The 67,809-nt window shown below is 35.5% G+C and overlaps 6 protein-coding genes across 14 annotated transcripts in view; 4 read left to right on the top strand and 2 right to left on the bottom strand.

The window, feature by feature from the left end:
- Positions 1-6,879: 6,879 nt before the first annotated feature.
- On the top strand, positions 6,880-15,825 carry LOC126799991 (folylpolyglutamate synthase). 5 transcript variants are annotated; one of them, XM_050527255.1, is made up of 16 exons: positions 6,883-7,061; positions 7,435-7,597; positions 7,969-8,171; positions 8,274-8,339; positions 8,733-8,842; positions 9,314-9,374; positions 10,197-10,280; positions 11,723-11,779; positions 11,972-12,032; positions 12,198-12,244; positions 12,374-12,451; positions 13,016-13,495; positions 13,664-13,742; positions 14,454-14,609; positions 14,878-15,074; positions 15,539-15,825. In XM_050527255.1, the coding sequence occupies exons 2-16, from the start codon at positions 7,450-7,452 to the stop codon at positions 15,596-15,598; spliced, it is 1,887 nt and encodes a 628-aa protein (XP_050383212.1). In that variant the 5' UTR covers positions 6,883-7,061; positions 7,435-7,449; the 3' UTR covers positions 15,599-15,825. The 5 variants fall into 5 exon arrangements, with proteins under 5 accessions (XP_050383216.1, XP_050383214.1, XP_050383212.1 ...); XM_050527256.1 differs by lacking the exon at positions 6,883-7,061 and having other exon boundaries at positions 7,462-7,597; positions 7,954-8,171; XM_050527258.1 differs by lacking the exon at positions 6,883-7,061 and having other exon boundaries at positions 7,464-7,597; positions 8,016-8,171.
- A 916-nt stretch (positions 15,826-16,741) lies between these two features.
- LOC126799995 (glycosyltransferase-like At2g41451) lies at positions 16,742-23,010 on the top strand. Its single transcript, XM_050527265.1, has 11 exons — positions 16,742-17,077; positions 18,224-18,373; positions 18,519-18,571; positions 19,443-19,551; positions 19,639-19,773; positions 20,492-20,536; positions 20,813-21,000; positions 21,246-21,387; positions 21,775-21,821; positions 22,053-22,140; positions 22,239-23,010. The coding sequence occupies exons 1-11, from the start codon at positions 16,775-16,777 to the stop codon at positions 22,539-22,541; spliced, it is 1,563 nt and encodes a 520-aa protein (XP_050383222.1). The 5' UTR covers positions 16,742-16,774; the 3' UTR covers positions 22,542-23,010.
- An 8,626-nt stretch (positions 23,011-31,636) lies between these two features.
- On the bottom strand, positions 31,637-33,745 carry LOC126799998 (uncharacterized). Of its 3 annotated transcripts, XR_007672674.1 has the most exons (5): positions 33,586-33,745; positions 33,306-33,481; positions 32,481-32,571; positions 32,169-32,377; positions 31,637-31,896 (listed from the first exon to the last, which is right to left on the bottom strand). XR_007672674.1 is itself a non-coding variant. In XM_050527269.1 (4 exons), exons 1-4 carry the CDS (start codon positions 33,653-33,655, stop codon positions 31,892-31,894), a joined length of 342 nt encoding a protein of 113 aa, XP_050383226.1. In that variant the 5' UTR covers positions 33,656-33,743; the 3' UTR covers positions 31,637-31,891. The 3 variants fall into 3 exon arrangements, 2 of the variants coding, with proteins under 2 accessions (XP_050383226.1, XP_050383225.1); XM_050527269.1 differs by lacking the exon at positions 32,169-32,377 and having other exon boundaries at positions 33,586-33,743; XM_050527268.1 differs by lacking the exon at positions 31,637-31,896 and having other exon boundaries at positions 31,906-32,377.
- Positions 33,746-43,683: 9,938 nt separating this feature from the next.
- On the top strand, positions 43,684-49,042 carry LOC126799993 (DNA-(apurinic or apyrimidinic site) endonuclease, chloroplastic). Of its 3 annotated transcripts, none has more exons than XM_050527262.1 (12): positions 43,684-43,782; positions 43,868-44,019; positions 44,117-44,190; positions 44,342-44,421; positions 44,526-44,768; positions 44,858-45,165; positions 46,080-46,190; positions 46,790-46,927; positions 47,022-47,069; positions 47,637-47,717; positions 48,312-48,471; positions 48,780-49,042. In XM_050527262.1, exons 2-12 carry the CDS (start codon positions 43,981-43,983, stop codon positions 48,899-48,901), a joined length of 1,404 nt encoding a protein of 467 aa, XP_050383219.1. In that variant the 5' UTR covers positions 43,684-43,782; positions 43,868-43,980; the 3' UTR covers positions 48,902-49,042. The 3 variants fall into 3 exon arrangements, with proteins under 3 accessions (XP_050383219.1, XP_050383217.1, XP_050383218.1); XM_050527260.1 differs by having other exon boundaries at positions 43,696-43,782; positions 43,860-44,019; XM_050527261.1 differs by having other exon boundaries at positions 43,707-43,782; positions 43,878-44,019.
- Positions 49,043-59,668: 10,626 nt separating this feature from the next.
- On the top strand, positions 59,669-64,118 carry LOC126799997 (uncharacterized). The gene is made up of 11 exons (XM_050527267.1): positions 59,669-60,030; positions 60,376-60,463; positions 61,286-61,377; positions 61,510-61,628; positions 61,808-61,923; positions 62,031-62,158; positions 62,261-62,347; positions 62,841-62,901; positions 63,015-63,055; positions 63,140-63,260; positions 63,785-64,118. The coding sequence occupies exons 1-11, from the start codon at positions 59,696-59,698 to the stop codon at positions 63,842-63,844; spliced, it is 1,248 nt and encodes a 415-aa protein (XP_050383224.1). The 5' UTR covers positions 59,669-59,695; the 3' UTR covers positions 63,845-64,118.
- A 3,029-nt stretch (positions 64,119-67,147) lies between these two features.
- LOC126799994 (U4/U6 small nuclear ribonucleoprotein PRP4-like protein) overlaps positions 67,148-67,809 on the bottom strand; it is a 3,978-nt gene continuing 3,316 nt past the window's right edge. The window contains exon 5 of the mRNA XM_050527263.1: positions 67,148-67,604. Within this exon, the coding sequence (XP_050383220.1) occupies positions 67,504-67,604 (101 nt within the window). The 3' untranslated portion in view covers positions 67,148-67,503. The remainder of the gene's footprint in view (positions 67,605-67,809) is intronic.

Genomic DNA, 67,809 nt, shown 5'->3' with positions numbered 1-67,809 from the left:
AATGATCGAGTAAAGGGGTGAACAAAGTAAATAGTGGAATAACAATAGTTGCACCCATGTACAATCTTAACTATTCAAAATTTAATGTTTATGTATAATTGATTAAATTTTACGATAAATTTCATGAAATTTTATGACGTCATTAGTTATCATCTAAATTGTGAGCTCCTGAAATTTTTTTGTCATTTTCCAATATATAGAACACGCTAACCTACATTTCTTTCGTGAAATCAAATTTGTAGTTTAATATTTTTGTTATACTACACGTCGACACGAGCGCGAGAGAATCTATCAAATGGGATTGCACCCACCAATGACAAAAATAAGTGAAAGAAATTGAGGAGAAAGAAAAAAAAAGAGAATAAAAAGAGATAATGCAAGAGAAAGAAGAAAAATCCTAAAAAAAGAGAAAAAGAAAGAATTTATCAAAGAAGCTTGCACCCACCAATAACAAAAATAACTGAAAGAAATTGAAGAGAAAATGTCCAAGCTATAATATTCAAGGAGCCAAAACTCTTCTATAAATAGCACATCATTTACAAAGAAAAATCATCATTTCTCCTTTACATTCAAGAGCCAAAACTCTACCAAAATACTACCTCGAACATCCTTCACCAAAACAGCAAGTCGTTCTCCCCCATATACCAATTTCATCTCCACTGAAATCACCATTGAAGACACACCTCCAAGGTTCTTACAACGTGTGATTCTCGTAACTCTTCTTCATGAGTTTGTTCGTTTTTGATTTTTTACAATTTTTTGTCTATGAAGATTGTAGTATGATGTTTGTGTGGGATTATTGTTTTGTATTAAGAATCAAAATTTTCAGATTGTTTTATTGGATTTTTGGATCTTTACCGAATTGATGGTTTTATATAATTATTGAGTTTGTATTTCTATTGCTGTGTTCTAATTATCTTTCTCATACTTTTAGATAATTTTCAAATATGTGCATATGAATTTAGTGCTTGGATGCAGTCCCTAAGATTGTGTTTGAGTGCTAGATTCATCAACCATATTGACACAAATCGAATCATGCCCTAAGTAGGTTCGGTTTGTGTTGATTAAAAGTGGTAAAAATTCTGGAATTTTGCATGTGAAACCATAGTGGATGACGCCATACATGAAACATGTCTCCAACAAATATTTGGTGTTTAAATGTAATCTTGTTTGATTTCTACTCTAAGTGTTATTGAATTCGATTGCATGCAAATTTAGATTAGGACCTAAGTCAATCTAAATGTTAATTGAAATCTTGCATGATTAGATGATCCCCTAAGGCTCTAATTGTATTAGTGTTTAAAAACTATGTAATTGGTCGAATTAAAATACAAGATAGGTTCGAACTTGTAATTATGTGGTGTAATGGTAAATTTGGTTTAAGTTTGTTAAAGAGAAGTCGATCATGTAAATAGTAATTTAGGTTTTATTTTAGTAGTTAATAATCAATCTCAAACCCCCCATTATTTTTTAACACTAAAAGTTTAGAGTTCCCTTCAATTCCCCGGACTGAATGATCCATGCTTATTTTATACTAACGATGACATTTTACAGGGTTAATTGTGAGATATCTTAGAACGTCTCATCAATTTTGTTGTCCTGATGTCCGGCACCAATTATACTTTATCTATGGTGATTTCGTTGTCCTGATGTTCAGCACCATACTGTATTATCGATGATTTCGTTGTCCTGATATCTGACACCGTGTCTTATCTAATATTGGTGATCTCATTGTCCTGATGTCTGACATCATACTGTATTATCGGTGATTCCGTTGTCTTGATACCATGGGCGCCGACAACACCACAGCATACGATGGTGCAATCGCCGGCTTCTTTCCCACTCAGAGATGGTGTCAATGGTGCTAGGACCAGGTCATATCAAATTCTCCTATATTCTGAGAGTTCCAACCTTACTAGCACATCACAACATTTATGTGTGATCTCGTCACTTTTGCAATATCGGTAAAGTCATTGAGTATCAAATCTTTGACTTTCTAGAGGTCGATAATGCATTGCACATCTGGCTTACTCAGAGCAGTGCGAAATCTTAATGAGACATAGTACCACACCACGTCAATTCTTGGCGTTAAAACCGGAATGGGAGCATTTCATATATCCCCATAATAATGGGAAGTATGTCTCATCAAAGTGACAGTCTGCTAATATCTCAGGGTAGAGATCCATAGTTGTAGATTGGAAATAGCGGACAAGTGTTGGTGATTCATAAATCATAACTAACCAAAATACTTAAGCATTTCAAGTAGATCCATTGAGATTACTACAATAGAGGCACATTCACAACTTAACCAAAAAAGACGTTAGTAAAAAGAACATTGGGATCATATCCAATAACCATCTAGTACGCACTAAACTCTTGGTGAGTTGTGGATCTGAAACGAATAAGTGTCGCTGCATGCAACATCATTACATATCCTCACGCAAAGACTGGTAGGTTAGTACCCATAACCAAGTCCGAGCTCTGCTGGATTGTAATGTGAATGAACATGAGGAATTATACGTTTAACGACGATCCAAGTAGACATGCAAAACGAAATCATCAAAGGTCTTGGAGGTGAACTCTCCAACAATATAAATCAAAAAGATTAGAGTGGATGAGAAGGGTGGTGAGCCAGTAGTATGATGATCATAGCTAAAAACTTAGCAAATGCATCATTCCTTGTGGATAGCAAAGCGACGTGTGACCAACGCATCGATGCTCTTAACATATACCATAAAAATACCGAAATATGTCCGTATTTGGTTGGATATGGTCCACTAATGTCACCTCAAATACTTTGTAAGAATGGAATATGCTCAATTGGAATCTCCACATGAGAAGATGGACAATGAGAGTCATCAATTCAGTAGGTTTTGAAAGATAAATAATGGGCATGGAGAAATAGCTGAACATGAAGTGTCACAATCTCCTATGAAGGGGTGGACGTCACCATGAACGACATAAAAGCCTAACATTGCCATGAGGAGGCCTCACAGTCTCTCCATGGATTCGCATGGAGAGAAATCATCCAAACGCGTTGTGAACATGAAAAACGGATGATCATGTGAATTTCAAAGAACTCGAATCATCATATCACGTTCAAAATGACAAAAAGGGATCATGTCAAAACTAATAAGGCAGTAAAACCGAACCCATGATTCAAAGAATCTTGAGTTACATAAAGCTATTGCCGAAGCTTAAAGAAGCTAATGTCAACGAAATCTGACAGATTTATTCCTCTAAATTCTTAACACAAGTATCAAGATAAAAATTTATCATTAGCATGTATGGCCTTTAAAACTTAGCAGTACACTGAAGATATAAAATACAATCTTCGCACGAGATCAGTAAAACAACTACTTGCGCCATATGACAGTGTGGGTGGTTACACAATTAGTAATACACTTAACATTGCCAAGAGACTTCACCATAATAAAATTAAGAGAGTCAATGTCAGAACGTTTCTATACAATACGCCGTATGATATTACAAGAATGGGGATTGAAACAAAAGGACAATCCCATCAAGTGTATCACATGGCAATATGACTACATTCTTCAACTTAAGAGTTAGAAAAACATGGTATTGGAGTAATTGAATACCAAAAAATTAGGGTGGTAAAAACCATCCAATTGATGTGGGTGGTCATCAATAATAAAAGCATTTGAGCTATGAAACGACTAGGAGAAAACCGGAAAACTATGTCCAAATAACTCAAAACCGAATGAAACTTTGGAGGGAAAATTCTTCAACAAAGAATGTTGGAAATTTGCCAGAAAAACAACAAGAAAACGGCGAAGAATCGCTGGAAACCGGTGGCGCCGGTGACCGGAAAATTGTCCGGTTAGGAGGCCAGACTTCATATCCGACACGAATCACCGGCAGGAACCGAGCAGTGCTGTTGGAAACGCCGAAAATGAATCGGAAGGCGGCCAAAACGGCCGAAAATGTCGGTAAAACGTACCGGAAACACCAAAGATCATAACAATGTCATATTTTGACATTCCGATGTTGTTTTCTAAATCTTAAGTGTCAAATTCACAATGTAGTACTATTGGGGTCCCATGTAACTCAAAAGTGGTCAATTTAAGAACTACAATGAGTTGTAAACGTTAACCATCATGCTAAGTGTAAGGTAAATAAAATTCTCAACGAGATTGACTTGTATCGGGTATATAGTTTCGCCCACAAAGATGTTTTTTTTTTTTGCAATAAAAACAACAGCCCCTTCATCTGATTTTTTTAATCCATGTTGATGGTTTTCTTATCCTTCCACTCGATGTACATGACTCTGAATTGTTCCTAAGCATTTAGCTGCTTAAGGTGATGCTCCCCCTTCGTACTATCAAAAAATGAGATTCTTGCATGGCTTTCTTTCAGTTTAACTCTTAAGAAGGTTGCGGTGAGAATGAGGATCACTTCGGAACTCTAGGGGAATGGGGGTTTTAGGGCGGGATCTAAAAACTCTCCAACGTGTTGCGGAACCTTCGGCCCTAAGAGGAGAGGGTCTTTTGGCTTCTTCAGGGCCGTGTGAAGAAACAAGAAATTGAGAATTTTTATTGAATGCCAAACTGTAATACATCACTCACAGACTTCTAATTCCAAAATCAAAAGACTATTACAAAGTCACTGAAAATAACAATGGCGGTCGGCTATAACAATACTTGAAATTATAAAGCTAGAAAGTCTAGAATAAGCTTAAAAAAAACGACTAATAAAAGTTTGGAGTGTCCATTATAGGGGCTGGAGGCTTAGCCTTAGAAGCAAGGGGCTCGAGCTTGATGGAGATGTGGTGAGTCTCAGGTTCCTCATCCACATAGTTCGATTCTGGTTGTAGAAACTTCTTGTAGGCGGAGTATGCCTTGATAATCTCCTTGCTAGCTCGACAATTGCGATTAAAGTGCTTAAAGGAGCCACATTTGAAGCATGGAGACTTGTCATTACCGGAATTGGAGGCATCAGGAGGCATACGACCTCCTTGAGGTTTGGGACGGCGACGGCCTCCCCCTGAGGGTGCGGCGCCGCCACCATCACGGGTCCAAGTGTTGGACTTGGGCCGAGAACGGCCTGGTTGCCTCCCACCACGAGAATTGTTGCTTTGTTGCTGGTATGAAGCGTTCCTTGATTGATTCTTTTGCTTAGGAGCTTTCCCATAGTTAGACTGTGGCGTAGCAATCTTTGTAGTGCTAACGATTCTATTGTTATTGTTGAGGAGGATCTCAGAATGCCTCTCATTCTTTTCCAAGAGTGCCACTAGGTCGGCGTAAGTCTGGATCTTCTCTTCCTCTACATGAGTGCGGTACGTATGAGATTGAACCTCATAGTTGATTGGAAACATGTCCAATGTCTTATTGAGAATATTTAGTTCGGTCTTGATGACACCAACGGTGCCAAGGTTAGATTACCAGCATAGCATATCCTATTTGAAGTCATCCACTCTCTTATAGTCCAATAGACGGATGTTATCCCATCTTACGGTCAATTCATAGAGAAGCTTATCATGAACGTTGTTGTACCGCAAGCGAAGTTTGTCCCATAATTCTTTAAGATCTTTTAGGTTCAAGTATTGCTTTTTGAGAGTTGCATGGATGTGACGTCTCATGAAGTTGAGAGCAAATAGAATCATAATCGGATTCATATATTTCTTCCTTAATTATATATTTCTTTTTATTCTAGAAAAAAACTAAGTTTTTATCTAATATAAATGTGAAGAAACTCATAGAGTAACAATTTTGAGTTGTGGTAAAAAATCGTAGATTATCAACTTTGAGTAATGAAAAAAATATTAATTTTGGTGTTAGAATTTTTATTTGTGATGTTCACAAGGTATTATAATGATGTTATTAAGTTAACCGTAATAATTTATGATTTAAATAACGAATTACATATGAATATCGACTAAAAAAATTCAATCAATAAGAGGTAAATATTTTTAAATCGAGTGAAAAAGATTAGTATTATATGACAAAATTAAGTATTTTTATATACATATAATTAATTTATTATGTTTTAAAAAATTAATTAACTTAATAATTATTTTACAGTTGAATAATATAAATTTTCAATAATTAAAATAGTTATAAGATAAAAAAATGACTTGGTGTGTGAAAACGAGTATGTAAATAGAACATCGATCAAAGATCTTGCAATAGCGGCACCCTTCGTACATACGCACCGTGTCTAACTGCCTACAAGATTTTCTGAACCTTATTACTGCATTATCTACAAAGAGATTTATATGTCTTAACTTTGCTGTAGGCTACTAGGCTTAGGGGGGTGTATTCAACTCTGATTTCAAATGATTCTGATTGATTTATTATAATCAATGGATTCATCATTTTCTATTTCAAGAGAAAATTCATCGAAATAACATTCTTTATTGTAACTATTAGTACAATTATAAAAAAAACCATCATTTCTTTTTTGCCTACAACAATTATACCAAATTACTAGAAAAACCCATAAAATTGATTTGAGCAATTAAAATAAAACACATGATTAAGAACATAAAAATTTTTGATCTTATTGAGAGAGAGAGAATACATCAAAATCTCATGTCTAGATGCTTGATTTCTAACAAGCATGATATAGTGTAAAAATACTTCAAAATCCAACAAAATCAACTAATAAATGAAATCATTCAAAATCAATCGATTTTTGAATACCACCAGAATTCATAGGAGTTTTTGAAATCTTAATTGAATACCTTGAGATTTCAATGGATTGTTTAGAATCTTAATTGAATACCACAAGATTTCAAAAAATTCTTCAAATACAAGAAATTTTTATAGAATCTTAGTTGAATACACCCTTAATTAGGAAAAGTGAAAATAGGGCGGGATAGAAATAGAATAAGTTTGGGGGAGTGGGACTAGGTAGGATTTATTCTTTTGGAGGTGGGAGTGGGATTTTGGGGACACAAACTGACAAAAGACGGCGTTCACACAAGTAGTAGACCACTCCATCAATTGCGGCACCACCTAATCTCTCTCTCTCTCTCTCTCTCTCTCTCTCTCTCCTCGATTTCATGCTCTGCGGAACAAACTCTGGCTTCTAATGAGGTTTGTTTTTTCTGACCCTGTGTGTGTTTGCTTTCAGTATATAGTATATACGCTTTGTTGGGTTGGTCAGAACAAGGATATCAGATCAGTTGTCTTTGCTTTGAGCTCAACCACTTGGGCTTTGTTCACTTCACTGTATTCGTGAGTTCATCTGTAATTCACTCATTACTGTAGGCATATGGTTTACTGGGTTATGACTCCCTTATTCTCTTCTTCAGTTATTAACTGGAAAAATTCAAATCATTCGAAAGTGGACTCATTGGTTTGCTATAGTTTCATCATACACCATCCCACTAGAACTCTGTCTACACAGCATTCCATGTTTTTCTTTTTCTTTGTAATGCCGTATAATTGTAAAATCATTGTTATGTAGGGTTGATCATCCCTGATGCTTGCTCATGCTACCACTCACCTCAAGTGTGAGATACTTCAAGTTTCATACTTCCATCGCCCAACTGCTCGCTTGTTTACTAGTAGGACCTTGAGCTCGAGTCCTGTGCCAGCTTCTGTACGAATTATTCATCTTAACAGACCTAGTAAGTTGATTTTCCATGCAAATCACGTTTCCAAGTTTCTCATGTTTTGTTTATTATTCTCTTATTGATGATTGTGATAAGTTAGTCAAACATTCTTCAACTTAGAGGCTTCTCAATTAATTTTTATCATATGAGTTATATTCTGAACCATAGGTTAAATCATTCTTTCAAATTCGTCAACCTATTTGTGTATGTCGGAAGCCTGAAAGCTTGAATTTCTGCACATCTTTCCGCAGGCAAATTAAATGGACATCTTGTCCTCTCTGCTTTACTGTGTTAACTCGTTGAATTAAGTACATATCTTTTTTTGAATAAGTACATATCTTATTTGAACAAAGTTTCTGAACTTCTTTAAGTGGCTTAATGTTTAGGTTATAGATTCAGAACAATGTCATCTCAAGTTGTGGAACATCTGCAGAGAAATGTGGTTGTCAAAGAAGACCTACCTCTTACATCGTCATATGAATCTGCCATGGAAGCACTTTCCTCTCTCATTACGAGTAAAAAACGTGGAGATGGATCAACCGTTGGTGGTAAACATGGAAAATTGGAGAGGATGACGATATATCTCAAGGTATGATGCTGTTAATAAGATCACAGCATCATGCTATGAGTAATTATTTAATAATTTGATTGACTGTTCTGAGGTTGGAATGCTGGATGGTTGTTCTTGCAGATACTAAGCTTGGAGAAAGACATAGAAGGACTCAAAATTATTCATGTAGCTGGAACCAAGGGAAAGGTGATTCTCTTTACCATAAATATATATGCTTGACTCAGACTTAAAATTTTAGACACTTGTGACTATTCGTTGAATTATATTATGATATCAAACCTTCATAATGCCATTTACTAAAAATTTCCTCAAAAAGACATATTTCTTACCTGTTAAATCAGATATGAACACAATGAGCAATGCATATCCACATCTAATGGTATAATTTGAAAACTTCCGTATTAGCATGTGGGCATCTTTTTTTTTTTTAAAGCTTTAAATTTATGTGATTATGTATAGACTGTATAGTTGCTTAATAAGGGTTCAAGCAACTGGCATGATTAGATTGAGAAACACTATTGTAGTGTAGCACCTGTTTCTTTCTCTCTGTCTCTCATTTTTTGGGGATTTGCATTTAAGGGTTCAACATGCACATTCTGTGAAGCTATTTTACGAGAGTGTGGTTTTCGGACGGGACTATTCACTTCTCCTCACCTGATTGATGTGAGAGAAAGAATTCGTATCAATGGGTTAGTATTTTGACATAAAACTCAAATATATGTGAATTATATTTTTAAACACATATGCGCATAGTTCTCTCTCTCTCTCTCTCTCTCTCTCATGCACACAATTACTATTGGTGTACTAAACTAATTGGTGGTAGCAAGCCAGCCTCTAGTCCTTAGGGTATTCCAAACTTTTTCAAGAGTACGAGCACCTAAAGTTTCCATGAGCATATAATCTATCTCTGCGTCAGTTTCCATTAATGGATAAGAGTCATTAATCGTTGTATGGGAAGGCATTCTCTTCTTGAATCTTCAACATAGGGGAAACTGTAGGAATTAGTCTCAAATTGTACCCTATAGGAAAAATTATTTATCTATATAATTGGAAAATTCAAAAAGAATGTTAATCATAATTATGTGCAGTTACGATTTAAGCTAATAACATGTCAGTCTCTACTTTCGGGTTCAGAGTCTCACTTTATACTGCATGTGTAGGTTGGAGATAAGTGAAAATAAATTTCTGCAGTACTTTTGGAATTGTTGGTATCAACTAGAGGTATATTTTTTGCTTCTGTAATCTGTATATTGCCATTTCGAAAATTTCAGACAAAAATTCTTAAATGGTATATTTGAATTTTTAAAGAGGTTTTTAACTTATTTTTCAAGACTCTACCAGTCTATCGATACCCAACATGGTTCCCCAATAACACCATTAATGTTTAATATGGTTGTTCCATATTTCATTAGCTTATAGTAATAATAGTTGTGACTGTCAATGAGTTTATATTCATGTGTAATATACTTTGGTGAGGTTAATTCAAATTTTTATATTTCTTTTGGTGGAATCAGTTTTATTAGTACCAAATTAGTTTTATTTGGTTTTCCCTAGTAGCGGTCATATAGGCATTGCCTTGGATAGAACTGGTCATATTGAATCTCAAGTTGTGAATTTGTGATGATATTATTTCCGGTTGTTTTTTCCATGTCAAAAAGCAAATAGCTCCATTATTTGGGTGTTGCAGGTTCCTTACGGGGTTTAGCATTGCATGTGAAAGTTAGTTACTAAACTGAGAGATTTGGTGTGCATTTCAACGTAATGGACAATATTTCCCAAGAATTTGTTGTTCTGTTTTCAATTACAGCATTAGTATAATTAATAAATTTCCATAACTTATACAGGGCAGGGTTATCGTATTTCAAATTGGAAGTATATAAATTCATGTGTCAGCTTGATTTTTAGTTGGTTGAATATGCATCAGATGGAACTTTACATTTTTTTTACCACTTCACAGTTCACATCATACACATAAAAACTCAGGCAGTGATTCTTTACCTACTTGTAGATGTCAATTTGTAATTTTGAAGCTTGAATTTGCAGGAAAATATGACGGAAGAATTGCCAATGCCTCCATTTTTTCAGTTCATCATTTTGTTGGCTTTCAAAGTTTTTATTTGTGAACAGGTAAGTCATGCTGAGACGAGTATTTATCCTCATTCTGTTTTATTTCATGAAAAATCATTTGCACTTCCATAGGATGCTCAAAGAATAGTCCTTAGGTCTATTCCTCATCTCTGTTAATTTGCCATTCCATATTAATGTCTAATAATCATGCAATAATATTATGAGGTTCTTCCTCTTGGATTGTTTTCCTTTTTATTCCTAATGAAAGAATACGGTATCCCTGGAGTCTGGTAATCAGGTCATCTGTGCCTGCTAGAGGTGCTTTACTTTTTATGTTGGACAACAGTAAGAGAATAGTGTTAAATGTTAATTGATTTGGCCCTTCACATATAAAAAGGGCCAAATTACTCCATTTAGAAATTAGAAAGTTCCAGCCTTACTAAGGGGTCTGGGAATCACTCCAACTGAACTGATATCCTCCTTTATAGGGTTGTTGGTACCTGAATCATTTTCAGAAGACCAAAATAATACACTAGAGGCTTTTAAAAAACAGTAATGGTGACACCTTATATAATGACTAGATGAGAAACAAAGGAACCTGAAATACATGTTCAAGCTTCATATTGAAACACTTACAAGTAGAAACACTCTTCAGTGTATGCTGCTCGATATTTGGATGGGTATACCTTTCACAATTTAAATGCTGTTCCTGCATCATCTCTTTTCAGAAACTGTCGATATTATTACTACCCTAGATATTCTATCAGAACAGTCAGTGGCATCTTCCAGGTCTGTGAAACCTTGTTCAATCACTCTTGGATCTAAGATCCAAGGGTGGAAGGGAAATTAACTCAAAATAAAACATTTCTTTCCACTGGATCTACCCTAAATGGACTTGTTCACAATATCGACCAAGATTCCTTTGGTCAGTAACTGATCAAGAGTACAGTAATTATCAAATAGTTGTTCTAATCTCCCAATTATCCTTGTCTTCTTTCTCTGAGGTCTTCAAGCAGTTTAATTATGTCTGTAGTAGGAATCCATGTCGGCATGACCTTGGTCAATTAGTGTTCCTTTAATTCTTGTTAGCAAGAGATGTTGGATATATAATTACATGACATAGGTACTGTATGGATTGCTTCTGAGACTGAGGAATCATAGTATAAGAACATAGTATTAAAGAGTGCTGGTAATCAACTAATATCATTAAAATTGCTTGTGCAATTCTCATCTCACTTTTAATTATCGGGCATGCATAAAATGAGAAGATTTGTATTTGTTGTGTTCAGCATAATATAAATTGATTCTATTTTCTCTGCTTGATATAACTTCTTGGATCTGTTTTTCCCCTGCTAAGCCTTTTGAGTTGGTGGCAACCGTACAGTCTTTTGCAATTTGTACTTGGTGCTCCTTGACCTTCATTATGTATTTTTGTTTTTTGTTTTCTCCCTCAATCGCTGATTCATTCATATAGGAAGACTAATAATAGTATCGTCTTATAGGTTGACGTTGCAATTGTTGAAGTTGGTCTTGGGGGAAAAAGAGATTCAACAAATGTGGTAGGCTTTTCAGAATTACATACATTCGGCTATGTGAATTCAAATTTCAAAACTGTTTAATGCTGCTTTAGAGACCCAATATCATATTAATAACTAGTATAACTTTAGCACTCTCTTAATTGCTGAAGTGGGTGTAAACCAATTAGAGTAAAGATTGTACTAGTTTTGAAAATTTAATGGAAAATCATGCAGATCAAAGAACCTATTGTTTGTGGCATTACTTCTTTGGGAATGGACCATGTGGAGACATTAGGTATGTCCATTACGTTATACTGTTTGCAAGTTATATCATTGTTGTCCAATAACCATGTTGTTATCAGATCCAGATTCTATTTTTCTGTTTGTTTCTTTAATTTAGCAGTAAAATGGTGTGATCAGATATGTTGATGTTTAAACTCTGGTGTTATGATATATGCAGGAAATACTCTTGGGCAGATAGCTTCCCACAAAGCTGGAATATTGAAGGTGTAAACATAAACAACTCAAAGTAAATGGATATAGTTATTAGTTATTTAATGCAACACTTCTCTCTTGGATATTCAAATTGGTAGTTTTGGTATTTTCTGAATCGGATTGTCTTCCCTTCTCCTAAAGCCTCATGTTCCTGCATTCGTGGCACCCCAACTTTCTGAAGCAATGGATGTAATTCAGGAGGTGGCTCTTGGACTTATGGTAAACCATCTTTCTCATCTCCATTATGCATAGGTCATGTTGATGTACTTGCCTTTTCCATGGGCAAAGTTAACAGACAATGGCCCTCTTATCATTGAGGCTTAACCATCATGTTCTGATCATAGATAAAAAAGCCTCTAGTGGCCGGTTCTTATGGGAAGGGGCTCAAGTTTTTGAGTTTTTATTTTAATTAATTTATTTTATATGTCAATTGTACCAAATTCAGCAACAAACCCAATGTTTTCTCACTGCAGTTTTCATGTAAATTATATAACTAAATGGATAGCTTTCATGTGATCAGGTTAAAAAAATCAGTGTTTTTACATGTAATTCAAGATTTCGTTGCAGAGAAAATCTTGGTGAATTTTACTTTCCTTATCATAAATTTGGGAGAAGCATCAGAAAGTTGCTTGTTGGTCTTCATAGTTCTAATAACCATGATTTAAAACTGTGCAAGATCATTTATAAATAATAACTATTGTCTAGTACATACCCATGCTCCTGTAAAGAAGAACAACCCATTTTTCAGCTGCAATGTGATTTGTTCTGTCTTCACGATTATAGGTTCCATTGGAGGTGGCGACACCACTTGACTCTACAAAGATGGTTGGGAAACTTCGCTTGTCTGGTGACCACCAGTTCATCAATGCCGGTCTTGCTATTTCCCTCTCTAAATGTTGGCTTCAAAGAACGGGAAATTGGGAAAAACTATTTGGAACACAAGATATACTGGCAGATAAATTACCTGGGGCATTTTATAGAGGTCTTTCGACAGCATATCTTTCTGGGAGAGCTGAAATTGTATATGATACTTCCTCAAAGTCTTTCAATTCATCAAAAGTGTCTGAAGGTTCTACTGGAGCTCTGGTTTTTTATTTGGATGGAGCTCATAGTCCTGAGAGCATGGAGGTTTGTGGTAGATGGTTTTCTACTGCTGTCAAGGAAAATGAAACATCAACTTGTTCTATAATTAAAGATAAGGAGCAGGTTTGGAGTAATGATTACCTTGAACATACGGAGGAGGTGGCAACAATAACAAAGCAGGTTTGAACGATACAAACATCAGTTTATACTTCTAGGCAGTAAATGCCTGGAATTACTGTATAAGGAGCTGTATCTATTAATAATCCACTTACGGATTCTCATTTACAGTTGGATTATGATCGATCTAATAGTTGGTCCTTACTCTTTCATACTGTTTATACCTTGTAGATTCTTTTATTCAACTGCATGGAGGTTAGAGACCCTCAAGTATTGCTTTCACGGCTTTTAAGTACATGTGCTTCTTCAGGTACTGCTGATTTAAATGCTAATTATTCAATCCCATTCCCTCTTCATATTTTCTTATACGATGTTTTGTTAACTAGTTATTTTCTTCATTAAGTTCTATTCCATTGGTGTTGGACTGCTAGTATCTCTAAAATGTTTCTAACTAGTTGACATTAAAAAATTCCCGGATAGGGCAGTGGTTTGGCAATTGGTTACCTGTCAAAAAGAAAAAAATCATTTGTCATTCTACTCTAACTTTGCATATTACCCACCCTTAAACTTATAAAACTATAATAGCTGAGACTTAAGTCCTCTGGGGATTAGCTGCGTAAGTTATATTGTATTTACTATATTATTTTATGGTTTATAAGTTTATTTACTCTGTTTACTATATTTTCTTATTTTTCATATCTTTGCTTTTAGTTTATTTTCGGTTTCATATACAAATGCAACCTTTTCTTCACAACCATCTCTATGTCTAGAAGACCACAGATAGTCAGATACCTCATACCAAATCTTATTATTGCAAATTTTTGATCGCACCATAATTGTAATGAGAGTTAGGGGGTTACAGGGTTATGTGTCCAAAGTCCCAGGTGCAGGATCCCGATGTCTGGGTCCGGAGCCCAGGTTCAAGGGAGTTACTGGTGGCTGGTGTTTCAGAGCAGGCAAGTTCATATGTATAGATTTTTCTTCAAAACATAGAACTGATGCTTTTAGGGATCTTTCTCAGGTACTCATTTCTCGAAGGCCCTATTTGTCCCAAGCATGTCAACTCATAGCAGAGTTACTTCTGCTGCCTCAGCTATTACTGCTGATTCCCTTCGTAGGGACCTGGCCTGGCAATTTGACCTGCAGAGACTTTGGGAGAAGTTGATACATGGGAAGGGTATATACATTTCCTTGAAAGCTTAAATGTCGTGTTAATTCCTTTAAGTCTGGTCTTATAACTTGGCGAAATACATGTGATGGGACCGTCTTATGTGGTCCTGTTACAATTAACTGAGAGGTTACTGAACCATCCTGACTCCTGTCTAAATTTTCTTTTTTGTATTTTGCATATATGGGTTTACGTTCTGCAAGCATGGGAGATTACTACTTTGGTTTATCTTTTGATTACCAATCTATTTGCTGAAGTATTTATTGTTCGCACGCAGAAGTAGATTATGTTATTGACAAGGAATCGATGATGGATGCTGCAGCAGTTCTACCTCATGAGTTCCTTTATGAGGATGCTTCTAATTGCGGTCCTGTAGGCAATCATTTTGCTTGTAGTGCAGTAATACCTTCACTGCCTTTAGCAATAACTTGGCTCAGAGATTGTGTGAAAGCAAACCCTTCTGTTAGAATCCAGGTATATTTACTTGAACTGAGTTTGAATCTTTCAGTAAGTTCCTCAAGCTCTAATATCTGACATGAGATACATCAGCATATGATGCACCGGATTTAAAGGATTTGTACATTGAATGATGCATAATCTATGTGTGTTAGTATCTTCATTCACTGTTATTTTGTCTTCGCAGTCTTGCATCCTGATATGAATTTACAAGCATGCGTGTTTTCAACCTATGTATTTTTTTTTCTAGACTCTATTAACTGGTATATGGCCAAAGGAAGACGAGCATTCATAGCTACTTGGACAAGTTTCTGGATGTGATATCATACTTTTAACAAATTTTCTTATTTATATCACAAGTTCACAACATCCTGCAAATAAACTCTACTTGATTCTATTCTACGTTCAGAGCATTCTTTATCCTTTGCATACATTCACAGTAACAATAGCATCTAAAATCCTTATTGTGGATGTATCTACAGGTTCTTGTAACTGGGTCACTGCATTTGGTCGGGGATGTACTGAAGCTATTGAGGAAGTGATACATGCATACATACAACTATATTGTCAATTATGTTTTATCCAAAACATTCTTGAACTTGTTTGATTTGATTGGTTTACGGTTCTACCGACGTTGAAGGAGCAAGGCTCATCATTGATTCAATCCTGGCTAACCAGTTTTGTCAGGTTACACGCACAAGAAATTGCTGTAATATAGTTATTATTGTTGCTTGCTTCCATCATCTATAACAGAAACAGGGTTACTGTGCTATGTTGGCAGTCTTATCAATCATGCCCCTCATGGGCATCAACTAGATTAGAGTAGTCAAATTTGGAACACAACTTCATCACAGCCTTAATAAATTGCCAAAGAGAAGCCTACACCAAGTGCCTCGACTTCAGCCTGCACCACCCTTTCTCTCATACGTTTTTCCTTAATTTGTTCATATATAATCTCCAAGATAAGAGCGAGCGTGATGATCCAAAACACATTGGTCCATACGTCTCTTCTGAATCTGTCCATATAGGAACCTCAATCTCCTTATACAATTTCATTCCATATCTTACTCCTTTATTCTATTTTTGGTAAATTTCATTCCAAGTAAGAAAGCGTGGTATAAATTCTCTGTCATTCCTGTTGAAAGATGTAAGTTCCACATTTGGCCATCCCATGAGACCAAATTTTAAAAGCTAATAGTAAAATTAGAGAAGAGATGATCATGAGACTCACTAGCAGACACTTAGGGGAAAATTGAGGAACATTCTTTCCGAACCAAGGGAATGCAAGGGTCGAATAGCAGTCCCAAGTAGAGGTCGCCGTAAACAATCCATTTTACCACATTGAAATATTGGCAAGTCTTTAATTATGAGGCAAGTCTTTTCTCAAATTGTTGACCTAAATATTCAAAAATGGAAAGGACATCTTCTTAAAACAGAAATTGAACCCTTTTTTTATTTTTATTTTTCATCTTTCATAAACATGAACCTTATTTGACTATTTGATTCCCTCATAAATGCAGTAGTATTCAGGAATAAAAGCAAAAATAGAAATGAGAAAATAATTAAAAGCGGAGGGCGGCAACGACAAAAAACGGCTTCAGTCTGCCATTTTCGTTACACGATTCAAACTCTCTTCTCTCTCTCTTCTCTCTCTCTCTCTCTCTCTCTTATAAATTATATGAGAAACCGCCAGTCTCTTTCTCTCCTTCCTTCCTCTCATGGCGGGTCTCCACTCCTCTTCTTCTTCTTCCTTTCAGACCTTGGCTTCCCGCCTCCTCCTCCTCCTGACCGTCCTCCCTCTGACCCTCGCCGTCTTCGCCTTCTTCCTCCAATGGCGCGGCGGCCTCACCGATCCCCTCACCCGCTGGTCACCTGACCACCACCAATTCCCCGGCATGGCCGGCCTCCTCGACCACTCCTCCTCCGACTGCCTCGGTCCCCTCGCCCGCACCCACTCCCCCTCCTTCCCTTACTATCGCGACTGGGAGTTTGATTTCTCTGCCTCCGACCTCACCCCCAAGGTTCCTTCACTTTCTCGTTCTGATTATTTATTTGACCTTCATTAATCATCATTTCTCATTTTTAATCTCTCTAGTTTACTTTTACAGCTGAATATATGAAAGGATCGTGATCATTAGTGTTCAATCTAAGGCCACTTGACCTACACAATATATGCTGATGTTCTGAATTGAGACGCACCATCTTTTGTAATTAGTTGAGTGCCAATGTTTTCGATTAATTCACTAGGGTGGGTTGCAGCTATTGGATGACATCATGTATCGGAACATTAATATTGAGTTTGCCTAGTATCCTAGCTCTCTATGAGTTTTGATCAAAGGTATTAAGGGGTGAGGGAGCAGTTTTCCATTTTATTACCAGGAATGTTCCTCTCAGCCTCACTGCTTCTATATATAGGTTTCATTAATACGCTGGACGAAGAAATTGTTCTATGCTTTCATCCAAAGTATGAGAAGATTTATTCTGATATGCGGGCTTCCCTTCAGTCAATACAAACCCAATCTCCTGTTTCTAACCAGAATGTATAGTGTCATTATTATCCTATTCTAACCAATCAACTCATAACCTTTTTTCACACTACTATACTAATAGGCTCTTGCATTTTTTTCATCCACATAGTAACAGTTTATTTCATACCGATGTATATTCAAATGTCAAAAAAGTTGAAAAGTAAAGTCTGCTAAAACTTCTTTTCAGATAACTAACTTGAGAAACCTGAAGTCCCTCTGTTGAATGTATTTGACACTGTTTTGTTTTGGCTCAGATTAGAATGACTTTTGTTCTTCCTTTGGATATGTTTAACCTTGCAATTTGTACATGATATATCATTAATAATTTTTAATATGTTGGTTTTGATGTTACCTCTCCAAACGGTGCTAATAAATTTCAAATACTGGATTGAGTTAGGTTTCTATTGGCGGATCGATTTTTTTCTGTTGGCATTTTTTGGGACATGTAAATGGTCTTTTTCCCGGTCTCTACAGTATGATTCTTCTCATTCCTGTTTATGGCCATGTCTTTTGTTTTCTTGTATATTATACATTGGTTGCTTATTGTGTATAACATTGTTCCGTGTTTGGTCTGTGTTAGTTTTGCTTATTTATACAACCAAGTTTTCATAAGCATGTCATCAATGTTTTACTTGCCAGATATGTATTCAAACTAGCACTTCTGCTGGGTTAGAACAAACTTTGCCGTGGATCTATTATCATAAAGTTATAGGAGTTTCAAACTTTCTCCTTTTTGTGGAAGGGAAGGCTGCATCTCCAAATGTATCTAAAGTTCTAGAAACCATTCCAGTAAGTCTAGTTCAAATACTTTGGTTTTATCAAGTATTCCTGGTGAACAACTTGTTTAACCCAGATGGTATCTTTCAAGTGAATTCCCATTTATTTTTTCGTACTTACGTAATCATTCTCATGGGATACAATAAATGTCTCACAGGGAGTGAAGGTTATACACAGGACAAGGGAACTAGAGGAGCAGCAAGCTAAAAGGTCTGTACTTAGTAAGTTTTGATTTATTTATATGCTACTTCTTGTCCTGAGTGGGTAAGTATAAGATGTAGAAGTTTAAATTCAGTATTGAATGCCAATGTCTAGGGAAGACCCGTTTGTTTAATTTTCTGACAGAAGATTAAAGCTATGACAGGACCTAGTAGTCTTGAAGTTTGTAAGTGTTTAGGGTTTACTTTCATTAAAAGTATTGGAGCACCTCATGTTGAAACGTTTTTACTGTTGTTAGAGAATCAATTGAAAGTATAAGGAAAATATTATGCGACAGTCGAGTGAAATGCTACCTGTGAGGTAGATTAGAAAGAAATAAATAAAAGCCAAGACAAAGAAAAGGAAAGTGCTGTCTCATATTGTTGGATATGCTCAATTTCCCGGCATAAATTCTGAAGAAACTAGCATAATACGGCCCCTCCTTTATCCTCATGAATAAGGAAGTGAATTTTTTTTAAAAAATTAATAAATACAAAGTCCCCGAGGAAGTACTGACACACTTTTCTCACAGGCCTGTCTTCCAATATTCCTTAATATAGTGGCTTGGCACAATACGGTTGATTTTTATACTCTACCAAAATCCCTTGTCAACAATTAGTGAAATAGAAGACGGTGTATTTATATAATTAAACATTGTTACAACAAAGAACTCAATATGGAACTGCATAGATGAATCAATTCAATTCATCCATTTTTAAATGATTTGTCAGTGCGAGTTATTGAAAGGTCTTTATGATGTTTCTTATTAGCATATGTATATGGTGGAGACAGCCCTTTTGTCCTTCCATGTTGTTTACTACTATGAGCTAAGAATATCTACATAACTTGATTTTCTATCTGAATTTGTACTTGTGGTGTTTAGCCGGATTTGGAACGAGACTTGGCTGTCAAGCTTCTTCTATAAACCATGTAATTATGAGTTGTTTGTCAAGCAATCCCTTAACATGGAGATGGCTATTGTCATGGCAAGGGTATGCTCATATCTTTCCTTATGTGGTACAATTTAACTTCCTTTTCATATTGATAGAGTTTCTAATTTCTCTATTATACTATTTTAGGAAGCTGGAATGGATTGGATTATCCATCTTGACACTGATGAGCTAATATATCCAGCTGGCGCTCGAGAGTATTCTTTGAGACAATTGTTGTCCGATGTGCCTGGAGATGCCGATGCGGTCATCTTTCCAAATTATGTGAGTAAAAGAGTTTTAGATAGATTTGAGATTCATGTATATGCATGTATGTATGTATGTATATATATATATACACTTATTTTCTCAAATAAGGAGGTCTGCACCAATGGTTTTGGTGCAGATTTCCATTTTTGAACCACTTTTCGGTCGAATTTCCTCATCTCCACCGTCTAGTATCTAGATAATATTGTGTAGATCATCTCTGCAAAATTTCAGCCAATTTGGTCATCGTTAAGTCCTCAAAATCGAAAAACAAGTGGACGGACTGAACCGTTCATGTTTTTAACAGAAAAACGCTATTTTGAGGGTCTTAACGATCACCAAATTGGCTGAAATTTTGCAGAGATGATCTAAATAATATTATTTAGATACTAGACGGTGGAAATGAAGAAATTTGATCGAAAAGGGGTGCAAAAATGGAAATCCGCACCAAAACAGTGGTGCGGACCTCTGCAGCCAAGAAGGGCTGTATATATATATATATATGAATAGTACAGAGTAGATGAGTTCGATTGTTGGTGCCTCAACCTTATGTGAGATTTGATCTAAGCTATATAGCTTTTTGTATGTATTTAGTGGTGTTCATTAAATGCATTTGTTTGATGTTAAGAAATTATAGTTGATCAGTTCTCTTTGCCTTTCAAATTTATAGTGATGGCAATTTTGACAATGAGTTTATGATATGTTAATGTCACTGATGTGTAATTTTTCTCTATAGGAAAGCAGTGTAGAGCGAGACGATATAAAGGAACCTTTTAGTGAGGTATGATTCTTCCATTATTTCCGAGTTTTTCTTTAATTGCTTCACATGTTGGAAGGTTTGTTTTTTTGGAAGAAAATTAGATTGGACTGTTTTTGGTAAGAATAAAAGCATGATATGTAAAACATAATTGGCTGGTTCTTCTATTTATTAGTTGAAGCAAAACTAGACCCTGGAGACATTTCTAATGTTGTTTGCTACTATTGCCCAGATATCTTTGCTTTTTGTGAAATATTCGATATCATCGACCAGTATCATTTACATTTCATGTTGTTTCAGGTTTCAATGTTCAAGAAGAACTATGACCATCTTCCAAAAGATGTATATTTTGGCAATTACAAAGAAGCAACCCGGGGTAATCCAAACTATTTCTTAACATACGGAAATGGAAAATCAGCTGCTCGAATTCAGGATCACCTCCGTCCTAATGGTGCACACAGATGGCACAACTATATGAAGACACCAAAGTATGGTTATTCTGTAACATTTCATTTACTTATAATTATGTATCTATGCATAGTTTCTGTTGAGTTTTATCCGCTGATCAAGTTGTTCCATCCCAAAAGCATGATATTTATTCATCTTTTACATTTGAGCTCTCCGCATAGAGGTCATCAATGTTGTTTTCTTTATTAGCAGAAAAGGGGTTTAAAAGTGATTTTTAAAGTTTATATACATAAAAGCTTATTGTCATCCTTGAAATAATCTACAGTGAGATCAAATTGGAGGAAGCTGCAATTCTTCATTATACATATCCCAAATTTTCAGATTTGACCTCTAGACGCGATCGGTGTGGTTGCAAACCTACGAAAGAGGATGTTAAAAGATGCTTTATGTTGGAATTCGACAGAGCTGTTAGTTCTAATTCCTGAATTGTTTTTTTTTTACGATGGTACACCCAGTCAGCCGCACTTGCCAATTTTTTTATATATATGATTTAATATGTTATGCTCTAGTTATCACCATGTCAACTTGACATAAGGCTAGCAATTTTAGTCTTGAAAAATGTTTGCCATGTTTGTATATTTGTGGCCACTGGTAAGATTTGAAGAGCTGTTGCTGCTGAGATTATAGTAATGTCCAGCATTTGACTGTCATTAATGAAAATTTAATTAAATGGTTTCATGCAATGATAGCGAGTCTGTGAGCAGACACCGTATATTTTATTTCAGTCTTCCTTGTCGAATGGGGTTGATGTGAATACAGCACTACTTATACCTCTCTTCCTTTTTCTGCTACAGGCATTCATAATTGCTTCAACTGCAACACAGGACGAAATGCTTAGCTGGTAATAGTTTCTGTGCTGATTATCAGAAGTTTTTCTAACATATTATGGTATTACCTTTTAGTTACTGTACTGGAACAGATACATGACTTGAATACATCCATCATCCATTTTCTCGCTTTTTATTACCACCAATTGTCACTCCATCATCCAATAGTATTCTGCAAATAAAAGTTGTTTAATAAAAAAATTATGAGCTTTCTCTAACTAAAACTCAATAATTTGTTGGCTTAGGTACCGGGAGCGCATTGTGTGGACTGACAAGTCACTGAACTTGAAATTATCGAGGAAGGGCATCTTGACTCGGATTTACGCACCAATGGTAGTTTTGTACAACTGTTCTGCCTTCTTTCTTTCTCGGTTTAATGAATATTGTTTCATATATAAGAGTCCGGATGTTTATTGATTTCTCCATTGCAGTCCATCATACAAGGTTTGAAGGAATCTGGTGTATTCAGCTCCTTAATTGCATCAGCTGCACAAGCAACTCTCTCAAAAGATCAATTCTTGTCATCTGTCGAGAGTAGCAACTCCTCAAGGGAAACAACATCTGGAGCAATTACTTCCAGGAAGATTGGTAAAACAATTGATTCTCAAGCAACTGCAAGAAAGGTCTTGGAATTCACAGGCGACACTTTTAACCCTTTGGCAGTTGCACCATTGCCTCCACCTGGCTTGGATGACTTACCATCTGAAACACAAATGTTTACTGAATCACAATGACGTAGCCGCTTCGGAACTCCATCTTCCTTTGTGATCAAGCATTGGGAGAAATGAAATTTTGTAGAAGAGAAACGTGAGGGACTGAAAGAAGCCGGTTTTCGGCTTTTGAGACTGGTGATTGCACCTATCATTTCATGGGAGTATTCCCAACCGTTGCCCAAGCATTGGTGTACATTACGATTTAGTTTAGAGATTTTGCGGAGTTAGATGATAGAGGTGGAGTTCGGTTGCTGGTTCTTAATTCTTTCAACTTGGTAGGCTATATTTATTGCCTGCGTCTATAAACCCATTCTTTTGCCCATCATACTTGTTTATACACATTAGACGGGATAAAAACTACGGTGTTCTTTCCTATACAGAGAAGTGGTTTACTCATAATTGAAAATGCCTTCCAGATTCAAAGAGTCAATGATCCGATGAAATAGTTGTAAAAGAGAATAAAAGAAATGGTTGAAGTGTGTTGTTATTGTTGTTGCACTATGAGCTTTATAGCAGCAGTGGGAATATTGAGACAACTCATATACAACACATTACTACACATAAAAAAAGCTTTACAACTCATACACAACCTATTACTACACAAAGAAATTTTACAACTCATACACAACTTATTACAATCAATATGACAATTTTTTTCTCAACATCCCCCCTCAAGTTGGAGAGTGGATGCCTTGCACTCTTAACTTGCGAATCATAGGAATAAAGATGTCTTTCTCCAATGGTTTAGTGAGAACATCAGCTAGTTGATAAGCAGAACTTACATGTCTTGTGACCACAAAACCATCTAGGATTTTGTCTCGGATATAATGGCAGTCCATCTCAATGTGCCCTTTGTTCGCTCATGAAAAACAGGATTGGCTGCAATGTGGAGTGCAGCCTTGTTGTCACAGAATAAAAAAGCTGGCTCATGAAGCAACATGCCCAAATCCTTGAGTAAGCAACGTAACAAAGTCAACTCACAACATATGCCTGTCATAGCACGATATTCAGCCTCTGCTGAAGATAAAGACACTGTCTTTTGACGCTTAGACTTCCAAGAGACCAAGGAAAATCCAAGAAAGACAAAGTATCCGGTTGTAGATCTTCTTGTGACCGGACATCCTACCTAATCAGAATCACAATAGGCTCTCAACCTTAAATCACTGTAGAAGAAAAGAATAAACCTTGTCCTGGAGCACCTTTCAAGTAACGTACCACCCTTAATGTTGATTTCCAATGCGTCTTCCTAGGTTGATTCATGAACCTACGAAGGACATGGACATCATAGGTAATATCAGGACGTGATACAGTGAGATATATGAGCCGGCCAATCAACCTCATGTATTTCTCAGGGTCCTTGAGCAGATCACTATGCTCTGACAATTTCAAGCCTTTTTCCATGGGAGTATCTGTCGGAGCGGCCCCTAATAATCATGCATCTTCAATAATCTCCAAGGCATATTTACGTTGACTGATAAAAATGCCACATTTTGAAGTTGAAGCCTCGATGCCAAGAAAATACTTTAAGTCTCCAAGATCCTTGAGATGAAATTGACTATGCAAAAAAGTCTTAAGTGCATCAATTGTCTCCAAGTCATTCCCAGTAATAAATATATCATCAACGTAAATCAAAAGTGCAGTGAATAAATTCCCTTTATTCTTAGTGAACAATGAATAATCAGCTTTAGATCGAACATACCCGACTAAATTTACTGCATCAGAAAACTTCTCAAACCACTGCCTTGAAACCTGTTTCAAACCATACAGAGACTTGTGCAATCGACATACCAGATTCTCCTCCCCCTGTCGCCGAAGACCTGGCGGAGGAGACATATATATTTCCTCTGATAATTCACCATGAAGGAAAGCATTATTCACATCTAGTTGGTGTAATTTCCAATGACGAGCAGTTGCTAAAGTTAAGAGACAACGAACAATAGTAATTTTAGCAGTAGGGGAAAAAGTCTCTTGATAATCCACACCTTCTAACTGAGTGAAACCCTTGGCAACCAACCGGGTTTTATAACGTTCAACAGAGCCGTATGCTTTGTGCTTGATCTTATATACCCAACGACAACCAATGAGAACTTTGCCAGCCGGAAGTGTGGTAAGAGTCCATGTGCCATTAGCGTCGAGGGTTTGCAATTAAGAAAACATGGCTTGTTGCCATTCCCGATGAACAACTACCTCAGAATAGGTGTGTGGCTCAATGACATGACTGATCTGAGCCAAGAAGGCCTGATGATGGGTCACACACCGATGGTAAGAGAGATAGCTAGTCAACGGGTAACGAGTTCCTTTAGTCGGACCAGTCAACAAGAAGGACGACATATCTGAGTGAATGGAGTGAACATTGTAAGTGAGGCGGTCCGATGGGTGTGATTGGCAGCTAGAGCGACGGAGGGGGATGGGTTTGGTGGTGGGTGGGGCGACTGATGTGGGCGGATCAGGCGGAGGCTGGGACAGAGGTGGTGGAGGCGGAGGCGGGGAATGTGGTGAGGGAGAGGGCGGAGCTGTTGTAGATGGACAAGGAGGAAATGGAGGAGGTGAAGGTTGTGGCTCAAGCATGACCATATCAAAAGTGAAGCCATTGATATCAGATGAAGGAAGGACCGGGTCAAGTTTGTGTATTGGAGCAAAGATTGGGCATGATTGATGGCCTAAAGGGTCTAAGGCTGCATAAGGGAAGATATCTTCATGGTATTTAACATCCCGACTGGTAAAAACCTTTTTTTATAGACAAGCTTGGAGACTGGTAAGAAAATCTCTATCTAGTGGTATTCCACAACTTTCATGTTGAAGTGATGAGGTTTTGAGAAATTTTTTTCCGTGTTGGGAATTTTGAGGAGTTGAAGTGTATAGGGTTTTGTGGAGTGAAGGATGTTTTGAGGTAGTGGCATTTGGCCGGTTGTGTGTGCAGCTGTGATTGTTTATTTAGATGAGTTTAGGTGTAGTTGGTGCTCTGTGGAGTATATTCAACAATTTTAAGTTTGGTTATTGTTGTTGAACTCATTTTGGTAGTTCATTGAGAGTAAACTATTTGCGTTGTTAGTTAGTTATATTACAAGTGTATAGGCAGTGAGTTTATTCAAGTTTAGTCAGTCTGTGAAAGAGGCCGAGAGGATGGTTTGTTTTGAGTTGTTAGTTTGTGTAGTCGAAGAGGAAATGACTTGTTTTCGTGTTAAGTGGGTATAAGAGGGTGTTAGTGAGGAAAGAAAAGGGCACAAAGCCCCTTTGAGTTTTAAGTAAGTTTTGAGTTTCTTTATTAAATTCGGTCTTTCTTTTTACTAAGTGAAGTTTTGTCATTTCGGTGCTTAGTTGTTGTTGAAGCAAGTGAGTGAATCTCATTTGAAGTTGCAAAAGTTGCTAGCGGTTATAAGGTGAGTAAACCTCACATTTGTGTAAGTTACCCTTGGCGGTAACTAAATATATTTACTTTTACGTTTTGTATACTCAAGTAAATGCATGCTTTAATTATTGTGATTGTTATATATATTTGGTGATATATAGATGTGCTTCTAAATGGTCATGGGAATATGCATATATTATCATTGAATATATTGTTACATTATTATTATTGTTATGCTTTGTTTATCATTTTGAGATATTGTGTGGAGGATAAGACTGAGAGGGAAGAAAATGTACCTCTCGGTAAAATGGATGTTTGTGGATGAAATAACTGTATAGTTGAAGTGTTGTTGTGATGTTTGACCAGAAGGGAAGAAAATGTACCTCCCGGTGTTATTGTTGTGAGTTTGGATATTGTTGTGGCGTTGTCAAACTGTTATGTCAAAGTGGCGAAAATCGGTTATTTTGTTTGTTGTGCCAAAGTGGCTATAGACAGTGTCGGAACAACACGTTGGCCGGGTGTGGGGATGATTTATCTAGAGCTCTAGTGCTTGTGTCTACTAATCATGGGGCAAAGTGTTGTAATTCATTATTAGTTTATTGTGTAGAGCATGATTCATGGGGCAAAGTGATGTAATTCATGAATGGCTCAATTGTCATGAGTATCATTTGTGATGATGCTATTGAAATGGTGGAGTTATAGTGGTTGAGTAGTTGATATTGTTGTGACAGGTTATGGTGATTGTGGTTACGTTGTGATGTTGATGCTTTATATTGAGTATTTATTTGGTTTACTCATACAAGCTGTGAAGCTTACCAGATTTGTATTTGCAATCCCAGTATACCAATCAATGGTGCAAGGGGTAGTGCTTCAGGTAATACTTCATAGTTGTGGAAGCTAGGCAGTGGGGCTGAGCTAGTGCAGTTTCTTTTCGTTTTTGGTGAGATATGAGTGGATTATACAAACTGTACATTTCTTTACATTGTGTTAATTGAGTGAGTGTACTGATGTTTGTAAACTGAGTTATATGTTTTAAACTCATAAATGGATATTCAACATTTGTAAAGTAATTTCATTTACATTGAGGTTATTTTAGAGTTATTCAGAATTTTGAAATTTGAAATTTGAAATTTTATCGTTCGAATTTTGGGGTTGTGACAGATTTGATGCTTATATGTGATTCTATTTGAATTCTACGCTGAGTGTTTTTGAATGTGATTACATACAATTTAGGTGTTAGGTACTAAGTTAGCCTAAAATACATAAGAAATATTGCATGACTAGATGTCCGCTAAGGCTCTAATTGTATCGGTGTCTAAAATATGTGATTATGTGTTGAATGCATTTTTGAGCCCTAATTTGTGATTGCTTTGTGATATGGTTGTGTTGGTGAAAGTTTGCTAAGGAAAGTCGACCATGTAAATAGTAGTTTAGGTTTTATTTTTACATAATAATTTAGATAAAAATTCTTTAAATCCTTTTTTTTTATTTGTTAGCACTTTTAAGTCTAGAGTTCCCTTTCATTCATTTGACAGAATGATATCTGCTTATTCTATACTAATGATAAGATTTTACAGGGTTTATTGTGAGACACTTCCACGTCCCATAAAGTTAGAGTGCATTTTCATTATGATTCATTGAACTGGGCATAGGGAACTGAAATGGTCAGATTTTTGTGTATTTTGTTCAAATAGTCAATTTCCATATTGCAAATATTGGAGATAGTGGGTAATTATATGGAGAGGGAAGTTACATGCAGAGGAAATAAGCATTTTTTTTCTATGATTTTAGGTTGTACCTTATTATCTTTGAATAATATAATCTCATTTTAAAATAGAATATAGTGCAAGGGTACTCATGTATTTTCACATGCGATTTGGTTGACAAAATGTGTTTGAGTTATTAATAGTACTTATATATAAAAATCTAGTCTCTCATTTCCTCTCATGGTTGTAAACGAAAGCACTTGGTCCTGGCATTGCCATTTTTGAAGATAAAATTGTCACAAACCTGGAGAAATGGCTAGTTACAAAGTACTAGCTACAATGCTCTTTTGTTGTGTGAAAGAAGGCTACATAAAACCATTTCACATAAACCTTCCAAAAATGAAGAACCGGCCCTGAGATTAAGATTCTAGTTTCTCTTACTGGGTATCCTATTGTATGTACAGCTGATCCCATTAGCAATCTGTTAGGCTTTTCGAGCCATTGGCTATTGCTATGAACTTCTATTTCAGCAAAAAAAAAATCTCATATCATAATATAAACAATAAGTGATTGCTTGTAATGTTTAAAAGGGCGAAGGTGTGAGGCGAGGCATTTTGTCAAAGCCTCAAGCATCGGAAGCCTGAAGACACCAAGGCGAAGAGCCGAATACGACTTTATAAATATTTAAGTCATAATAAAATAAATAAATAAAAAATAATTCTTAATTCAAATAAATAATAAAATTACTATAATTTCATACATATTTAATTGCAAACACATAAATTGCAATTCCCTCATTCCAGTTTCTTCTTCATTCATCATTAAAACTTGTTGGATACACTAAAAAATAATATAAAATTCATCTCAATGCATGTTATAGAGTGAAAGGCGAGCCGAGGCGAGCCAAAGGCAACGCCTTTCATGTAAACAGCCTGACAGATAAAGTCTTGAGGCGAAATTGACTCGCCTTACCTCAAGACATGCTATAGCATGGCTCAAGGCGTGTCTTTTTAAATATTGATCGCTTGTAAATTCACTAAATTGAAAGTTGGTTAGAACCCCAAAAGTTAGAAATCCTAATTTACAACAAATTTAGCTAGAATAAGAACTTAATCTACCTTTTGATTCTCAATGTTGTATTATTGTTCAACTCTTTGTAACATAACTTTTATTGTTCAAGTCTTTGTAACTCACTAAGCAGGACCTGTTTTACGAAATACATTTATGATCCGATGGTGAAAAACTTGCAAAGAAAATCCTCTAGAACAACTTATACTATGAAAATCAAAAATTAAAAGCAGCTATAGCCAAAAGAGGAAGACAGTGGTTCAAGTTTTGTAAATTTTACGAAATGTTTTCATTGAGGTCATTAACTTGCTAGTAAGTAGTTAAGTACTAACGTAGCCGAAATGACTTGCACACATTTGATTAAAGAATCCAATGGAGATTAGTGAGTCTATTTATCAATAGTCACCTATAGTACTTCGGTTGGTGCTTGATATGAAGATGTTTCGAATTGCCGGAGCTCTCCATTATCGCTGCAATTACTTGATTTGGATTGATTGGCCAATAATTGTATTTTTCTTCTTAATATGGAGTTCTCATCTCTATTAGCTCTTGATTTGCTCCACAAAGTAACAGAAAAGCTGCATCTCACTACAACATGTTTAATTGCAAGAAACAGAGTCTCAACATGTATATATATGAATTAATCCCACCCCACCCTAAGCTTTTGAAAGAGAGGGTTTTTAGAAAAAGAAAAGAAATACTTGGTCGTAGAATTTTCTACAAATGGACTAAAGTGGAGTGGCAAGATCTGCTGCACAATCCAATTTGAGTGTGGATGAGTGGCCATAGGAGAGATGACGCTGGTGTTGTTAGAGGTAGTTGACAGTTAAACTTAAGGTTAAAAGGGAAATGTATGACAAATAATTATATTGTTGGGTCTACGTAGACATTTACTTGGTACATTTAGGAAGGTGTATTGTATTTAGATCTTTGTTGATTTATTTTAATTGACAAACTTTTTAAAAAGTTCACACTCTTTAAAAAGTATATAGACTTCTATAGAATTGTTAAAATTATTGATTTCAACCACAAATTTTTGGCTAATTTCTACAGACTTTTATTGATTCATGAAATCTATATAATTCATATTGATCGAGTTCTATAGATTTCTCAGTACTCATAATGTATGTGCATTCCATTTCTCTCAACTACAAGGCCATGGTTCCTGATAATTTGCTTCACTCCCGGCACCGGGTGCGCTTTAAGTATCTAGGTTGGCCTTATGGGTTCTCTGATGCCTCGTGGATGCTATTGGACGAGGATAATGCTAAGAAAATTTTCTATAGAACAATTTTTGTTCTAAGAAAATTTATTGGTTGTATGGCTTGTTTCTATTACAAAGAATTAGATAATCTTGATTATTTATAAGAAAATAAAATAAACTCTTCAAATATAATCTATCGATCAATATGTATCATATAAATGAAAGTAAATAAATTGTTCATGAAGTTTTAAGCTAAAGAAGTTAGTGTTCATAAAACTTTGATATTATTATTATTCTCCTTTCTTCTTACGTACTTCTTTCTTCGTCATTGTTTTTATTGTTAGCATTGGGCATGTCTCTACATATGAAAATTTGGTTTTAATAAATATAAATATACAAGGTAAGAACATAACATAAAGAAGAAGAAAACAGTCATGGATCATAGGTTGAATAAACATGTTGGGTTGTGGGAAAAAGAATTGGTAAAGAAAAGACAAAAATAAAATAAAGAAAAATGGTGGAGAAAACAAAATACAGCGAGAAAATCCATGGAAAAGTCCATAAAAATCTATGGTCTAGGGGCTAGAAATTTTTTGGATTGTGATGTGTATAATTAACACTACAAAGTCCATGAGATTCCATTAGGTTATAACTCTATAAGTATGAATGATATTTTGAATACCCACAAACTTTTATTCATTTTTAAAAGTCTGATTGAATACCCTCATACATTCATAGATTTCATAATGACTTTTAAAAATTCTAATTGAATACACATAGACTTGTATGAATAATTAAAAATTATGGAACTTTTTTTGTTCTAAGTAAATTGATTGATTGTGTCTATTATAAAAAACAATTAGAGAACTTAAATTATTTATATGAAAATAAAAGAAACATTTCAAATTTAATGTATTAACCAATATGTACCAAAGAAATGGAAGTAAATAAATCATTCAGGACTTTCAAGCTAAAGAAGTTGGTATTCATGAAACATTGATATATATATATATATATATTATCTTCATTTTATTTTTATCTACTTCTTTCATTGTCATTGTTTTTATTGTTAGCTTTGAACATGTGTCCACATATGAGAATGAAGTTTTAATAAGTATAAAGATACAAGGTAAGAACATAATATAGAGAATAAGAAAACATTGATGGGATCATAGGTTGACTAAACATGTTGGGTTGTAGGAAAAAAATATGTAAAGAAATGGTGGAGAATGAACATCTTTAAACACAATAAGAAAATCTATGAAAATATTTGGTCTAGATGTTAGACAATTTTGGATTGTGGTGTGTATAATTAACACTAGAAAGTCATAAGATTTCATGAGTTTATAATTCCATAAGTATAATGATATTTTGAATACCCACAAACTTTTATTCATTTTAAAAAGTTCTGATTGAATACCCCCACACTTCTATGAATTCCATAATGAGTTTAAAAAATCCTAATTGAATACACTTAGACTTGTATGGATAATCAAAAGTCTATATTGAATACATATAGACTTTTGAATTCCATAGATTTCTTTAAAATTTCACTAATTCCATATATAATACATCTCGCTAAATTCATATACAATACACCTGTCACATCCCAGAAAGGAAAATGACGGTATTAGAGTTAAAAAATTTGGATTAACAAGCGAACAAATGAATATAGTCTATTTGAACACTCGCTAGCTTGGAAACTTGTACAATTTTTTCGCTAAACAACAAACTGAGTTTTACAAATGTAACTTTAAAATAGAAACTCAAATTACAACTTTGGAAACACATGTGAAATAATTATGCGAACTTTACAATAATTTAAAACAACAGAAGGTGATCAAAGAGTCACCGGCCCAAAACAAATATAACTATGGCAACCCAAAATATACAACAAATGTGACATGGTTTTATAATACAACCTCAGAACTTATATTTCAATAAGAACATGATACAAGAGAGAGCTAATAGAATAAAAATGACTTCAAACGACCCAAATGATGTGTACTCCTAAACTTCACACTTCCTAAACTCTTGTTGGCTCCTAACCTGCACATAAACTATAGTAGGGGTGAGCTTCGTCCTCGCTCCCCAGTAGGGGCCAGCCCACCTATGTGGTTTGAAAATGAGGTAGACTAAGTTTTATGAAAACTTAAATAGTTTTAGATATGAGCTCGAGCTATAACCTTTTTATTACAAAAGGGATAAGTTATCTTTTAGGGAAATCAATGCAAACATGTATGATGGCCATCAATAATATCTAGTCAGTGGTGAACGATCCTAATGACTTGTAGCAAAACTATCAAGTCGAGGCCAACTACCTTTGTTGTTACAACAAAGGAGTGAGAGTGTCCATTTAATGGAATGCCCTCTATAATACTGTAAGGTTTGGATCCAATAATAAACAGGGCATTGCCCTTCCGGAGGTTTACGGTTATCGACACTGAGGGGTTATCGGAATATCGGGCCCCATTCACTCTCAGATCTACTCACTCACGAAGTATCCGTCTATCCTCGGATTTTAGCATTCCTAAAGCAATAATACATTTCATTTAATATTTAAATAAATCAACCGAGGCATCGACAATGAATTTAAGGACACGAAATACACACAGGGGGTTAGCTCACCCTACCTGGATTGAAGTGCAACATCCTCGCTGCTATTATAGTTCCGAAATAATGATGATGCTGCTGCTCCAGCTTTGTACGATTTCGTTGCATCAACTCTGAATCCATTTATCAAAGAGTCAATACGAATTTCCGAGTATCTTAAATTGACTCGATTCAGTATTCCTAGTTTTACCAGGAAAGTCAAAGGTTGACTTTCTGGTGACCGAGTATTATTGGGTTGACCAGGAATTAACCATGTTGACCAATTATCGACTAAATCTCGGGAAACCCAAAAATAGTCTAACTTCAAATGTCGAGCGATAAAAAACATACTTTAAGGATATTAAAGCTACTCAGAATCGTATCGACGACTTTATTATTTACCGACACATTTCTAATTAAATGTAATTCTCGATTCCCAAACCGGGCGAGAATCGAAAATGACTTAAGTTGTAACTAGACGTTACGTAAATCATCGCCATATTAGAATAAATTGATTTAACTAAGTTACCTTCGGTTAAAAATAAAAACTGTTTAAAAATCATTTAGTAAATTGTAAATAGGTAACTTAGGATAAAATAGTCAAAGTCAAAGAGTCAAATAGTAATTTAAAAACAGTAAAACTATAACTTTCTTTCAGGGGCAGTATAGTAATTTCACATTACAGTAAAACAGTAAAAACCAGGGGATTTACCCCTTCATCTTCCGATCGGTCTCCGATCAGAATTCTGTCTCTAAACTACTCCTAATTCCAACTAAAATCGACATACAAGAACACAAGAAGCATCGCAACATCATGGCAAACATGAACATACCAAAATCAAAGGAACTTGGAGTTCAATTTCTACCTCAATGAAGAACATCAATACATGCAGTCGGCGTCGAGCTACTTCGCTCCGATTTCGAGTTGCTGTTATATGCCCGAAGTCTCCTACATGCTTTTGAGGCTGCTTCATCGTTCTAAGACCAATCCAAGCTCGCCTTAGTATCTGAGTTACAAAATGAAGGTCGTCGGAGTTCAAGACTCGCAGCGAACCGAAAATAGGGGAAGGAGAATGAGATTAAGGCTCGGCTTAACATATCGACAAGGAAAAGGTGTTAGATAAGAGATAGAGGCTCAAGGCTTACCAAGAATTGAAGAATCAAGGTTATAGGGGCTCCACAATGCCGTTGAGATGGCGGAGGAGGAAGGCGGCATACACGGTGGTGGAGTTGAAAATGAAGGAGAAACCAAGTCAGACTTCAATTCATAAAATTGAAGACACAATGATTGAGTACTAGGATTAGAGGATAGAGTCACCAATCTGTGGCCAAGAAGCTTGCCAGAGCTATTTGATCTCGCTGGAAACCATGGAATGCTCGGCTACTGTTCCAATTTCAATCTAATTGGAAATTGAACAATATAGATGATCGACGGACATCATCAGTTAGGGGAAGAAGAGGACGACTTGATGATGGTGGTGCATATGGCCGGAGTTCTATGGCGGCGGTGGCACAAGGCCGAGAAGGTGGTGGTGTAGTCAGTCTCGGTGAGGGAACAGAGAGGGAGACGGAAATGAAGGAAGAAGAAGAAAGAGACAGAGAAGAAGGGAGAAGAAAATGGGTTCGGGCCTTGGGCCCGGGTCAAGGTTTTAGAGGGAATAAGTTTGGGTCAATAAATGGTCTGGGCTGGGCTTCTCAAGCCCATAAACAAACAAAACCCAAATTTGTAAAATCATTTCAGAAAGCATTTAAAACCAAACTAATCTTTAGAAAATCGTAAAAATAAAACCAAGCGTTGAAAAAATAGTTCGAAGACATTTCCAAATTCGTGGCGACGTGTAGTTAAATAACGACGTATTAAACTACTTTTTCGACACTTATCTTAAATGTCGATTAATTAGTCCTAATGTGTCGGTTAAACGAGATTAAAAATCTCGGGTATCACAATACCCCCTTAGCAACACTCTTTAAAAATACACACTTAGGCCATCTCCAACTCACCCAAATTAAGGGCTAAAAGACTCTCATCTAGCACTCTCCATCTCCAACTCCCTTAAGTTAAGGGCTAAAAGGCATTAGGTAAGGGTTAAAGGGCATTGTTAAGGGCTAAAATAACCCTTAACAATACCTTTTAGCCGGTTTTGATTTCATTTATTTATTCAATAGGTTCCCCACATCTAATTCTCATTATTAACTACATCTAAATTTAATTATAATTTTTTATTAATACAATTAATTTCAAATTTGATGATTAATACAATTAAGTTTAATTTTGATGATTAATACAATTAATTTTATCTTTTGTTGATTAGTACAATTAATTTTATCTTTTGTTGATTATTACAATTTTGGCACGTAGGTTAATCTAGTTGAGCTCAAGAATTGTAGATCCGTGTCAATCCTAGCAAGTTCAATTTTTTCGATCTTTCGATGTTATAGATTGTCATTTTTTTTACAATGATTATGGTGATAGCTAAGAACTAGTGAGTAAGAAGTTGTGTATGCAAAAATTACATTACCCTAAACGGAAAGATTGATGTGCATTACTATTTACCAATATAGTACATTAGTCATTTCCCGTGAGACCAAGTGAGTTTGTAACTAGCATAAGTAGCATTAGTTTTAGTAGTGAATGGTGTGATGACATGTGACCAGCGTATCGACACATCAACCAACACCATAAATTATTTAAAGTGTCCGCAAGTTGGTTGATTAATTCACATAATTTTCGTTGGATTCAATCTTTGGACATAGTGAGAATACATGTTATTTACATAGGATGATGTCAATCCAAATTTCTTTAAGAGATAAGCTTTGAATGATTAACTTTACATACGTAATCACAATGGATATGAGAAACATAATATGATGTTAGTGGATATAGTTGTGCATCAAACATTTCACGGTTCCATCTTAGGGGAGCAACAAAATGTGGGGATGAAATTACATCTTCAATTCGTCCATAAAAATAAATTTAAGGATGTTTACAGTATTTTGTTTCCTTAGTTCTTGCTTCTATTTTATCCAAAAATATTAGTGTCCTACTGTAACTCCTCTAATATACGGACACACATATCACGACCTGGGTATCCACGTAAATCGTGTCAAAGTCCACATATGTTGAAATCTTGAAGGTCAATTTCTTTTGACGTTGTTGGATTAATTAAGCAGTTACATTTAACAGCTACATAGACATAACAACTTCTCTACTACTTGGTTAGATCCATAATCATTAAAGATAATACAAATGAAATTAACTGAAATCTCACTAATTCTTTTCACATGAAATAGTCATTAATATAAATACTCCAAATGTATAAAGGTTCGATTGTCTCTTGTTACACAATATGCCAATGAGATATATAGTTAAGACATAAAAATGGAATATTAACTCATATTCTTTTAGAGTAATTGATAGAATCATAAAGTTCATCTCATAATGTATGTACATTGTGAATCCTGAAGGATTAGAAATGATTGATCATTATTAATATCATTCGTTATACCTATAGATATAGTACTATTATTTTTTTATTACTATTATGGGGATCGCATGATGCATGTCTTTATGTTCAGTTATTCATGTCATACTAATCTTTTTTGAAGTTGATTTTCTTTATGCGGTACTTTGCAAAATCAAAATATTGAAAATCGAACCACGTATATCTTGATTAATATTCAAATATTCTCAATTCATTGAGAAATATTTATAACCTTGATAGTATGTCAACGATTGCATCAAGGTCTTGTCCAATCTAAAGGTACTTCAATACTGATTCTTGTGAGACTGGTGTTTATCTCCATCGTATGGCGATGGAATTGAGTGAGACCGATGGTGTTGGAACCCTCTCTTTGTTCCCTACCGATCTAGGTTAGTGCTTAGGAGAGATTCGAGCTATTTGAATCCCAGAAATGAAGAAACAATGTTGTTGTCCCGTTTTGAAGTAGTGAGGAGAACTCCCTCCTCTGGCAACCAATCAAGGTGATTCTTCTTGTGTTTTGAAGCTTGTAGGATGTGTATCAACCATCTAAAACAGTTTTTATCTATTTCAAAACACACAAGGAGATTCAACGATTTCAATTTATAAGGTCTGTGAATAGTGCCGATTTCATGTTCTTCGTTGATTGGACTATTTAAGCTTGGATTTCGACTTTGTTGCGAACTAGAAAATTGTTAGAAATATCATTTAAATGGCGATGGTGAATTTTGGTAATCATTGGTGGTCACCGGAACAGTGGCAGTGCCGCCACTGTCGGTCGCATGTGGCGGCGTATTGGGTAATGTTTCAAAGTAATGGTTTATTCAATTGTGATGTGCTCGTTGATACGAGCGTTTACATAGGTCATTTGCATGTGTTAGTTGTTAAATGTTTGGTGATTCTAGGTTGTCTTTGGTGAAGTGGAGGGTTGTTGTGAGTATTAAAGTGGTTTTTCAGAGAGAGCGAGAGATAGCATCATGCTCTTGGAGTGGTTAGAGAGTTTTTGGTTAATTTAGATTAACACTTTGCCTTTGTTACTAAGTGATTTTCTTGTCATTTAGGTGTCTTGGTGATTGAAGCTGCTAAGTTTACAAGCGGGAAATGAGGTGAGTAAACCTCATTTTTATTCCAGTTGCCCTTGGTGGTAACTAAATTTTATCTAATTTTAACTTGTTTATTTAAGTAAAATGCTTGCTTTAAATATAGTGAGATTGTGATATAATTGGTGTTATATATATGTACATTTAAATGGTAAATATAATGTACCAATATTGACATTGATTATATAATGTTGCAATATTTACTTGTTATGTTTATTTAATTATTTTGAGATATTGTGTGGAGGATGAGACCGAGAGGGAAGAAAATGTACCTCTTGGTATTAGATGTTTGTGAAGGATAATTATATTGTTGAAATGTATGTGTGTTTGTTTAACAGTAATGGAAGAAAATATACATTCCGGTATGATTGTTATCGTATGATTGGGAGAGTGTTGTTTGCTTTGGTGTCGGGCATTTTGGCAAAAGAAGTTGTTTAAGAGTCTTGCATGTGGAGTGGTATGCGGTGAGTCCAAATTGCTTTATCTTTTGGCGGCCATGTTTGCAAAGGAAAAGTGTGAGTGAGTTGATTAGTATGGTTGTGGGTGTGTCGTTGTTTGCTTGAGTGGTATGTTGTGATATTGTTGTGCTATTTCATGATATTAAGGTTGTGGTGATTGTTAACATAGTCTTTGATCCAACAACCCTTAAATCGCTCTAAAAAGATAATTATTTTGAAAATACATGGACTTGATCATCAACGGTCCATAGATAAGTAAAACTGAAATTTTAATAAAGTGATTTTAAAAGGGGTTGTTGGATAGGAGACTATGTTAAATGCATGTTTAGTTTATTTGTAGTTGATAATTGATGTTGCGGTTTCTTATTATATTGTCACAACCTTAAATTTTGAACAGTAAAAATTCAAATACAAGGATGTGAAAACTCTAAAATAACCTCAATATAATTGAAATTACATTACAACAGCTCAATATCTAACATCGAGTTTAAACAACCAACTCGATTTCAACTCAATTCCAAACTTCTTGTTTACAAGAAGTAAAAAATACAGTTTGACAAATCTCACGAAACCTGACCAAAACTAAAAGGAAAACATGAATAAAAAACAGCTCTTAGCTGTCACGCTGCCCACCCGTCTTGTCATAGTTACTAAGAAGTACCTACAACACTACCCACTGCATCATTGATTGGTACACCGGGATTGTAAACACAACTCGGTCAGCTTCACATCTGGTATGAGTAAACTAATATATATACTCAACAACATCACAACATATTCAGCAATATGTAAAAAACACCATGAATTCATAACAATATTTACTCCATAGACAAACAACATCACATCGTTACCACGACAATAATTACATACAACATCAATATCTCACTACACTCAAACTCCACAACACAAAGATACCAAGCACTCCATCAACAACCACAACACTAACCACAATAACATCAACACTCTCAACAACCTAAGGCAAATAAAAGGTAACCTATTACCTCACTTCTTAATCCCACAAACAGTCGTAATGCACAACATCATTACTCTTAACACACATAGGCTTATGATCCCCTTCGCCACATATGAGGGATTAATTGCCTAATTATCCACTTCGCCACAAAGGAGGGATCAACGATCTCATACCCTACACTGGAAAGACCGAAACCATCACACAACATAGGTCTCATTCGCCACGCAGGAGAAACCTTAACCTACAACTACAATGTTGGTTGCCAAACCAACATCCTCACTAAGTCGCACGTCTAACTCACATACCACATCACACTTACCACAAACACACATCACACTACAATACCCACTCACACAAGAAAGAAATGCAAGAAACAAATAGTGAATCCTGCATGAAAGCATAGTTCAGGATATTACTTAAACAAATAAATATAAAAAGTATAATCCCTGCATAAGTTTTAGTTCAGGAGATTACACCTAAAAAGAAACACATAATATTGACTAGTGATTCATGCATAAAATCATAGCTTAGGAAATCACTAAATACATATAAGACAAACATAAATGAATAATATAGATTCCTGCATATTAGCGTATTCCAGGAAATATCTAAACATACAATAAGAAAAAAGAAATGAGAAACCAATACTACAACCCACAACATCAACACAATGATACTCAACATTTAACATAATCCTTGACCATAAACCTTTTGAAACCATTTTATAAAATCTCATTTACTTATTTATGAACCGTAGTCGATCAAGTTCAAAATTTTAAAACAAAAAATATTTTTAAAACGATTATATTAGTTAATGATCTAAGGTTTACAGTATTTCATCCACAAACATTCAATTTACCGAGAGGTACATTTTATTCCCTCTCGGTCTCATCCTCCACAATCAATATAAACTAACGAAATGCGCAAAATATCTCAAAGCATTAAATGAACATAACACTATATAAGCAATAATATATATATATATATGTCTATCCTTTTACCAATTAGATATCCACACACACACACATATATATATATCACCAAATATATACATAATCTCATTATAAATAGAAAGAAAAATCGGCCAGAGAAGATTTTTTGGTCGGGTGAACAATAACTGAGATAGTTTTGGAAAAAAAACTGATTTTCTGATTTCTAATCTCAGCTCCTTTCTCTTATACTCTTTCCAACATCGGATACCAAACTTCTGTTGCTAACAACTTCCACATACAACATTCAATGCCGCGCGTCTACGAATTCGTATTGACGATCTCTACGACTTTCGTGATGGAAGTTTTATGAAAAGAGTGATAGATTAAAAGTCAACTCATGGGTCAAATGAACTTAATCAAATAACTCACATTTGGCTCTTGAAACCAAATTCTACTTCAAACAATGACAAAATAAAAGGCTTAAAAATGTGAATTTAATCAGATTACCATTTCTTAATTTCTGAGAAATTAAAAAGAAATGGTATTGAAAATTCGGGTTATTACATCTATAGTCATGTATGTGTGGTTTAGTGAGTCCTGAACTAAGCTTTATGCCAGAATCACTAAACTTTACTATGTGCTTCTTTTTATGTGTAATCTCCTTAACTAATGCATGGATTATACATCTTATATTTATGTGTGTTTTTGTGAATTCTTGAACTCCGCTTTCATGTAGAATTTACTATTTGTTTTCTTCCTTGTTCTTCTTGAGTGAGTGTGTTTTATCGAGTTGAGTGTTGTGTGTTGTGAAGTGGCGTGGTGTCGTCTCGTTTGTTGTTGTGCCCAATTAGCGACCAAAGTGGCGGTAGACAGCGTCTACTATTCATGGGGCAAAGTGTTAAACTCATGAATAGATTTTTAGTGTTTGAGCCTACTACTCATGGGGCAAAGTGTTGAACTCATGGTTTGTTTGTGTAGAGCATCATTCATTATGCAAAGTATTGAACTCATGAATGACTCAATGGTTATTGAGCGTCATCTAGGAGGATGTTGTTGGTGTCGTGGAGTGAGTGTCGTTTGGGAAGTTAGTGTTATGGTAGTGAGATAAATGTTGAGGTTTTACATAGTGCTAAACATGTTGTGGTGTTGTTGAGTAGTCATATTTAATTTACTCATACCAGCTGTGAAGCTGACCGGGTTTGTGTTTGCAATCCTGGTGTACCAATTAATGGTGTGGGGGTAGTGCTGCAGATGTTCATAGCAGCTGTTGGAGAGTCGAGTAGCTGTCAGTAGTATGTTGTTTTGTTTTCAGTTCTTTTAGTTTTGGTGAGGATCGAGTGGAATCTCAAAACTGTATTTATTTACTGAAGTGTAAAGATGGAGTTTGGATTCAAGTTGTAACTGAGTTGTTTGTTTAAACTCAGAATCGATATTCAATAGTTGTATTGTTCAATTACATTGAGATTATTGTAGAGTGTTAGCATTCTAAATTTTAAAACTTTACAGTTCAGAATTTAGGGTGGCTCATCTTTTCCTTGAAGAGACATTTTTTTTTTGTTATTCAAGATTTTAATTATGCTTCCAAACTACGTGCATGAAATATGTTTGCATAATTCGATCATAGTTGGGCCATGACTAGCTTGTACTCAAATTTTTCAGAGTCTAATATATGAAAATCATTATATGAAAATCATATAATTCTTCAGAGTCCAATATATGAAAATCATGTTATACTAGTTTAACCAACTCCAGATAGAGTACGAGACTTATTAGTGTAGCAATCTAAAATTCTAAATAGACATACACTAGAAAATTAAACATACCAAGGTACATTATGGCCAGTTGAAGCTTTTTGAAGTTACATTATCATAGTAAAGATATACAATTTAAGTAATTTCCAAGAAATACAAATCGGATTGCAATACCATGAATTGAAATGGTCGTATTTTTCGATGCTTCGTGAAAATACTTTATTACATGAATATGTTTGTCCTCTCTTTGTTTTTGAATTATAAAATTCTCATGAAATTTCATTATCATGGCAATGCTCATATAATATGCTAAATAATTATAAAAATTATATAGACATAGCATATGCAACAAATAGAGCATATCATTTAACATGGTTAAGTAATTTACAAAACTTAGGCAATTATCGTATTCATGATACGAGCCAATGACCATGTATAAATATAGTGCTTAAAACTTTAAATCATGACATCACAATTTAATAAGATGCTAAGCAATCAAATTTTGATAAAAAGCATAGCATATAACATGCACAATATTTAGAGAGTACTTTACTCATATATCATATATAATTTCATTTATATGAATGAAATTTAATAAAAATAACAATACTAATTTAGATCTTACTTGTAAATTTTCCAAATAAACTGCATATTAAGCGATTTTTGATCTCGTGATTTCATGTTGCTCGTCACATAGTTATGAATAAATCACATGAAAAAAATAATAATTACATGATTAGTCACTTTAATCATATGTAAATAAATTTAATTTAATTTAATTAACCATAAAAATTAAATTTATTACTGTGAAACAGTAAATGATAAATAGTAAATTAATATTAACAGTCTTGTAATTTAGAAAATTTACCTTTAATTTTTTTTTCACCAATAGAAGTAAGTTCTGATTTACCATGGATAATATCTTTATCTCGTCGTCGGGTTAACAGATCCTGAGCTATTGGCAAAGCTAACTATTTGCAGATCAGTCGTCGACTCCACGTTGATCAAGTGTCGGCTTCGGAGCTTCCCAGTCGAGTGCGCTAGGGTCGAGGTCTTCCATAGCAGATTAGTGCTAGGCGTCGTCGACGATGCTTCTTGCTGTTGTCGCAAGGTTAGGCGCTGGTTTGGTTCCGGCAAGGATAGTCCGATATGAGATCGGGGAAGAAAGTGGGTGCCCAGATAAGAAAAGTGGGCGGCGTTGGGAAAACCATTATGCATCTTTAACGAGCGTCGGAGGTTCGGCCAAGGGTTCCGGCGCGTAATCACGTCGAAGGAGGACTTGATCTGCAGGCAGTCCCTAGGAGGCGATAATGGCATCGGTTATTCATGTTAAACCACGTCCGGATCGGGTCCCATGAACAAGGCCGAGGTCGAAGTTCTGGACGTGAAGGTAGAGGCCTCGACTTGGGGCGGGCTTCGCATCACTGTGCGGTCCCAGATTGTCATCATGCGGCCGGATCGAGTCTTCAATGGAGGAAGGCAACGACGCTTGAGGCTGCTCACGGTTCGGAGAAGATGGTAACCATGCAGATCGGCAGTGTTGATGAAGCAAACAAAGACGCCGGTTGGTTTGGTGCCCAAAGTAGAACTCTGGGTGACTAAAGTAAATTACCACTGTTTGTTGATGTCTTTCATTGGAGGAAATGAACCAGCGACGACAAGAAATTCTAGGTTTTTTTTTTCTGTCTTTGGCATATGGACTCAGATCTAAAGCAAAAATGCTGATAATGGGTTATAGGAAATATGAAATTGGTCTACTCATCTTATTGAATAATCCATTTATATAGAGAGAGTATTGCAATGGTAAATACATCGTACATTATGATGATAATAATGACTAAACGTTATACAATAACTATTGAATGCTAATCACCTCTCGTTTGTTATATTGACGAAGGCACATAACATGTTTTTCCTTCAACAAATTAGTACAATTAATTTTATTTTTGTTGTTGTTTAGTACAATTAATTTTTATTGATATGATTAATATAATTAATTTTAATTTTAATTGGTTAATACAATAAATTTTAATTTTGAGGATTAAAATTAGGAATGAATTAAAAAAATAATCTATATGTGTATATATTTATATATATCAACCTCACTATATTTCTCAATTTGAAGAAAATGGTCTAGACAACCTCACTATAAATATATTTATTTATATGGATACATTTATGAAGGAAACAACTAGTTTCTTTCTAGTTTCATCAAACAACTACTTTTGAGGTAGATGAATTCGTAATGTCATTGTTTCATTTTTTTATATTTTTGTTAAATATATACAATCACGTCAAATATAGTTGAATGAAAAAAGTGAGAGATAATAATTATTTGAATTAAAATATAAAATAAAATATTAGAACTAATTTTTTAATTATAAAAATAACTAATTTACTTAAATAATTAAAATAAATAATAATAATTTTAACTTCTTAAAATATAATTTTGAGCTAAAAATTTAATCACATGGTCAGATATATGATTGATGTCACGTAAACGAATAATTTTAGTATTTCGGAGAAGGTGTTCCGTGTTAGCATACTTCTAGTTTGGTTAATTGTTTTTTTTTTGCCGCCGCTTCTATTAGGCAATGAATCAAATCCAATCACTCCATTTAGGGTTCAAATCTTTTCTCAATCTCACCAGGTTCCCATTCTTCTTCCCTACTTTCAGTTTCATCGCAATTTCAGTTACAGTTTGAAATGACTGACCGGCATTGATAGCTTTACAGTTGCTCCCAGGAATCTTAGTGTCAAAGCCACAATAGCGAGAGTGCCTCAACGACCCATTTCCAGTTCAACAAAGAAGCCCCTGTTTCGCCGAAATAAGACACTTAAAGGAGCAATGGGACCGAACCCAGTTCATCAGAAACCTTTTATCAAGGTTATACTTCATGTCTCACATCTCTGTGCTTTTGTTGTTGTTAGTAACTTTTCATTGGTTTTTTATTTTTATTTTTTTGATTGATTAATCTTGTTAGGAGATTGAGAGTTTGAGAGGTGACCTCTCTAAGATTGAGGGGATGACAGTCGAACAACTCAGGGCAACACTAAGGTAACATTCAACTGTTATTCAAGTAATGCAGAATGTTTGATTGATAGGTTTACTTGCAACTTCTTGTTTCTTATGTACATGGTGTTGCAATTTTTCATGGTAAATAAAGATTGCATTTTTATAAATGGTTTAAACTCGATTCGCCTGTCAGGAAGATTGGGGCCTCTGCGAAAGGCCGAAAATGCGAACTTGTGTCTTCCCTGAAGTGCTTTCTGGAAAATAATATAGATGGTGTGTGTTTCTTGCATTTTCTTCCCTGAACTTGGGAACTGGAACGAAATAGCAACGATTCATTCTCCCGAGTTTGAATGTTTAGATTTCCTTGGCATTTCCAGGTGAAAGTTCCCAGGTAATTGAAGAGCATGTATCCTCCACTATTTCTGTTGAAACTGTATCAGCAAAAAAGAAGACCAAATCTTTATCTAATGGGGACAAAGTTCAGAGCATTGACACTGTTTCGGATGTTCAAATACATCAAGGGAATAAACGAAGGTCATCATCTAAGAGTGAAACTGTCGAGGGTGATAATAAGGTTGTAAAGAAAGAAAAGCTATCGATTGAATCAGATGAAGTTTCAGGTACCATAAAATGTCTCACTGGTTTCTCTTGATTGAGTGTATTTTCATATGTTTGTCCAGCTAGATTGATTGTACTGTTGCCTATCTAGGTGAGAACCTCTCAAGGACAAGGAGGAAAGTATATTCAAAAGCTGCAAATATTGCTGTCATAACAGATGATAAGGTAGCTGAACCATGGACAGTTCTTGCGCACAAGAGACCTCAGAAAGATTGGATTCCTTATAATCCTAAAACCATGAGGCCCCCAGAGCTAACTAGGGAGACTAAATTTATGAAGCTTATGTCGTGGAATGTGAATGGTTTAAGGGCATTATTAAAGTTAGAGGGATTTTCTGCTTTGCAACTCGCTGAAAGAGAAGATTTTGATGTATTGTGTCTGCAGGAGACCAAATTGCAGGCATGCATTTCTCTTGATATTTATTTTCCTCTTAAAATTTAAACCAATGTTCATTGTAGGCAAATTGTTATTGTACAGTACATTTTTCTTTCTGTTGCCATATATTGCTATATTGCTCTATGATTTGGCTTTTGAAATTTAATACCCTTTAGCATGATTAGTGTTGAGTGACAGTATTGTTGATAATGAAAATAGTTGTCTTATATGTGTGCATTAGTGTGCTTATAACATATGTGTATAATCTATTAAGCCTTACTAAACATTATGGGCCTATGAGGCCTGAAATTCGATTTTTTTAAGCTTTGCATGGTAGTAGATTTGGTTACTTGTGAGGAACCAAAGGTGTTTGATATTTCTTGCTCTTCTTTTCTGTACATCACATTGATGGAGGTTTATTCGGTACATGCTGGAATTCATATACCTATGAATTTATCGAATAAGTATAAAATATTAGTTGCACATACTGCTCTCATACAAACTTCAATATCCATGCATGCCAAGCAATATTAAGCCTATTTATGTTTTTGGTAAATTTGGCGCATGGTTTGCATGTTTGTAAGTAGACTTTGCCCCATTTTTTGTTTTCAAACGTTTGTTCATTCAAAACAATGTGTCATCTGAATTTGCAGTATTCTTAATAACTTAGAATGTCTCTTTGTCATTGAGACTACCAAACTAATTTGTTTGAGTTATGAGCTTGCCTTCTGAAATTACTCCAGAATGACAGTTCCTAGGTCATTACTGGTCTTAAATATGTTCAATATGTAACTGCTAGTATGAGCTAAATCTGCTATCGTTTTATTGGCCGAAATATTGATATTGTTTACCATCGATTACCTCTATGTCCCTTTATACATATTTTCTGTGGGACTTTTTGTTTCATGCATTCTCATTTAAATAAACTACTGTTACAGGAGAAGGATGTTGATGATGTGAAGAGGTGTCTCATAGACGGCTATGAGAATAGCTTCTGGACATGTAGTGTTTCCAAGCTCGGTTACTCGGGAACTGCGATTATTTCCCGGGTATGTATTCTATTAATTAATTATGACTTTAGAGTTTAGAGTTTAGGGAACTGCTATTATTTCCCTGGTATATGTTTGGAACATCTAGCATTTATTTACTACTAAAGTCTACAGTCATACCCATGTTGCAGAGTTTTGTGGCTGTTTAATGTTTAGTGTATACTTATATCCGGTCACCCATTTATATCCATGAAATTGTTTACAAGAATTTAGATGCTGTCATCATTAGACCAGAACTGATGAGTTTAATGATACATAAAATCTTGTTCATAGACAAAGTTGATAGTCAACGTTAGCTTAGTTTGCTGCTTGAGTTATTGCTTATAGGGATTTGCAAGTCATGTACTCTGATTTGATGGACGTAGTGATTGGTTTGGGGTTGGGCCTTCTTGGCTCATGTATGTCATTCATAACGATAGTCCTGTAAGTAGAGGTGATGTTAGGGAGGAGAGTGGGGTTCTTGAATCCCCCACCAAAATTTCCATTTGATGTAATTTTCTCTTTGATTGAATAAATTCCTTCTCAAAAAGAATCTAGGGTGTTGTGAATGAAATGTTCTGGTGCATTATGTACACATCACTTTTGTCCTTTGACTACAGGTACAGCCACTTTCAGTTAGCTATGGACTTGGCATAGCAGATCATGATAGTGAGGGCCGGATCATAACAGTAGAGTTTGATTCATTTTACCTGATAAGTGGATATGTTCCTAATTCTGGAGATGGTTTGAGGAGACTGGTATGTCGTCAAGCATACTCCAACCTGATGCCAGGCAATAACATTAGGGTGTGGCTTTCTGGGCTAACATGTTTTTTTTTTGTTCATTTCTTAGACATACAGGATTACAGAATGGGATCCATCTCTCAGTAATTACATGAAAGTAAGTATTATTTTAATTGACCTCTCAAAGTGTGATGTCCATAAGATGGACTTAAATCATTTTTCCCAAGTCTTTGTAATACAATCAGTATTCTTGTGTTTTATATTGTATATCTTATTACAAATTCAACCTTAATATCTCATTTCAAACTTACAAAAATGATCTTTTGGGTAGTGCTGGCCATCATACCTCTTATAAGTTGTAATTTTACAACGTGGACAGATTGCTTATAACCTTGAATTACACAACCGTGATATTATTTTATTTTTATTTTTGAGAGTGTAAATGGATTGCTTATAACCTGTGGGATAATACAGCCATCATATTATTTCAAACTTAGAAAAGTGATTATTTGGGTAGTGATGGTCATCATATCTTTTGTAAGTTGTGACTATTATAACGTATAACACAACTGCAATATTAATGTGTAGTGTTTTAAGTTTTTTTCTATTTCTTTTGTTATAGAGAAGATTCTTTTTTGTGGATTATTCTTTCCAGATTTTAATTTGTGTTATGGTTCTGATGTGCTGGTGATTAGATGGTGCTTATTGTTCCATTTATATCCAGGAGCTGGAAAAGTCAAAGCCTGTCATTTTAACTGGTGATCTGAACTGTGCGCATCAAGAGATAGACATTTATAACCCAGCTGTAAGTTATACATATATTGTTGTGAATAAACTTTTCTAAGTTCCTGGTCGATCACTTCACCATAGGAAGAGTGTCCCTGTTGTACTCAGAGGGTGTCGCCTCAGAGCATTCAGAATATTTTTCAAGCTTTTGCTGCACATTGTGTCTATTTACATAAATTGTGTAGGTACCTTTATTGTGTAACATTATTTATATTTTACGTCCATTGCATCACTTATATTTTCTAGGAACAAATATGTTTAGGGTCAGTACTCCATCACAGCAAAACTATGGCATGAATAAATCACCCTTATCATTTATACCTTGGTCAAATATGTTGAGCTTGGCCAGAATTCTGGCTTAAAGTTTGAGAGGGAAACTGTATAATTGAACTTGGCCAATTTAGAATGCCAGTGTGTTGTTTATCAGTGTAACAGTAGTGAGTTGTAGACTGATCTCATATGATCCATATTGCTATGTCTTTTAAATCTGCATTGTCTTCATCCCTTTTTAAATAATTGAGGGCAATAAAATGAGTATTTTGGAGCATTTTGCCTCCAATGGTTTTGCATGTAGTTTGATTGATGGGGTTCCTTTGACTTAATACATCTATAGGGAAATAGAAGAAGTGCTGGGTTTACAGATGAGGAACGGCAATCCTTCAGTTCAAACTTTTTATCCAGGGGATTTGTGGATACTTATAGAAGGCAACACCCTGGTGTTGTTGGCTATACTTACTGGGGCTATCGACATGGTGGACGCAAATTTAACCGAGGTAATGTTATCACTGTTATGTCCATATTCTTAGCTTTGATTCTCCAGTTAGCTAGATATCATGCCTTTATATTACTAGCATAAACAGATATAGTTTTCTTTCAAGTATTGTTTCCAGTGAACCAGTCTTGACCATGTGGACATATAATTTGTCTACTTATTCTTTTCATTCTTGTTTCAATATTTGTGTGTATAAATTCATTTGCAGGTAATGTTCTTTGCAGGTAATAAAATAAAATGCATTTACTTGTTACAATAGTTAGACTATAACTATTTCAATTTTATATTGTCATTGTGATCTTGAATTAGGGTGGCGGCTTGACTACTTCCTAGTATCAGAGTCTGTAGCTGACAAGGTTCATGACTCTTACATTCTGCCTGATATCATTGGTAGTGATCATTGTCCTATAGGCCTTGTAATTAAGCTGTAGGCGGGCATTGAAGCAGATCAGAACTACCAAGGTTTGAGGTGAAATTTTGTTTATCCCTCACCTGTAATCATTGACAACTTGATGTATTGACCAACATATTCAAAATATACAATTAGTGTACAATATGTTTACCACTGTCTTTCATTATATGTTCTACAAAGATCAATCAATTAGTGTAAAATATCGGTTCTATCATTTTAAACTGCATTCTGCTCCTATGCATGGTTCGGAGGATCTGCGGGTTTGTGGTCTTATTTGATGATGAAGTTTTTTTTTTTGGGGGGGGGGGGGGGGGGGGGGTTAGTGGTTCGATTCATAGCGCTATCATCATCCGTTGTAATCAAAACGAGTCTTGATAAAGAAAACAACAAGTAGTGCGTTGATTTGTACATATAGTAAATCAATAGTTAAAGGCCATCTGTCTCTCTTATTTTGTTTTCAGTCAAAGGAAAGAAGGAAGAGAGAGATTCCATCCTGCAGATTCTCCTGGCTAGTTTATGCATCTTTCTTTACAATCTAGGGTTTGTGCTAAATAAGGAACCAAGGAAGTGACCTCATAGTGACGATTATATGTATGCTATTGTAATTAATGGGCTAATTAGAACCCGTGACCCTCCCCTCGATCAGAATATATCGTAAACTTTGCCTACGATCATGAGAATTTTCTTAAGTACCTTGAGGTATGTGTACTATTATTTACTGATATCACAACAAATTTGTTGTCATTGTGGTAAATAGGGTGTTTTTTTAGGTAAATCTAGTTCTATTAGTTGTAATTACTTCACTCATAACATTTTACAAGATTATGAACAAATAGATACCCTAGTATTAATGTTACTTTAGTTTAATAAAATTGTAAGTTTAGTTCAAAAAGTTGTAATTGAGGATATGCTATATCTCAAGGTGTTGTTTTGTTCACCTTCATGAATATGAAAGACATGAATCGTGAACAAATACCTATCTCCTCGGATTGAAACAATGTTCTATTTTTCTCGAACCATAGAATCACGGGTTGTAACTGACCATAGTGATTAGAGTCTCATAAGCTAAGTCACATAATGAGATATAAACAAGCAGAAGAGAGATTGTTGGTCTAATATGGACGTTTTTTTTTTATGGAAAGGTTTGATATGGACGTTGCTAATGTGTGTTTGTTAGGGTTTTACCCCTAAACTAAAAGACTACAACTAAAAGAAAGAAGGAAATGAAATAAAACTACAATATTGTTTCAATAGATTGAAATGAGGATATATCAGATTATATAATTGCCCTATTGGTTGGTCATGTGCCCAACACGTGACTAAATAACACTACAATCACAACAATCCATCCCCCTTTCCGAAAGTTGTCCTCAAGTTTCACATCATGGATCAAAATCTGAACACTTTCCAATCTCTCGCATGATATGTCTCCCGAAATCATTTGGCCCATGATCATTAATTGTTGTCCCCGGAAGCCTTAATATCAACTCAGCATAACAGCCTTCAAATTTTAGATTGATATGAACAGAGCACCAAGGAGCAGCAGAAATGAAGTACCAAGAGCATAATCAACTATGTTAACTAGCTGAAAAGCCATAGTAAACACAACAGCACTTGTGTTCAACCGTCCAAGGACAGTGGTGTCAATAGCATGAAGAGCAGCAAGGCTATTGTCACCAAGACCATGGGATAAGATGTAAGGATTATCATATGCAAACCTAGAGAACCCAAAGCACTGGAAACTGAGATGTATAAACAAAACATGTTCATTTCCCTTCGATGCCAAGTCTGCATTTCCCATTGGAATGATGACATGTGGGTCACATATTGCATTGGTCTCCTACACCTGTTGTATCTCTCCATGACGATAATTACTCAATGGTGCACAAGCATTACCTTGATACAGCTGAGAGAAAAGTGCAATTACTTGGCCATGTAACCTGTGGTCTTGATTAGTAGCTCTGTGAACAGCCATATCCTTATGGTTCACTCCTCTATTCAAATGATCTCCAACCATTTCCATGTAAGCTAATTTTATGAAATTCAACCTTGCAAACAGCAGCTCCATACTTGTAAATGTATTTCCCATGTGCTCAGACTTGAAAATTTTCTCTAGTATCTACCAAAATACTTGCAATAACCCAAGCATACAAACCTCTCCAGAATATATACATTGCATGGATGTAACCAAATGGCAGAATACTGTAGGATATATAGCATTGAGAGCTTTTTTATCTGTCAAGCTTGCACCCAGGGCAATACCATCATCTCCTACTTGCCAATTATCTATAAGTGCACGTAGATGAACACTTACAAGTGAATTAAACGCTGAATTCTGTATGTATGGATTATTCATGTCAGAAATGACCACTGGCGGACAGTGGCGGATCTAGAGTCCAAAAGTTAGGTGAGCAGAACAAAAATCATCAAGACTATTTTTTTAACTAATTAATTAAGACCCCAGTTCAACTCTTAATAAGTCAAAAAACTCTCCAATAATAGAATACAAACTTTTGATAATAAGCCAACAATATATTTGAACTAACTCAGAGAGAACAAGAATACATCTAGCTTCATTAGAAATTTAGAGATACAATTAATTTCAAGTGTAAACATCAAAAGAAATTAAAATGAAATTAGCCCATAATTATAGTAATACAGACCATGCAAGAGGAGACTACCATAAATAATAGAAAGGTTAATATTGATGGAGTCAAGACCGAAAATGCTGAATGAACCAAGCGTGTATATGATTAAGTGATTAGTAATAAAATGAACTGAAAATCATGCTTAGACTTGGCTGGGTTAATTGTTACCAAACAAAATAAAAAATTTAAATGTCCCATAAATATTTATTCCCAGCGGCCGTCGGGTTTGGTGTCACTCTGCTGGCAGATCTAGCCCATGCGAGATTTAGGGGTGAATTTTTTTTACTACATCTATATTAATGTTAATAAAAAAAATTGATGCAGGATAATGAAACGAGAATAATAACAATATAATGAAATATAACGTAACATTTATTGATTGATAATGAGGCTTATATATAGGCATTACATTCAGAGTATCCCGAATAATCAAGGATTCATATCTAGTACATTAAGACATAATCTACTCTAATAAGGAAACCTGAATAGGGACACACATATGGTAGAATAATAATTATCCCGGAATACTCTCCCTTGTGTCGCATGCCTAGGTTGCATGGTGCACATAACGCTGCCTTGATAAAAACATTGTCAAGCAAAATAAAAACCTCTTAGGTGAAAAACAAAAGCTTGATCAAAGGAGAAAAAGAGCATAACACACCATCTACATTTGATAACATCACGTGAGGTAGACTCCCCCTGATGTCTACAAAATTATTCCCCCTGATTAGTGCCATAATCATGGAGTACAAATAACAACGTATACAACGTTTATTACATGCTTCTCAAAAGTAGTCTTGGGCTAATGATTAATCATTAATCTCGCCACATATCCTTATATCATACATGATATACTTAGCCAAACTTAGATCTTAGAAAACAAGATTGCATAACAACTCAAAACAAGAGTTTGCAATGAAAATCAGATTCCTGCGTGAAATCACTCTCACACACTTAGATGGCCATAACTTCTTCATCACAATAGGTATCAACAAACCATAACAATTTCTGGAAAATAGACACCCATGGATTTCCAGTGACATAAAGTTCACAACCTAATTTGACCGGAGCAGTTCACATAACTGTCCTACTTTGCTAAAACAGCCATAACTTCACTCAATACGACATATATAACTGAATGGTTGGTGTCCTTGGAAAATATACACATAGACCTTTCCAACAGTATCAAATTAACCTATTTCATTAAGTGTGTTGTCATGTAGGTCTCGTTAACACCTATGAAATTTGACAGATTCTGATTTGTCAAATTCAATGTGTCTTTTCATAATGGAATGGGGAAATTTACCAATGAATGACTGATTTTGATCCGCGACGGAATCATATGTATCCTCTAAGCTACCAGTGTCAACAACAACACTAACGCGTACGCTAGTATGTATGAGCTGCTGGCGACGTTGATGTGGGGAGGAATGTATAGATTTGCTAAATGTGACCACTATCAGATGATGCAAATCAGTTTTCATGGACACTACTACAGATCAAGTAGCGGAAAACAATTATGTCTATAACGAGAGAATATAACTCATCGTAGTCAATACTAGGATAATGGGACAATATTTGCGCTATAAGTCCTGTAAATATCGCATGACTTCATCTTTCTCATTACACATACGAACAATGACTAACATAACAAGTCTAGTTCAGCCTGTATTGAGTCTTTCCACTTCAGTCAAGTTGCTCATCGTTGATACTTTACAACAGAATAAGAGCATAAGCAAATACATCATCAATCATGGGAATCAATCCATTATCACACGTGCGCACTTATATGATCAATTGAGAGATTTTTTCTGTTCTCGAACATCAACAAAAGGAGTCTATTGCGACCCACAAAAACTCAGTTGATAGACATGTTCAAAGAATATATCTTGATGATGGTCGAAATATTTGTGCATGCGCACCTGATAGATCGTTGGTTAGAATGTCTATAATAAACCCTGTAAAACATTATCGTTAGTATAGAATGAGCAGGGATCGTTCAGTCCGGGGAATCAAAGGGGACTCAAAACTTATCATGTTATTGGGGGATTTGAGATTGATTATAAAACTACTATTGAAAATAAATCCTAAATTATTTATATACAATTGATCTATGACTCATCACATTACCAAACCCGAATTCTACTCATGAACATGTAAGACACGCACAAAACAACTAAGATGTAGCAAGTATATTTCGAATCAATCCAAGTTATTCTTAATTCCAATTCTAATTAGAACGCGAAGCGGTTCATCTAATCGTTAAGACTTCATAATTATTTAGAATCAACAAAGCGTTCAATCCTAAACATATGCTAAAAAGAGTCTAACTTCACGAAGCGTATTAGTCAAACATAAAGAAGCACATAAACACATTAAGTCGAATTGGAGACATATAAACATGCATGGCGTCACTCATCATGTTTAAGCATGGAAAAATCCTAGAACTATCACAGCCCTATATAAGTAGCAATAATTGAGACACGAAGCGCATAGCTTGATCAAATACTACTTTGCTGAATGAAATCGCAACCCAAGAAGAGCCATGGCCGTGGCTTCCTCAATCATTGATTTAGATGCACAAGTTCAAGGAATTAATCAAAATAAAACCTAAATATAAATCGAAAACCCTACTGCCCCTAATCATTATACACGACATACATACATAAACATTAGTTTATACAATCAAAACATAAAACCAAACCAGTCTGAAATTATGTTCTTCATATATAAAACTGAAAAATACATTCAATAATCCATACATAGAAATCGTAAAAATCATAAAACCAAAGAGTAAAATACAAGCCATGGATGAATCATACTTTAAAAACCTTGAAGGATTTAGCAAGGATGATGAATTCGATTATGGAGGAGGGAAATGATGAACACAGTTTGTGGTGGTGATGGATGATGCTTGTGGCTTGAATTTTCTGAATGTATTTTGGCGGAGGTTCGGCTTAGCTTTGTGAATGAGAGGTGATACCAATGTGTAGGAATGACATGCTATTTATAGAGGAATAGGTGATAGGGGCAACATGGTAATGGGTTGATTCTCTATTTCCTTTTTTTTCCTTCTCGATTGAATGATGATCATCTTTGTTGGTCACATGCATTCTCCCTTCTTTTAGGCCACATGCATTCTTCAGAATTATCTCTTTGTTCTCTCCTTCTTTTTTCTTCTTTTGTTTCCTTCTTTCCTTTTAATTGTCGGATGAACCTTCCCTCCTTTGAGGCTTCATACTTCTTCCTTTTCATCTTATTCAAAAACTAAATTATTTATTTCATTTTTCTCATTTTGTTTCCTTCTTCTCCTCTTTCTTACCATAATTTCCAAGTCATTATCTCACATTTAATTCTGAAACTAAAGAAAGAAAATAATAAATATAAATCACAAATGTTACAGAAATGTCGAATAATAAAAATCTAACCCAACTAGGTTTCCTAGTTCGACAAGGAATACTACTCTATAATACTCTCGACAATTTCTGCGTTTTACACCCGTTTTAGCACCAAAATGCAACTAACGCCATCCTAGACTCATAACTCGACTCAATGACTCAATACTACAATAATAAGGGCTAGTAAAGTACAAATGGAGGTAAAAACATGTTAAGAACGTCGCACAAAGTACTCTTATCAGCACCTCGCTTCTTTCTAGTTTTTGATTCCAGAGAATTTGATGGTCTCCCCCTCTTCCGAGTAGGAGTCAAGACCTAAGCTATGATCCTTACTAGTCCATTTTTGCGTTTGCCACCCATGTTTTGTGGTGCAATACCACGGGCACCGACAAGACCACAACGTACATTTGTGCCATCACTAGCTCCCTTCCCACTGTCAGGGATGGTGTCAACGGTGCTAGGACCATGTCATATGAAATTCTCCCATATTCTGAGAGTTCCAATCTTACCAGCACATCACATCATTTTTATGTGCGATCTCGTCACTTTCGCAATATCGGTAATGTCATTGACCATCAAATCTTTGACTTTTTGGAGGATGATAATGCATTTCACTTCTTGCTTATTTAGAGCAGTATAGTCTCTTAATGAGACATAGTGCCACACCACATCAATTTCTGGCATTAAAACCAGAATAAGAGCATTCCATATCTCCCCATAATGACAAGAAGTATGTCTCATCAAAGTGACCGTCTGCGGATTTTGCAGGATAGAGATTCATGGTTGTAGATTGGAAATAGCGGATAAGTGTTGGTGATTCATAACCAACTGGAAATACTTAATTGTCTCATGTAGACCCATTTGAGATACTAAAATAGAGGCACATAAACAACTTAACCACATAGGCGTTAGTGAAAAGAACGTTGGTATCGTATCTAGTAATCATCTGGTACGCACTAAACGCTTGGATAGTTGTGGGTCTAAAACGAATAAGTGTCCCTGCATGCAATATCATTACATATCCCCATGCAAAGACTGACATGTTAGTACCCATAACCAAGCCCGACCTTTTGCTAGATCGTTATGTGAATGAACATGAAGAACAAAATGTTCAATAATGATACCAGTAGATATGCAATACATAATCATCAAAGGTTTTGGAGGTGAACTCTCCAACGTAATCTAATAGAATAGATTTGATAGGGTTGTAAGGGTGGTGAGCCCTTAGTTTGATGAACTTAACTAATAACTTAGCAAATGCAGCATTCCTTGTGGATAACAAAGCGACGTGTGACCAACGCGTCGTTGCATTAACCAATACCAAAAAATGTCCGCATTCGGGTTGGATAGGTCCACAACTGTCACCATAAATACGTTGTAAGAATGAAATTTTTTTTATTTCTCTTTAGCGTAGGAGGGTTTTTTCTTCTATTTAGCTAAATGGATAGGCTTTATAGAACGAGTTATTGGCATTGGAAACGGCCAATGAAGCATCATGGGAAGGCTGGTGCGTCACTAAAAAATTTTTAGTTGACGTCTTAGGATTCTTGGAGTGAGATCCTTGGTCAAATTCATATGCATGATGAACTTGTGGCTTTGCAAAAATCAAGCAAGTGTTTTGATAATCAAAACCATAAATCCATGGATGAGCCTTTGTAATGGGCAGACAAGTTAATTGAGAATTAACTTGATCTATGCCATCATGATCACGTCCAAGTAATCAAGTAATAGGACAATACTTCCATTGATCATGAATATAAAAAATCACCATAATAATTGGTGATCAAGATGCTACTGATAATTTGGGAGAGTAAAGGGACTCATTGGCCTTGCAATAATCAAACCGTAATGGCCAATTATGTCATGCCATGCATGACTATGTCCTTGGAAATTTTGTTTGATCATAATGTTCATAATCATAATGGAATATGTTATGAAAATGCTTCTGTTGGTCAGTTGTATTAGCATAGACGTTGTCACGGTCTCATGCAATTGACCGGTCCCAATATCTGATGTCAGTGGCGGATCCAGGATTCACAATTCGGGAGGACTTGAATTCTTTTCCTTAACGACCGAAAGAATAGAAATTCGTAGCGCATAAAATATTTAACTATAATGTATTAGATGTATACCTTGTTGATGTGAAAATAACAATCCATTTATAATTACCATAAATTTAGTCGATTGCAAAGAGAAATTTTTGGAATTGATCAAAGAACTTAATCAAAATTAATGTCTAATGAAAATAAAATAGATTAATTACAAGTTGAAGAAATCAAGGAAGATTAGAAGTAAATAGAAAAATAGACACAAAAATTTACATTTGTTGGAATTTGATCTTTGATGAGCTTGATATTAATAAATTTCAAAACTAAAAATACAAAACTACACTATATGAACATATGACATATATTAGTTAATTATTTCTCAAATTCTTGGAGGGACTTGAGCCCCCCCCCCTAAAAACCCCCTAGATCCGCCCCTGTCTGATGTCCATGTGAATTCCTAAAATTCAGATCATCAAATATCGTTCTAAATCACCCAAGTGATCATGTTAAAACCAATAAGGCAGCAAAACCGAATTCATTGATTCAAAGAATCTCGGGTTACATAAATCTACTACTACATGCCAAAGTTATGTCTGCAGGCTAACAAAGCTACTATCGAAGCTTGAAAAAACTATATTCCTCTCCATTCTTAACACAAGTATCCATATGAAAAATTATTAGCACATATGGCCCTTAAAACTTAACAAGGTGCGAAAATATATAAAACACAATCTCCGCACGAGATCCGTAAAACAACTACTTGTCCCGTAGAACAGTGTGGGTGCTTGCGCAATTGGCAAGACACTCAATTTCGCCGCGGGACATCATCAAAATAAATTAAGAGAGTCAACAACACGGTGAACTTCTCTAGACAGTACTCCGTAGAATATTGTAAGAGAGGGGATTGAAACAAAGTGCAATCCCATTGAATGTATTACATGACAATAGTATTACATTCTTCAACGTACATGTTAGAAACAGATGTTAGAAGAAACCATTCAAATGGTGCGGGTCGTCCCCAATAATAAAACCGGTTGAGCTATGAAAACGACTTGGAGAAAATCGAACAGATAACCGGAAAACCATGTCAAAATATTCTCAAAACCGAATGAAACTTTGGTGGGAAAATGCTTCAACAAAGAATGTTGGAAAGGTACTGGAAAAACAACGAGAAAACGACAAATGGCTGCCGGAAAACTCGATAGAAAACTTGTGGTGCCAGTGACCGGAAAATGAGGAGGCTATTGTCCATAAGAGTTATGAACTTGGGGGTAGGGGTGGCACTTTCGAACCGAAAAACGAGCCGAAGCTGAAAAAACCGAACCGAACACAAATCGAACCGAAATTTAAAAAACCGAACCGAACCGAATCAATTAGTTTGGTTTTTGGTTTGGGCACATAAGAAACCGAACCGAACCGAAAAACTGAACTATTCATAAAACAATGTCGTTTTACGTTTATCTTACTGAATATTTTATTTGATTAATGTGATTTTAGGTTTTATATAATATATAAATATATGTTTCTCTTTTGTAGTGTTATATATGTATATATAATCATCTATGTGTATATATATATATAACGGATGTGTAATTACTAAATCTGCCTCAATATAATATAAGAATAAATATTTTTAAATATATATATATATATTAGAATATATATGCATATATATATATACACATAAAAATATATTTATATACATAGTTATATACATATATACATATATAAAATTTCAAGATGTCATGTAAATAAAGGATTGAGAGTGGTATGTTGCTTACAATATTAAATTTAAGCCCTCATTTTTTCGGTTGTATTGTAGTTGTATATTCATATTTATAATTTTTTCAAATAAGTAAAAAGGGGGGGGGGGGGGGGGGAACCCCAAAACATTCAATATGTCAATTTTAGTTTAATTCAGTTTTTTTTTTTTCAGAAATAAAAAAAAAACTGAAAAAAAAAAATCAAACCGAACCGAAGTTCAAATTCAGTTCAGTTCCCGGTTCATGTCCAAAACCGAACTGAATGGACCGAAGTCCACCCGTACTTGGGGGTGTAGCCAAACTCGAGTCGATTTGTACGGTTAGACTTGGCTTTCCACCAAACCCAAAAACTTGTTCCCCGAGCTCTATGACTGTTGCCGATATTGGTTCAAAAGGCAGACCCTTTTGCTTCTACCACAAATCCCGATTAAGATCTCAGACTAGAAGTAAGTTGAAAGTAGATCTCTTCGTGTCCACTCAGCACTTCTTTGCTTGAACACCACGATAAGCGTCGTTGCTAGGAACCCACAAATGCCGCTCCACTAAACAGGAAATGGCGCCGCCTGCACGAAACCCTAGGTTTTGAATAGAAGCTCCGAAAAAGATGGAGCTCTTGGCGTGTAGAATTTTTCTAACTTAAGTTCTTTTAATCTTTAGATGTAAAAAGAGTTGATAAAAATACAAGTTGGAAAAATATTAGGTGCAAGATGATGTGGCACATGCCACATAATTTTGTATAGCTTTTATGTACATATTTTTTTTGTGTCTCTAGCATTTTGCACATGACTAGTAAATACATACTTTTACTGTTACCAGGGAGGAGTAGTAAATAGATACAGTGATGAGTTGGCGTGATGGGATTGGTTATGATGACGAGAACAAAATGCAGAGCAAATGGTGGAAACATGAGTTAAAGCAAAAGACTTGACTCACAGAGAGACAGAGACGGAGAAACCATGGCAGTTCGAAGGCGAGCTTCAACAAACTCGTCCTCCTCGCCGCCGCCGCAAAGCAGCCAAGGAGCAGAAACCGTACCAGTCTCATCACCCAAGTCAGGTCTAATCCTCAAGCTCACCCTCTTGTTCTCAATCCCATACTTGTACCTTGTCTTTTACCATTACAACATCGAGGCTGAGCTCCGCAAATCGATTCTGATCAATGCCGGCCTCAGCCTGGCTGCTTTTTTCGTCACCGTTAAGATGATCCCGGTGGCCTCCCGATACGTTCTCCGGCGCAATCTGTTTGGCTACGATATTAACAAAAAGGGTACTCATCAGGGTACTCTCAAAGTGTGAGTCTTTCTTCTCTACTTCATTGCTTCACTTTAATTCATGTTCTCAGTTAACTGTTTGATCATGAGAATGGATTGTACTTAATTGTCAATCTTTCATTCTAGAGTTGGTGACTTTAATCCAGTTCATGTATTGTTTAGTGTCCCTTGCAATGTCAGATCTTCAGTTCTCTCTTGATATGCAATTCGTTATATTGGACAAATAAAGCACAGTTATTGATAGTGTTTCAATTCTTGATTTTCATTGCTGTTAGTTGTCTTTTTGACAGACTTGGAATGCGCCAAGTTACTGTGATTTTGTATTCTTACCAGGTCCAACTTACTTTTAGCACTTTTGTTTTGCAGGCCAGAGTCATTGGGCATCGTAGTTGGAATTGTCTTTGTGGTCTTTTCAATATTATTTCAGTATTTCAACTTTGCTCCAGATTCAAATGTAAGGATGTCTTTCATTTATATTGATTTCCCCGAGTATGCATTATACATGGAGAATGAAACACGTAGCTTTAAGTGATGAAATACATATCTTTTGGTGATCCTGAGTCGTTTCTCCGTGGAGAAAAGTCTAAAAGAAAAATATTTGTGATGATATAGGACTATAGGAGAGAAGGTATATGATTAAGCACAAAATATTTTAATACTGAAGTATTCATGGAGGATGTTTAGGTTGTAAAAAGATAAAAGCAGATAGATTGGAAAGCTATCCTCTCTTAGTATAAAATACATGAGGATTTCATATTTCTGGAGTCATAGGTCATTTAAGCAATATTCTGCGGAAGATCCGGCCGTGCTTGGTGATGATATGTTCTGTGTTTGAGTAATAGATTGATACGGAATCTATGGTCTTGCATAACTGGTGTTCATAAGAAAAAAAATAGCTTCATTGGGCATTAAATGCTTGGATTGTTATTTTTGATTTTGGTGGATAGCCAGCCATATCAACTGTGCTTTATGTTACACTGTCAAATGGTCAAGATGATTTGCATGTAATGAGGATTACTGGAATGAGAATGCTGAGATGGAGGAGTTTAAAATTGATTTTGAGAAGTACAGACTTAAGGACAGTTAATGAGAGAACTAGAATGAGTAGAGAACTATAATGAGAGAACTAAGATGGTAAATAAATCTTTGCCTTCATTAATTATATCTACTTCTGCATCACCCATCATGGCATACTGTTTCTTATCTCATTTCAGTAAGTTGTGGATATATTTCTTGGCCGTGGAGGACCTCACTGTTTTATATTTCAATCATGCAGTGGCTTGTTGAGTACAATGCAGCATTAACCTCCATTTGCTTTATGGTATTGCTGGGATTTGTAGATGATGTCCTCGATGTACCGTGGAGAGTGTGAGTTTCTGGTCATCATCTAGATTATAGATACAATTTGGGTTTCCTTTATGCTTAGTATATGTGAAAAAGCAAATCGCTCTCCGAGCTAATGTTCATCCCTCCATGCTTTCTTGTATTTGTGAAGAACAGGAAATTAGTACTGCCATCAATTGCAGCTTTACCTCTGCTAATGGCTTATGCTGGACATACAACAATAATCATACCGAAGCCTCTTGTTCCATATGTTGGGCTAGAGATCTGGGATCTAGGTATGATCATCTTAACATGCTGGTATAGATATTTAAAAGTAATGAACTTACAGATTGTAATAACATATTCTCTCTGAACTCTTCCTACCTGAATGATCCGAAATAATAAAAGACATTTAGTTTTAATCCCAAACATGTAATTTATCGGTATATTACAAGTATTTTTTTTTAATGTGAAGGGTGGATGTATAAACTATACATGGGACTTTTGGCTGTTTTCTGTACGAACTCAATTAATATTCATGCTGGATTGAATGGTCTTGAAGTTGGGCAGACAGTTGTAATTGCATCTGCTGTAAGTATAAGGATATATTTATAGTTGTTTTATATAAAAAATATCTTTTTATTGAAAGGTACGAGAAACATAACAAACCCCAACATTCCTGTCTTATTGATGTGCAGATTTTAATACACAATGTTATGCAAATAGGAGGATCTGCAGATTTTGAGTACAAGATGGCACATGCATTCTCTATATATCTTGCCCAACCCTTACTGGCGACCTCCTTAGCATTGTTTTCTTACAACTGGTGATGCTTCTTCCTGTATTTGATTACCAAGTTTCTTATGCTCACAGCTTTGGTCTTGTGCAAGTATTGAACCTTAACATTTTCCTTTCTGCCTTATTTTAGGTATCCATCTTCAGCTTTTGTTGGAGACACTTACACGTATTTTGCTGGGATGACTATGGCTGTGGTCGGGATCCTTGGCCATTTTAGGTGCATTCTTTTACCTTTCAATTCCACTTTAATAGGGATGACGCATGTGGGATCACAAGTTTGCATATTTAGTTATGGCTTCCCCCATAGACAGTTTCTTGTACTCAATTTTATGTATATCTGGAACTTATATTAATGCATACGTAGAAAAATCTTGGTGGAATTACCTTTTTCTGTCTTTCCCCTATATTTGGAACCTATCTGTTTGAATTGACTCTCCACGACTAGCTCTTTACATAGAAGTGAACCTTAGACTGTAAACTGGGCTGCAACTGTTGTGAAAAACGTGGATCTGGTTGTGCATCATGATTTCTTGTTGAAAATAAAAAAATGTAAGAGTACAGAAGTAAAATTCTTTCAAATAGACCAATAAGTAATATCATTAATACTTTTGTAGATCAGTTTTTTTCTCTTTACTAACTTATTTATCTTTCCATTAGTATTTGCCTGATAAATGACTTTTGTCTCTTCTCCTTTTGAATTTCTGGTTCAGTGAAACACTCCTGATTTTCTTTCTTCCGCAAGTCTTGAACTTTCTCTTGTCACTACCCCAGGTTTAATCTTATTCTCTCTCTTTTCTCCCCTCTCTGGATAAAAGAATTACATATGGTAGGATTACTCACAGTTCATGACATGTAAAGCATCTTATCTGCCACTATCTTTTCAGCTTGCTGGGTTCATTCCATGTCCACGACATCGTCTCCCAAGGTAGCTTCTTGTAACTGCTGGAATTACTGAAGCCATCTTCGTTCAATGATCTCCATAAATATTTCCACATCTGTTATTCTTCAGGTTCGATCCTGAAACTGGACTGCTGACTGGGACAAATGATGGGACGCTTGTGAACTTGTTCCTAAGACAATTTGGCAGGATGACAGAGAAGAGACTTTGTGTTTATCTTCTCATTTTCCAGGTGAATTATTTTAGTCCTGCGTATAACCTGCAAATTCTAAAGGCATTTATCCTGAGTCTTAATAGGGATCCTATACGAGAGCCTGAAAACCAGCAATTTGAGTAGATGTCACTGTATTTTGTCTAAGAATGCTTGTTGTGTTCTTGGTCTTTATTAAAAGTCATGTGACCAGTCATGTGAGTTAAGAATTTTTGGAGGGCTATGCATGATTTAGTATGATCTGAAGTGTTCTAGGACTGTATATTAGGTTGCTGTATTTCTTTTTAAGAATAAATTGCGAAGAGTCTTGGTATCTGAAACCATTTTTTTATATTCAAAAGATTTCATGAAACATTTTTGGGTCAATTTCCAAGAACTCAATCAAATATTGTTCTTTATCTCTTTTGTGGTTTCTCTCAGTAGCCTAAACAACCTGTTCTGCATGTATAGGCTCTGTTATTTTAGTTTTGCAACTGTCTTTTTCTATATTTCAAATAGAATAGTCTGACTGTCTCATTTGATGAATGTTTATATACATGCAACAGGCTCTGGCGTGCTGCTTCTGTTTCCTGTTGAGATACTTCCTTGCTGGTTGGTATAAATAAGGCAAAAAAAAAAAAACTAACTTCTACAAGCAAGCATCTACAAACATACATTTTTGTGAGCAACTCAATACCATTGGCATCATATAGATAATTACTTTCTGAGATTCTTGAGATGGTTACAACATGTATCTGTTTGAATTAGTTTAACAAAAGGGAACATTCGTAGTACATGAAATTACACATAATTTGTATCTTAGCCGTTGGAAGAAAATATGTTGTCGTGTTAAATGACTTAATCATCTAGTGTCTACAATATTACTTGGAATTACTGATTTGTTTCGATGTTAAGCATTATTTTTGGATATACTTGCAACTTTACTGGCATTGAATGGAACTGGGGCATTAGAGTTTGATTACTTACATATATGTGAAATTTGTGAACACAGTAACTTTTTCGCCCAACATCAAACAATAGCAGTAAAACTTGAGGATGAAGTTGCTACTGCTCGAAGCTCAGCAAGTCAGCATTCGACGGACTTAAAAACCTCAGCACTGTCATCAGTGATTTCACGATACACATGAAGGCTCTCACAATGCGGGAGTTGTTTCATTAAATTGACAGCAACTTAGTCTTTTATCAGCTCTATGGATGCCGGTCATTTATACCATGTTTCAGTATCACCTTCAATCAGGGAGAGATGTTCAGACATTGTTGGGAGGCGTTGTGCAGCCATTCTCATACCAACTCGTAGTCCCCAAGCCTTGCAAGAAGCACAGTACCATTCGCCAATTTTTTTGAACTACTAGAAGTCCCCAGTTACCGGGATGAATCTTCAAAATACGACCAGCGCCAATGTCCCTGTTTTGATTTTCTAGTTGAGCTTATAAAAGTTCACATGAGGCTTACTCCAACCAGGTTGACCATGTCATCATCAGTTATCTTGCTTGTGTTATGAGGGGAATGATCCTTCCCCGAAAAAAAAAAAAAGGAAATGATTTGTTTCATCAAAACCAGCTGTGTTGCCACTTCTGTAAGTATCAACATGACAACATGTGTACAACAGACAACCATAGCAATCTCTTTGCAAATGAAGCAAGATTCAACATCATTATGGCACAAGGAATCAGAAGTATCTTCTTTTGATACCTTACAACATTAGTAAGGACCTTGCCATGCCAAAAGAAGTACTTTAATTCAGGAGAAATGGGCAATTCCTATAACAATAACCAAGTAAAATCAGCAAAATTTTACTCTCTCAAACATGTGACAGAAGAGCTATAGATATCAAGCCAAAGAAAAAAGCTGTGTTAAATTAGATCACAAATGAAAACATATCAAGGCAATTGCCCAGCTACTGAAGCAATATTTTCAACATCTTTGCTCAATGAAGTAAGAGGTGACCTGCGATTGAAAGCTTCCTCGCATGAAACTGCCTCTTTCGAGGTGTAATTCATGAGAAGATGTACCTCGCTTAAGCCACTCCCTGGATGCATCAACATAATTGTTTATAATCACATTGTAATTGTCTTTCGGCCTTTGATTAAGCAACAGATTAATTTTGTTTGCTTTAATTAGACCCAACTGCATCAATCACTACGATAGCTAAATCTATAAGACGTTTGTCGGGGCCAGATTTGAGAACCTTTGTGCCTCTATTGTAGTTCAGTGTTTTTCTGCAAGTTCGGTCAATGAGTTATACACTGCTACATTGGCTTATTGGAAGAAGCGCAAGTGATTAAACAAGTTGAACTAAAATTATGGAGATGTGGTTTGATTGATGGTAAGGTGTGAATCTCTTTTAAATGAGATGTGAATCCAGCAAATACAAAACGCAAAGACAATTATGAATATTCATTCAAATTGGTTAGCCATCCTCATTAATAAAGAAAATCCAGTGTATGCATCCATGATCCATGTTAAAGATATGGATAAAAAATCAGTTGACCGATTTAACAGTGTCACTCATTCACGATTTTATCTTACAATCATATTAACAAATACAATATTAAAAGGAAGCTCATCAGTTTAAGATTGCAATCAACACTTGTATCATCAGAGATAGCATCATTTTTCAAGGCTTTTATAAATTTCACTGGATAATATCCTTGGTACTTTTTTCAACGACTTTCATCCTTGATTCCTTGAATGAGATCAGTCAAAAGTCTCAGTATGGATATGTTGCATGAGTCTTGAGGTCTAATTCTCTATCGACACCTTCACGTTATTTTTCAAATGAAGAGTTCTTGGGATGCTCTTATACTTGGGGAACAATATTCTCAAGGGGTGAGAACAACTGAAGAGGAGCTGAGGTCTGGTCGGAATTAGTGAAAATATGTCATTGTGAGATTATCCTTCGATCTCCCTCCCATATCATTTCAGATCCTACCCTCTCTTCCTATGCAAGGCACTGAAGAATTCCGGGTCTGATTCCTCATTGATCACGAGACAGTGATGGATTGTATGGTTGATGCATGAGTCATTTATGACAAGTGAAGCGGGTAGAATCTGTAGATTTCATCAGTAGGTGAAGACCAGGCATGGATCTATGGGTAGGCTAGGGTTTGTTGTAGCCCACCTTATTTTGTTTGGAGTGAAAATTGAGTATATATCAACTATGATTGTGTAAGAACAAGTCTTCTGAGTTTATTTGTTATGTTTTTTGTTTTGTTTTCTTTACTTTATTTTTCTGGATTTATTTGCTCTGTTTTACTAGGTTTATCTATCAACACAAAGTACATATGATAATTACTTTAACTTGAATCTTAGTCTTCTATCTTGTTCCAACAGACGTAAACTATCATTTCTGAATTTATTTGCTCTGTTTTTCTAGGTTTTTCTATCAACACAAAGTACACATGATAATTCCTTTAACTTGAATCTTAGTCTTCTATCTTGTTCCAACAGGCGTAAGCTATCATTTCTGGATTTATTTGCTCTGTTTTTCTAGATTTTTCTGTCAACACAAAGTACATATGATAATTGATATAACTTGAATCTTAGTCTTCTATCTTGTTCCAATAGGCGTAAGCTATCATTTTCCATGTTTAAATTATCACTACTCTACTATGAAGTCATTGGAAAAAATTTTGGGCTTCGCCCCAAACTTAGCACATCATATTATTAAATCCTAGATCTATCTCTACCGGTTAGTGTGCCATTTCGGCAACAGAGCCCTGGTAGTAGAAAAGAACTACCATGTAGATAGAACCTTGAAGTAAATGGGTAATAACCTTCTACTTCTGAGGGCATGATGCACTGATGCAGGGTTTCTAGAGGCAACAGGCAAGGGAGATTGTAAAGTTGAAGATGGTGTAATACGTAAGGTCTCTGGTAGAATGTTAGGAGGTTTTAAAGGGAGGACATAATAGAAGAGTTTATGTCGTTGCAAGTGCCTCATGCTCATAAACTGAGCCAAAGCATAGAGTTGATCACAACGACAAGCCTTTGATAGATAAGTACCAGACTACTGGTAGACTCTTCAGCAGTAGTGTAAGATGAAAAGAACTCAAAGCATTTTGCATAACATTAGAACTCTTCTTAGGCGAGTGGCTGCTTTGACAGCTGAAAAATATTCGAACTACACAGATACCCCAGTTAGCAGGGAACTCCCACTGAATACAGCCATTATCTAATTGTGAATCTCCAATGTTCACGTCTTGGAAAAACTTAATTCAATTGTCGCCCCGGACTTAATCGTCTTTTTATAGTTCAGCTTGTCCTAATCAACATCCATTTCCTGGTCCTTCTCAGTTTCACTGGTCCCGCTCGACCACAGTTTGATGGTTCGGTCATGTGATACAGTAGCAATGTGATGTCCATCTGCCATTAACAACAATATATTGGATGTTAACCACAGGAACTAGCATTTATTTAGAGAAACTACATATTAATTGAAGAGAAGACAATTTGATGAACAAAGTCACACACTCCCACCACATGCCAATAATTATTTTCTTTCAGTGTATAGTAATGCTAGCACAAAGGTTACAGAAGTTAATCACACGATAGGGACAATACAATTGTC

This window comes from Argentina anserina, chromosome 6, assembly GCF_933775445.1.
Source record: "Argentina anserina chromosome 6, drPotAnse1.1, whole genome shotgun sequence".
Taxonomy (NCBI): domain Eukaryota; kingdom Viridiplantae; phylum Streptophyta; class Magnoliopsida; order Rosales; family Rosaceae; genus Argentina; species Argentina anserina.
The sequence above is the reverse complement of the archived record's forward strand: the minus strand, read 5'-3'. Positions and strand labels throughout refer to the sequence as shown.

Bases quoted from the DNA above. Each gene is read 5' to 3' on its own strand.
- LOC126799991 (XM_050527255.1), top strand. From the start codon at position 7,450: ATGCTTGCTCATGCTACCACTCACCTCAAGTGTGAGATACTTCAAGTT. The intron at 9,375-10,196 runs GTATATTTTTTG...TTGAATTTGCAG, and splicing joins ATTGTTGGTATCAACTAGAG to GAAAATATGACGGAAGAATT. The intron at 12,033-12,197 runs GTATGTCCATTA...TGATATATGCAG, and splicing joins GGACCATGTGGAGACATTAG to GAAATACTCTTGGGCAGATA.
- LOC126799995 (XM_050527265.1), top strand. From the start codon at position 16,775: ATGGCGGGTCTCCACTCCTCTTCTTCTTCTTCCTTTCAGACCTTGGCT. The intron at 18,374-18,518 runs GTAAGTCTAGTT...AATGTCTCACAG, and splicing joins AAGTTCTAGAAACCATTCCA to GGAGTGAAGGTTATACACAG. The intron at 19,774-20,491 runs GTGAGTAAAAGA...TTTTCTCTATAG, and splicing joins CGGTCATCTTTCCAAATTAT to GAAAGCAGTGTAGAGCGAGA.
- LOC126799998 (XM_050527268.1), bottom strand. From the start codon at position 33,655: ATGCCGCCTTCCTCCTCCGCCATCTCAACGGCATTGTGGAGCCCCTAT. The intron at 32,572-33,305 runs GTAGAAATTGAA...ATGGATTCAGAG, and splicing joins TATTGATGTTCTTCATTGAG to TTGATGCAACGAAATCGTAC. The intron at 32,378-32,480 runs GTAGGGTGAGCT...TTATTGCTTTAG, and splicing joins GATGTTGCACTTCAATCCAG to GAATGCTAAAATCCGAGGAT.
- LOC126799993 (XM_050527260.1), top strand. From the start codon at position 43,727: ATGAATCAAATCCAATCACTCCATTTAGGGTTCAAATCTTTTCTCAAT. The intron at 44,769-44,857 runs GTACCATAAAAT...TTGCCTATCTAG, and splicing joins TGAATCAGATGAAGTTTCAG to GTGAGAACCTCTCAAGGACA. The intron at 47,070-47,636 runs GTAAGTATTATT...ATTTATATCCAG, and splicing joins CTCTCAGTAATTACATGAAA to GAGCTGGAAAAGTCAAAGCC.
- LOC126799997 (XM_050527267.1), top strand. From the start codon at position 59,696: ATGGCAGTTCGAAGGCGAGCTTCAACAAACTCGTCCTCCTCGCCGCCG. The intron at 61,924-62,030 runs GTAAGTATAAGG...ATTGATGTGCAG, and splicing joins CAGTTGTAATTGCATCTGCT to ATTTTAATACACAATGTTAT. The intron at 63,056-63,139 runs GTAGCTTCTTGT...GTTATTCTTCAG, and splicing joins CCACGACATCGTCTCCCAAG to GTTCGATCCTGAAACTGGAC.